Source organism: Pelobates fuscus, chromosome 4 (genome assembly GCF_036172605.1).
Source record: "Pelobates fuscus isolate aPelFus1 chromosome 4, aPelFus1.pri, whole genome shotgun sequence".
Taxonomy (NCBI): Eukaryota; Metazoa; Chordata; class Amphibia; order Anura; family Pelobatidae; genus Pelobates; species Pelobates fuscus.
In genome coordinates this window covers 5,533,873-5,605,961 of record NC_086320.1, presented here as the reverse complement: position 1 = coordinate 5,605,961, position 72,089 = coordinate 5,533,873, and positions in this window count along the sequence as shown.

Sequence of the window (72,089 nt, the reverse complement as noted above, 5' to 3'; positions counted from 1 at the left end):
CCATAGAGCAACTCGAAAGGGGAAAACTCAGTAGATTCCTGTGGCACCTCTCGATAAGCAAACAAGAGGTGAGGCAGGAATCGCTCCCAGTCTCTGAATTCATCAGTGAATGTCCTCAACATTTGTTTGAGGATACCATTAAACTGTTCACAGAGACCGTTAGTCTGCGAGTGGTATGGCAAGCTGAGTAAGGGCTTAATACCACAGACCTTCCATAGCTGATGAGTAAGATTTGCTGTAAATTGCATTCCCTGGTCAGAGAGGATTTCCTTTGGAAAATCTACTCTGGCGAAGATCCCAACCAGCGCACTGGCAACAGTGTCTGCCTGGATGTTCGAGAGGGTGACTGCTTCAGGGTAGCGTAGTCCACCACGGTAAGTATATACTTCTTACTGGATGGACTTGGTCTCTGTAGGGGCCCTACCAGGTTGACTGCTATCCGGCTGAAGGATTCTTCAGTGTAACGGCACCTTCCCGAATGCGAAGGCAGCTAACGAACACTCCAATCAGCCAAACAAGAATTAGATGAACACTCTCTACTCCAAACAGCTGAAACAGTAAATCCATTCGAAAAAAAAATCTCCCCAAGTATGAGACCAAGCTCCGTATTGAGGGTCAGCAGAGATCTGGTTTAATGGGGCTACCTGCCCGGTATTTATGCAGGTCTTCCACCAGGTGGACACTTCCCTAGGGGAACTGGTGGAAAACTGTGACAAAAATGACAAAGTAACCAATCACAGTATTACAGGCATAAACACTCCCCTTTAGCTGTGAAGAACCCTCCTCTCTATCCTGGAGATAATTGGGAAGTAATTCAATTATCTCCCAGGATAAAGGCAAAACCCCATTTTACATGTGGCAGAAAAAACACATAAAAATATATAACATAAAAACTACCGAATCCACTGGGTACAATTAACGTATCCTCAGATAGCTTAGATCTGAGCGCCCATTATTACCGAATGGTAATACATACAGTTCAATCGCCATGAAGCCAAAGTCTTTCACATAGTCTTTCGTTATACGAATGGGTTCCATGGCATAGCTATCTGGGGTAAGTCCATTCGTGCAGTAAAAGTACCGAACGGGGCCGGCGTTCGTATGCTAGATGAACAGAAGAAGGGAGGTCGGCGGCTTCAGCAGTGTTTGTAAGAAATAGTGTCTGTTTTTAGTTCCATGAAATCGTCAACGAACACCGCTGGGCATTCGTACATCCAAGACGGCCGCCGCCTCGTGGTCGGCATACGAACGACGACCACCCAGTCGGCATTCGACAATTAGGAAGTGTCTGCGGTTAACCACAACGTTCTGATGGGGCCAAGAGGTTAACAAGCAGTTGTTCGGTAAAAGAGCAAATAAACGTAAGGGCTGTACGGACAGGGGAAATAGCCAAACAAACAGACGAATGGAGGGAAAATAAAAGTAACGCACAGACAGATGGGTCTGTCACATTCAGTGATGGGCATAGATAGCAGTAGGGCCTTGAGGTGATCCCCTCTTTCCCCTACCCGCTGACAGATGTTGCAAGTTCTGCAGTATTGTCGCACATCTCCAGAGATTCCCGGCCAAAAGAAATTCTGGGTTACTCGATGATGGTATGTGCGAAGTACTCACAGGTGTCCTGCCATAGGTATATCGTGCCCAATCCAAAGAAGCTACAACCGGTACTTCCTGGGAACAACCAATTGGCGCTTCTGGGATGAGGCTGCTCCGGGAATTATGAGTATCATGTAACCGGTACAATCTATTCTGTTCCCAGATAAACCTCTTTTCCTCTAGTTCCCCTTGTTCCGTTTCTGCCTTGGCCCTATATTTGTGGAGGGCTTGTCTTCCCTGGTCTCCCTCCCAAACTCCTCTGGGATGTCCCAGTCTAAGGTGATAATTTTTACAGTCGTAGTCGGGGGTTGGTTTCTCACCTGGGTCTTCCTGGCAGGTGGGCTGGCTTCTGCAGTTTTGGCCTGTAGACGGGTAGTAACCGGGTTTGCTTCAGTGGGGACTTAAGCGGAGGTTAAGGGACCCAAATTATTCCCCAATAAAACTTTGGTGGGCAAGTTGTTCATAATCCCCACGTTCACAGGGGATCCAGGTGAACGCGGGCAGTAGGAAGGCGAAAAACAGCTCCCCAGCCACCCGGACAGCTACGGTTTGCCCAGTGTGTGCCTTATCCCGTACCAAGTGGCGTTGTACCAGGGTAGCTCCATTTTCATGTAATCCCGGAGCCAACTGGCCATTTACCAGCACAACTTGTCGGTGGTGTTGGCGGTTGTCCTGGGTGGCTGCTTGCACAGGGTCAGCCTCATACAGTGCTCCCAAATATTCCTCAGGGTTGGCCTCAGCTTCCAAGCAGTGGTACGGGGTATGGGGTGGTGCAGGTTTGGGGTGGCCCCACGAGGGCCTGGGGGGTTCCAGGGGGCAATTGCTGCGCACATGTACCCACTCTTGGCAACAGTGACACTTGATTCTGGGGGAAGCAGGTTGAGATCTAGGTGGACCCTGGTAATGAGTGGGGCCTGAGGCACCGGAGCTCAGAACTCTGGGCGAGGAGGGGGTCTCACAGTGGTCTGTTCCATCCACCTGATGTCAGTGTACTTGTTGGCCAGACAGGCAGCTTTGGGCAAAGTGAGTGGTCGTCGGTCACGGATCCACTCTCTTAATTGTGGCTGAAGCGAATTTAAAAAATGCTCTAGGAGGAATAACTGTAGCACATCCTCCCCCGATACTGCTTGGCATCCGGCGACCCAGTGGGACGCTGTATGGTGGAGGCGACATGCCCACTCAGTATAAAAGAGTCCCCACCTCGCTTCTTAGATTCTCTGAATCTTCGGCGGTACACCTTGGCAGTAACTGCATACCGGGCGAGCAAGGCTTAACTGCATGGTAATGTTGTATATCCGCGTCCGGTATAGCCCGGAAGGCTTCAGCGGCTCTACCTGACAATTTGCCAGAATGATGACTCGTTCGTCTGTGGGTACTTTTGTGCAGCGCACACTGTCTCTCGGAATCTTCGAGCCATCTATTTCTCCCTCTGCCTCTTGAAAATTCTTAAATGCTGTATAAAGGCACCTTTTTCCGTTCTGCAGAGGGTGTAATATTTGTCACAGCTGGGCTCTCTGCTCGCTGTATGTCTGCCTACCGTAGCTGGTATTGCTGTTTCTCCCTGGCTTCTGCTTCAACAGCGTTGAATACTTGTGTGACAAGGTCCGCAGGAGAATTTGGCCCGTACACCGCCAATCTCAACCGAACAGTGTTTTGTCTTCTCCCACGTTCGGGACAATTGGTTTGGCCATTGCAGTTGCTCAGTCTAATTCCATTAGTTCGGCAATTAATTCCCGTGTAGGTTGGTTGCTGGCTGTGCGACCACGGCTTTCCAATAAATCCATTGTCGATCTTTTCAGCTTTTCATTCGTTTAGCATTTCCTTTGGGGGAAAAAGGACCATCCCACCGCTTGCCACCAAATGTGGTGGCCACCCCGAGAGAAGAAGGGTTTCCGCCGCCAGAGATGTTGGCACAAGTAATGCTGTAATGCTGTAGTATTCCCAAGCAGTATCCAAGCGGTAATAAAGCAGGTATGAAGCAGGTATAGCTGTTCCCTACAATCACGAGACGAGGCTCTGTGTTGAGGGTAAAGTTGAACTGTTTTAATGGGAGCCACAATTGGTCTTATATGCAAGTCCTCATGCAAGGGGTACCTGATTACATATTCCTGGGGCATTCCCCACTGGACTTGAGTACACACATAATTACAGGTCCAGCACATACATAACAAAAACACCCCAAAATACACACTTAACAAGTAGGTTCCCCCTTAAGTCCTATATCCCTGGATAGCCTGGATCTGAGCACCCAACATATGCAGAAAGCACTCAGATCTCACAAACGTACCTGAAACACCACCAGGGTATAGTTTAGACCGACCGCATATGAGGCGCCTGTCCAAAAGAATTTCATAAATTCAGGCTGAGCGGTCGGTCTCTTTCGGGAGTACAAAACAATAAAATAACTAAAGTAACCGTTTGTATATAAGTTAGTCGTGTGCCCCTCGTTCAGGAGTTTTTTTCTACCGAACGCCGCTCTTCTTAGTCGAATGGAACTGACCATATATGTGTGTGGAAGCCCCAGCGGTGTTCACACCATCGAGTGGCTGGTATTAGTTCCATACACTCGACGACCAAACACCGCTGTATGTATTCACAAAAACAAGGTAGCCGCCACCTCATGTTCGTCCATATGAACGGCGGCCACCCAGTCGACTGCTTAGAATGTTGATAATAGCAGTTTGCGAAAGTGTGAAGGAGGTCAGGCAAGTCAATGAACGGCACATGGCTGTACTGGGTGGTCTGTCCGTTCAGGACTTTGTTCGGTATACAAACCAAATGGGGCAATCTGTTCAGTGATGTTAGTATACCATTCAAAGTCAAACAATAATTCAGGGACAGGGTGATCTGTCACAGTTGGGACTAGTGGGAAAATTGTCTGTGACCTAATCAATCCCTTATGAAACATGGGTTATGTGTGTGTATGTGTATATATATATATGTTATCCTCTCCTGTCCCCCTGTCCTTCTGTCCTGTCCTCATGTGTGGCGGACCACCAGTATATCACCGCCACAAATTCCCTTTCCCTAAATATTGCAGCTCCAATAAGTAAATAATGCTGGTATCACCTTTCCCCCCACACATTAGTCGAGACTGAATGCTGTGAGTAGATCTGTTTAATGCAGGCAAAGCTTCAGAATTTATAGACCAAGTAAACTCCTCCCCTGTGCCTGAGAGATAATTGAGTCAGGAACTGTACAAACGCAATTGTCTCCAGGTACAGAAAAATACAACAATATTTAAACACCCCAAAAGTACCCCCAAAATATATGGAATCTCCTCAAGAGTCACATCCCTGGATAGCCCTGATCTGAGTGACCATCATAACCAATAATCACTCAGATCGGTTTGGTAGTTTTGAATTGCAATCGAGGAGAAGTTTTTACTGGCCTGCCACAAGGTAGAAGCCCAAAATAGTTCCAGAGGAATCGTGGCAAGGGCTGGTCTCAGTTTGCGAGATTTTATACGAAAAGCATACACCATATACGAAAGATTTCAAGTGTCGATTGCTCCTCCCAGTCGGTAGTTTGTATCTACCGAATGCCGTTCGTGTAGGAGGTTGGGAACTTGAATAGGTAGCAGTTCCATCTTCACCTGTGTTCGCGGGTGTGCCTAGCCAAAATCCAATCCAGGCACTCGATGACCAAGTACCGCTGCCTACTTTCAGGAGACAAAATGGCCACTATCCATTCTGCTGACTACGTGTGTTCGGTTGCACGAAATAGTGGCCACCCAGGGGAGCATTCTATTAATTGTTTCTGTTGTGGTTTTCGTACTGGATACTTAGCAGTCAATGTTCTAATGAGGCGCAGGGGTGGTCCTCGTTTGGGAACCGAACCAGGTAGGTTCGAACAAATAAACAAACATAAATAAAACTAAATGTGCCGAACCAAGTGATGGGGTATTCATTCACACCATGTTCTCCTGTCCTGTCCTCCTCTCCTGTCCCCCTGTCCTGTCTTCTTCTCCAGTCCCCCTGTTCTCCTCTCCTGTCCTGTCCCCGTCCTCCTCTCATGTCCCCCTGTTGTCCTGTCCCCCTATTCTCCTCTCCTGTCCCCGTGTTCTCCTGTCCTGTCCTCGTCCTCCTCTCCTGTTTCCCTGTCCTCCTGTCCTGTCCCCCTATTCTCCTCTCCTGTCCCCCTGTTCTCTTCTCCTGTCCTCCTCTCCTGTCGTCCTGTCCTGTCATGTCCCCGTCCTCCTCTCCTGTTTCCCTGTCCTCCTGTCCTCCTCTCCTGTCCCCTTGTTTTCTTCCTCCTCTCCTGTTTCCCTGTCCTCCTGTCGTGTCCCCCTGTCCTGTCCTCCTCTCCTGTCCCCCTGTTCTCTTCTCCTGTCCTGTCCCCATCCTCCTCTACTGTTTCCCTGTCCTCCTGTCGTGTCCTCCTGTTCTCTCCTCTTGTCCTATTCTCCTGTCTGGCTGTTTGTCATTAGATTGATTTTTCATTCTCCAAGCGATTACTAAGCATTCAGTCCGATCAATACTCTGCCTCTGGGGCCTCATTACACCCTGTTCCTAATTATTATGCAAATCCTATTTAAGTGTCACAAATATTAAATATTTTGTTTTTCAGTTTAACTCATGGATGGCATTGTGTCTCAGGGCTCTTTTAATCACTGAAAACAATCTCGGACACCTGTGATAATTAGATTGCCAGGTGAGCCCAATTTAAGGAAAAACTACTAAAGGAGGGTGTTCCACATTATTAAGCAGAGCACCATTTTCATGCAATATGGGGAAGAAAAGGATCTCTCTGCTGCCGAAAAGAGTGAAATAGTTCAATGCCTTGGACAAGGTATGAAAACATTAGATATTTCATGAAAACTTAAGCATGATCATCGCACTATTAAGAGATTTGTTGCTGATTCAGAGCACAGACGGGTTCGTGCAGATAAAGGCACATTGAGGAAGATTTCTGCCAGATCCATGCATCGGATCAAGAGAGCAGCTGCTAAAATACCATTACATAGCAGCAAACAGATATTTGAAGCTGCTGGTGCCTCTGGAGTCCCACGGACATCAAGGTGTAGAGTCCTCCAGAGTTTTGCAACTGTGCATAAACCTTCTATTCGGCCACCACTAACCAATGCTCACAAGCAGAAACGGCTGCATTGGGCACAAAAATACATGAAGACTAATTTTCAAACAGTCCTGTTCACTGATGAGTGCCGTGCAACCCTGGATGGTCCAGATGGATGGAGTAGTGGTGGACGGCCACCCTGTTCCAACAAGGCTGTGACGTCAGCAAGGCGGTGGTCGAGTCATGTTTTGGGCCGAAATCATGGGAAGAGAGCTGGTCGGCCCCTTTAGGGTCCCCGAAGGTGTAAAGATGACCTCTGCAAAGTATGTGGAGTTTCTGACTGACCACTTTCTTCCCTGGTACAGAAGGAAGAACTATGCTTTCCATAATAAAATCATCTTCATGCATGACAATGCACCATCTCATGCTGCAAAGAATACCTCTGCATCAATGGCTGCTATGGGGATAAAAGGAGAGAAAGTCATGGTGTGGCCTCCATCCTCCCCTGACCTCAATCCTATTGATAACCTTTGGAGCATCCTCAAGCAAAAGATCTATGAGGGTGGGAGGCAGTTTACATCCAAGCAGCAGCTCTGGGAGGCTATTCTGACATCTGGCAAACAAATTCAAGCAGAAACTGTCCAAAGACTCACAAGTTCAATGGATGCAAGACTTGTGAAGGTGCTATCAAATAAGGGGTCCTATGTTAAAATGTAACGTGACCTGTTAAAACGTTTAAAAAGTTAAAATGTTGTTATAAGTTTGATTGAAATAGCTTTTGATTTCAGTAAATATGCTGCAAACACAACAAATGACAATTTTCAGTTCTTTACAACCTATAAAGTGTTTTGAAACTTACTGTGCGTAATAATTTGGAACAGTGCATTATAAGTTTATGTTTAAAAAAAATACTGATATCATTAGGAGGTTTGTTCAATAAAATGTGAATTGTACTCTTAATAGTTGATAACATGAGAATTATGCTGACTGTTATTTACAGCAATTATTTAGGTAAATGAGAAAAATTTCATTTGCATAATAATTTGGAACAGGGTGTATTTAAGAAGATTCTGGTTCCCTTCCAGCCTTTGCCCACGCTGGGGATCACGTCTGCTGTCGTGTGAGAGATTTACTAAACTGTCACCAACACTTATACTGTTAATTATCTGCAATTTGTTTGGAGCAATTTAATAAATGTGCCCTTTTTGTCATCTGTTGGATTTACTCCTAATTGTGTATCCTAACCCCTTCAGCAATATTGTGCTGCATCTCTGCTGGAAGGCTGCTATGTGCATCTAAAACGTATATTTACTGTTAATCTTATCACGATTCCTCCTTTTATTTTATGTGATTGCCAGTGGTCTGGCTATCCTCTGCATTAAGCATGGGACCCTCCTGTAGTTTGTGAGATCTCAATAAGTGGTAAAAATGAACGACTTCATGTTGCATTGGGGAAGACGAGTTGGCAGGAACAAGGCCAGAGGGATGTCCTTTGATCACATTTCGTTGTTGGGGAACTGGGGCATGCTTTCTGGATTTTGGAAGGTTTCGCTTTGTATAATTCTGTTTATAATCTGCCTCTTGGCCGCAGCTTTGAAACTAGTTCACAAAGGCAGAAATTCATCAGATTTTTATCCAGGCTGGGGAGGGTTGAGTTTGTTTGGTGTGTTTAGCAGCTCTGAGAGTAGCAGCTGTGAAGATGTATGGCGTACATTCTCTATTTAAAGGAACTCGCTAATGTTAAGTATATTTAGCTATAGAATGTCCTCCTCCCAACCCCCCCATTAATGGAACTCTGGAAGCAACAGAACCGCTATAGCTTAATGTATGGGTTCTGCTGTGTCTTTCATTACTTATTAGGGACACACCTAGGGGCTGTCACTTGGACAATCAGTCACTCGGAGAGCCACTAGAGGCGCTCTTGGTACAGTCCTGTAATGTTTGCAGGACCAGCATTCGATATCTTGGCGCTCTGATTGAAGACGCTGAAGGCCCCCCATAGAGGTGCATTGAGGTGATCTGTTTCCATGAGGACATGCTGATTGGTGCAGTACAGCAATTGCCGTGCATGCGCGGTAGTCCTTCACACGGCGTCATCATTGATGCTCCCAGCTGGGCAGCGTGACCTGGGCTAGAAGGTCAGTTAAAGTGCTTTATTTCATTATCCAAAGGGGAAACACTGTGATTACACTACACCCACTGACCCCAGCCTGTCTAATTCTGTGAGCAGTAGATACGTTAAGATAAGACCAATATATTATTTATTTATTTATTTATTTATAAAATATTTTACCAGGAAAGATACATTGAGATTTCTCTCGTTTTCAAGTATGTCCTGGGTCCACAAATCATTGCATTGATACAGTTAGTGTACAATAAAATACAAATACAATATTAATACACAATATATACAAAATGTAACATAGAACAGGTAGGAAATATATAATCAACAATGACAGGTACATTCTGTTTTGAAGTATGTAGAGAGGGATCTCTTAAAGGACTTTAAGCTTAGGGAAGATTTTAATTTGTGCGGGAGGTCGTTCCACAAATGCGGTGCTCTGTAGGAGAAGGAGGATCGGGCTGCTTTCTTTTTGTATTGAGGTAGACTAAGTAAAGTGTTGGTACTGGATCGGAGGTTATAGGAAGTGGGAACAGCCGGGGAAAGCATTGCGTTCAGGTAGGGTGGGAGTTTCCCCGAAAAGCTCTTAAACACAAGGCTGGAAAGATGAAGGGTGCGTCTGGATACCAGCGACAGCCAGTTTAGTTCTTTTAGCATGTCACAATGGTGGGTCCTGTAATTACATTGTAGCACAAATCGGCAGAACGAGTTATACAATGTGTTGAGTTTATTAATGTGGGATTGCGATGCAGATGCATATACTACATCCCCATAATCAATGATTGGCATCAGCATTTGCTGTACAATCTTTTCCTTTACTGTAGGGCTTAGGCAGGATTTGTTTCTGTACAGGGCACCTAGTTTTGGATAAAGTTTAGATGCAAGGTTTTCTATGTGCAGGCCAAAAGATAGATTTGGGTCTAACATCATACCCAAGTATTTGAAAGAGTGGACTGCGGTCAGTGTGCTATTTGAATTTGTTTTGATGGATATGTGGGAATTGTGTAATTTGTGTAATTTAGGTACTGTCCCAAAGATCATTGTGACAGTTTTGTCAGTGTTCAGGAACAGTTTGTTTTTTGCGATCCACTTTTCTACCTCTGTAAACTGGTCTTGGAGCACAGCCTCAAGCTGCGGTAGATCGGAACTGCTCGCATAGATTACCGTGTCAGCTGCGTACATGTGTACGTTTGAGGATTTGCAGACATTTGGCAGATCATTTATAAATAATGAAAATAGTAGGGGGCCGAGAATGGAACCTTGGGGAACACCACACGTAACTGGGAGAGGGAGGGAGTCGCTGTCAGAAATGGACACATATTGTGAGCGTTCCGATACATACGATCGAAACCAGTTTAGCGAATGATCACCAATACCTGAGTTTTTGAGTTTGTGCAGTAGAATGTCGTGGTCTACTGTGTCAAAGGCCTTTGCAAAATCAAGGAAAATAGCTCCAGTTAGGTCTCCTTGTTCCATGCCAGTTTGGATGTCATTGCAAACTTTTAAGAGGGCAGTTGTAGTGCAGTGATTCTGGCGAAAGCCTGATTGATCAGGGGTCAGATAGTTTGATTGTTGGTAATACTCACATAGTTGCTTATGGACACATTTTTCTAAGATTTTTGACAATACCGGGAGCAATGATATAGGGCGATAGTTAGAAACCAAAGTAGTGTCACCACTTTTATGGATAGGCACTACTCTCGCAGTCTTCCAAAGTTTGGGTAAGTATCCAGACACCAAGGATTCATTAATTAGAGTTGCGACGGGTTTAGCAATTGCCGGCGCACTGAGCTTCAACAGCATTGCTGGGATTTGGTCAGGTCCGGACTGGTTTTTCATTTTTAGATTATTAAGATGTTTTTCAATCACACTAACAGGTACAGGTCTAAAAATGAACTTGTCTATATTGTGACTTTACGAATTTAGTGGGACCTGATCCACATTTGTAGTTTCAGGATGCGTGCCATTTATTAGCTTGGCAATCAGGGCAGTAGAGCATCCGACAAAATAATTGTTAAACGCATTTGCTACATCTAAGGGAAGTTGCAGGGTTTGGTTATCCACTTTGACAGTGGGGGGTTGGGATTGGATTGGGGGAGTTTGTAGTTTATTTATGACTTTCCAAAAGTTTCTAGGGTTTGAGATGTTATTGTTCAGATTGTCATAGAAATATTGGGCCTTGGCCAATTTTGTTTGTTTTGTGCATATATTTCGCCATTGTCTATACGCACAGTATTAGGATGGTTGTGCTTTTCTCTGTCGATTTGACATTTTGTTTTGTGTTTTACTGCCCTGGAGGGGTTAATACCGAGCATTGAATCGCCAAATGTGGGGAATAGATAAAACGTATGTGTCTTGTGCCCCCTCCTACTACTAGTACATTATCCTGTAACATGATGCGCGGTGCGTCCATTGAACGCAGCGTGATTCTCGTTTCACGCCTTGCTGCATTGTGTTATTTTTACACCTTTACTTATTTTAACAGAAGGTGCAAAATCTCTCCACGTCTTCTAATCTAGTTCTGTGATAATGAGCTTGGCAACTATAATTAGGCTTGACTGTGCATCATGGGAAATGTAGTTTCCAGTTTAGCTATCTCTCTGAGCCTGTCCTTCTCCAATTTCCAGGATGCATCGCCAGCGGCCCCCACCGCCCCTGCAGGCCTTCCACCCCTATCCTCTAAAATTCCTTACCTCTGCCTGTCAGACTCTCCCCCACATTCCCCTCTCTGAAATCCTCCCATTCAGAGCTGCTTAACTCCCATTATACCTGAATATCAGAGAACTTTCAATGTATTTTATAATCTTTTATAAGATTATTTTATAATCTTCCTCTCTACCACCTCTGCTGGGCGACCACTCCAGCTATCACGCAGGCCTACTGATTGAGTATTAATAGTATGTCTATTTACAATTCCATCAAACCTCTCCCCTTCCTCCTGTTCAAACTGCATATCTGCTGAAATCCCAGAAAATACTCCACCCCAGTGCCTGGTGACAGTGACGCTGTCCAGGTATTGCACAGAATCTTCACAACTTGTTTTTAATAAGACCAGTAACGCACGTTACAATTAACAGTTATATTTCACACATGCCATAAACCACGGAACACCGTAGGATGAAATAAAAAGAGGCAAGCACAGCCAAGAGAAAAGGTCACACTGGCCCCTATCTCCCCACTACAGCCCATATCCCTCCACTACAGCCCAAATCCCTCCACTACAGCCACTATGCCTCCACTACAACCCCTATCCCTCCACTACAGCCCCTACCCCCCCACTACAGCCCCTAACCCTCCACTACAGTCACTAACCCTCCACTACAGCCCCTATCCCCCCACTACAGCCCCTATCCCCCCACTACAGCCCCTAACCCTCCACTACAGCCCCTATCCCCCCACTACAGCCCCTAACCCTCCACTACAGCCCCTAACCCTCCACTACAACCCCTAACCCTCCACTACAACCCATATCCCTCCACTACAGCCCCTATCCCTCCACTACAGCCCCTATCCCCCACTACAGCCACTACCCCCCACTACAACCCCTATTCCTCCACTACAGCCACTAACCCTCCATTACAGCCCCTAACCCCCCACTACAGCCCCTCCCCCCACTACAGCCCCTCTCCCCACTACAGCCCCTAACTCCCCACTACAGCCCATAACCCTCCACTACAGCCCCTATCCCCCCACTACAGCCACTATCCCCCCACTACAGCCCCTATCCCTCCACTACAGCCCCTACCCCTCCACTACAGCCCCTATCCCTCCACTACAGCCCCTCTCCCCCACTACAGCCCCTAACTCCCCACTACAGCCCCTAACCCTCCACTACAGCCACTATCCCCCCCACTACAGTCCCTATCCCTCCCCCTAGGCTTCAGGATTGGGTGGTGGGTGTTGGAGGGAACAGTGGTGTAGGAAGTATCGGGGGTCGGTAGTTGGAAAATGGAGCGGGACAGTGGGGTCCGCGGGCATCCACATACTCATCTGCCCACTGGGATGCTCCATTAGGGTCTTGAGTTGCCGGTCTCTCACCCATTCTTGCAGCTCTATGGACAAGCCATTATAAAACTGCTCCAGCAGGAACAGTTTGAGAATTTTCTCTAGAGACTTGGAATGTTGGGAGTGTATCCAGTTTTGGGCTGCCCATGTTAAACAACAAGCCCACTCCACATGGGAATCCTTCTCCCCTTTCTTAGATTCTCTAAACTTCCTGTGATACGCCTCTGGGGTCACGGCCTACCTAGCCAACAGGACTTGTTTCACAAAGGCACAATTCTGCAGCTCGTCCTCTGGCACAGCTCAGTAGGCGTCCGCGGCTTTCCCCGTTAGCTTTCCTGCCAAAAGAGGGACCCAATCCGATGGGGCAATGCTATGCAGTGGCGCTCAAAGTCTTGCAAAAAGTCATCAATGCAAAAGTCTTGAATGCATTGTATGGCAATTTGGGCTTTTGTTCTGTAGCTGCTGAACCCACTGGGGACACCTCCCCTGTCCGTCGTTTGTGGGGTTGGGATTGGTTCGCTCAATCTCTCTGAGTAAGGATTTATGCTTGTACCTCTGAGATGGTTCTGGCCATGATTTCCTCATTTCTGGAAGGCATTCTCCTGGACCTCTGGTGCCGCAGGATCACCGCTCAGTCGATCTCTCTCCATGAGTACGTCAATTAGAGCAGCCTTAGGCCGGTTGAGGGCAAACCGTCCTCTAGCCTCCAGTAACTGTTTCAGCGTTTGCCTCTTTAATGCAGCATAATTCATTAATCCGTTCGCCAATTCGTTCGGTTACCATTTGGCTGGGAAGTCCACATCCCACCGCTGCCAACCAATTGTGGTTGACCCCGGGTAACCCGACCGCTTACCTCCGCTAATTCCTTCCCTCAGCCACTCTGGAACCTCTTACAATATAAAGACATCCATTCCCCCCAGTAACTGGACGAGACACAGCTCTAGGAGTACAGTACAACAACGATTTAATTGTGCCACACACAGCTTTTATGCATAACTCCTTGCAAAGGGTCTTCTACACACACAAACAGGGTTTTCTATCCCAGGATCCTCTGTACCTGGGAGCCAAGGCACGGGAAAAGGGACCTAGTCTCTTTGTCTCCCAGGTACAGAAACCCACCAAAATAGCCAGTGCCCCAAAAGTGTCCCCACCAACCTCAGGAACCCCCACAAAAGTACGTCTCCTGGACCGACCTCTGTTCATGAGGTTTCTGTGCGAACACCGTGCAAGGGAAGCGTCTCCTTTCGGGATACGAATACTCCCCCTGGTTAGTGTTCGTCTATATGAAATGGCGGCCACCCAGGGGAGCACTCATCAATTAAACATGGCACTATAGACGAAATTCAGAGGGAAAACACATAAATAAACAGTGGTTCTGCCCTAAAAACATAATATTATATAACCTGGGAAGGGACATTCCTCTTTAAAATGCAGAATTCATTGAACAATGAGCCGTTGCGAGAGTGTGGAGTTTGGAATGTGAGGAATGATCGCTATCCAGCCGCCGGTGTACAGACATTAGATTATCGCATCAAAGGGTGAAATGTAGGCATTCCACAGCATTCTGTGTCGATTCATCTCTGACCGAGTTCGAGGTGGCCGTCCTACGCCCATACTAAGCCATTAAGTACCCAAGGTATAATTCCCAACTGTTATAATAACCATTATAAAACCCAAAACAATAACTGTTACTATAACCAAAACAATCATTACAATAACCACTACAATAACTGCTACAATACCATTACAAACCCCATTATAATAGCCATTATAATAACCATCACAATAACCGCTACAATGACCACTATAATAAATGTTACTATAACCAAAACAATCATCATTACAATAACCGCTATAATAACCGTCACAATAACCATTACAATAACCAAAACAATCATCGTTACAATTACTGTCACAATAACCATTATAATAACTGTTACAATAACCATTATAACCGTTACAATAACCAAAGCAATATTCGTTACAATAACCGTTATAATAGCCATTATAATAACCCTTCCGATAACCGTTACAATAACCATTACAATAACTGCTATAATATCAGTTACGATAACCAAACACTCATCGTTAATGTGACAAACTGCCCTTTGTCACTGGTTTTTGGAGGAGCCTGATTGCCAGCCTCCTGCCTTATGACTATGGCCCTGGGGTGTGTGGCCCTTTAGAAACATTATTTGGGCATATTGGATTGTAACACACTTTTTCTGCCCCTTTAATTCCATGAGAAAATGTGCCTTTTCCCCTCCCACTGTTTCCTGTCTATTGTTTCACCAGCAGGGCGTTGTCCCAGGGACACTGCCAGACCAGTTTAAACTGGCTGCTTTGTCCCTCCTCAATCTCTTATCAGCCCTTGCTTAACTTTAACCCCATGGCGATTTTATTCTGTTTGTGGGATCTGAGCGCTGTTCGAATATATTGAGTGCTCAGATACAAGCTATCTGTGGATAGATGTGGGGGTTCTGTGCAGTATAATAGGAATTGTGTATTTTTATGTATTTTTACTGTTGTTGTAAATGGAGTCATTCCCTGTACCTTGAGATAATTAAGTTACCACACCCACTTAAGCCAATTATCTCCAGGATAGAGGAGAAGATAGACCGGCTGCACAGCCTAAATCTGTGGAACTGTTTTGGGCAGGAAAGCCATGCTTGCAGTCGGTCAAATAGGACTTCCATCTATCTTTTAAACCACTGGACCAAAATGTATGATTTTTTAATATGTTTGTATACTGATTATGCTGGTTCAGAATATGTAAATATGTGAATTGTATGTATGGTTTGGAAGTTATGAAGATTATATGAAACTGTAGTAATTAGTTTAGTAATTATATCACAGGCAGAGGGGAGGGTTTGTGTGCCTTGTCTGGGAGTGTCTGACTGTACTATTCTGTTTTGATTGGCTATTGTAACTGCATGTCCTGTGTACCACCAGGTCCCCGTGGGTGGTAACCTGGGGGGAAAACTTGTATAAAAGAAAGTCCTTTGGTGCTCATTAAACAGACCTGCTTGACCCTTTCTTGAAGCCTTGGCTCATGCTTGGGGGATGGGATAACTACACTCTTGGGGATTGCTATATCACAATACTCCGCTGAGTATAAGCTCTTGTCCGAGTTTGTTCCTGATACGCTCTCTGGATTAGGAGAGGTCTATCCACTGGAAGCTGGATCCTGGTCTTGGGTCCAGCGTGGGTGGAGGACGGCGAGACCCCTGCGCAGCTGCATTGCTGGAAGTGGGGTCTGCAGTGCCTATGGTGTCTGGTGAAGTGTTTGGAGTCCTCGGCAAGCACTAGGAGCATGGATTGGCGTAGGTACTTGGTTGGAGTGCCAGCGGTCCATCACAGTTATAATAGCCATTATAATAACTGTAACGGATCACCTGGCACCCCGACTGGGTACCTCCGTTGAAGGATGCTCCTAGCGCTTCCTGAGGGCTCCAAGCACTCCAGCCGACACCATAACCACTGTAGACTCCTTCAGAGAGCAAGACAGGAACAAGCTCTTACAAGAGCTTAGTAGTGGTATAGAAAGGGAGTATGACTAGCATAGCAATTCCTTGTAGCAGATTCCCCCAATAAGAGACGGCACTCCAGGGGGGCGTGGCCTGACTGTGAAGGAAGCTGGATGCGTCTGACTAGAGCTCCGCTCCATTCACACTATATTTAGCCTACATTAGCGCCAACGACGAACAAAACGTTAATTATGGACAAAAGAAACCCCAAGAAACCACATAAAAAGGATCAGGAAGGAGGAAGCACGGTGATGGACCTTTTTGCGGCACAAAAAGCCGGACAGCATGAGACCCAAGATGGCGCCGGTGAGGGCCTAGCCTCCCGGCCACCCTCACCGCTCACATCCTCACCCGGAGCAAAATCCTCAAGGGAAGCTACCCAGATACTGGCTAAACTTGCAGAGGTGAGAACATACCTGGCTGGCGAAATTGAGAAGGCCACATCGGTCTTACAGGCCGAGATACACGCGCTGGGAGCGCGGACGCACCGCCTGGAGACCAGGCTGGAAACCACCACCGCGGCCCATAATGCGATGGTCTCTCACGTAAACAGCTTATCGAGCCGCATGGCTGAGGCCGAACTACATCTGGAAGACATGGCCAACAGATCGCGGCGCAATAATATCCGCTTGCGAGGCCTCCCAGAATTGGATAACGAGGGCCCCATCCGAGACCTCATGCTGGAGGTGTTGAAGCCCCTATTGCCTGACATACCAGCTGAGCAGTGGTCGATAGAGAGGGCACACAGAGCCCTGCGCAACAGGAGAGCGGACGCGGCGTCCCCAAGGGATGTAGTCATCCGTTTCCTCCACTTTCCTCCACTGCTGAAGAGGGGTCGGGATGGCTCCATAAAACACAGGGGAGCTGAAATACACCTATATCAAGACTTGGCACCCAGCAGGGCCACCATCAGGGCATGACAACCGTGACAATTGTCACGGGCCCGGCGGCCCTGGGGGGCCCGGCCGCCCGGGCCCCACGTGTATTAGCTTAACTGCCGCCGGTGCATCTGCACCGGGGCCCATACGCTGATGGGGCCCATCAGGTGGCCCAAGCATTTAGGGCCACCCAAAGGGCCCTATTATCTTCAGGGGCCCGGTCAGCGCTGTAATAGCGCGACCGGGCCCCTTTAAAAAGAAAATGCAGCCGGAAAGCAAGTGCTGCTGGGAGGGAGTGACGTCCGGTCACTTCCTCCCTGTTTACTCCGCGCGGGGGAAGCAGAAGAGAAAGGCCGCGAGGAGAGGCAGCCGACGCACATCATCCCCAGCCATCCTCCTGCGACGAAATGGTAAGGAAGAGAGGAGGGTGGCTGAAAATGAGGTGTGTGTATGTATGCCAGTGTATGTATGTATGCATGCCAGTGTATGTATGCCAGTGTGCCAATGTATGTATGTGTGTATGCCAGGGTATGTATGCCAGTGTATGTATGCCAGTGTGTCAGTGTATGTATGCCAGTGTGCCAGTGTATGTATCTGTGTATGCCAGTGTATGTGTGTATGCCAGTGTGTATGCCAGTGTATGTATGCCAGTGTGCCTGTGTATGTATGTGTGTATGTCAGTGTTTGTGTGCCAGTGTATGTATGCCAGTGTGCCAGTGTATGTATGCCAGTGTGCCTGTGTATGTATGTGTGTATGCCAGTGTATGCATGCCAGTGTGCCAGTGTATGTGTGTATGCCAGTGTGCCAGTGTGTGTATGTCAGTGTTTGTGTGCCAGTGTATGTATGTGTGTATGCCAGTGTGCCAGTGTATGTATGTATGCCAGTGTATGTATGTATGTATGCCAGCGTATGTATGTATGTATGCCAGTGTATGTATGTGTGTATGCCAGTGTGCCAGTGTATGTATGTGTGTATGCCAGTGTGACAGTGTATGTATGTGTGTATGTATGTGTGTATGCCAGTGTATGTATGCCAGTGTGCCAGTGTATGTATCTGTGTATGCCAGTGTATGTATGTGTGTATGCCAGTGTGTGTATGTATGTGTGTATGCCAGTGTGTGTATGTATGTATGCCAGTGTATGTATGTGTGTATGCCAGTGTGTATGCCAGTGTATGTATCTGTGTATGCCAGTGTATGTGTGTATGCCAGTGTGTATGCCAGTGTATGTATGCCAGTGTGCCTGTGTATGTATGTGTGTATGTCAGTGTTTGTGTGCCAGTGTATGTATGCCAGTGTGCCAGTGTATGTATGCCAGTGTGCCTGTGTATGTATGTGTGTATGCCAGTGTATGCATGCCAGTGTGCCAGTGTATGTGTGTATGCCAGTGTGCCAGTGTGTGTATGTCAGTGTTTGTGTGCCAGTGTATGTATGTGTGTATGCCAGTGTGCCAGTGTATGTATGTATGCCAGTGTATGTATGTATGTATGCCAGCGTATGTATGTATGTATGCCAGTGTATGTATGTGTGTATGCCAGTGTGCCAGTGTATGTATGTGTGTATGCCAGTGTGACAGTGTATGTATGTGTGTATGTATGTGTGTATGCCAGTGTATGTATGCCAGTGTGCCAGTGTATGTATCTGTGTATGCCAGTGTATGTATGTGTGTATGCCAGTGTGTGTATGTATGTGTGTATGCCAGTGTGTGTATGTATGTATGCCAGTGTATGTATGTGTGTATGCCAGTGTGTATGCCAGTGTATGTATGTGGGTATGCCAGTGTATGTATGTGTGTATGTATGCCAGTGTGCCAGTGTATGTATGTGTGTATGCCAGTGTGCCAGTGTATGTATGTGTGTATGCCAGTGTATGTGTGCCAGTGTATGTATGTGTGTATGCCAGTGTATGTATGCCAGTGTGCCAGTGTATGTATGTGTGTATGTCAGTGTTTGTGTGCCAGTGTATGTATGTGTGTATGCCAGTGTGCCAGTGTATGTATGTATGCCAGTGTATGTATGTGTGTATGCCAGTGTATGTATGCCAGTGTATGTATGTATGTATGCCAGCGTATGTATGTATGTATGTATGCCAGTGTATGTATGTGTGTATGCCAGTGTGCCAGTGTATGTATGTGTGTATGCCAGTGTATGTATGCCAGTATGCCAGTGTATGTATGTGTGTATGCCAGTGTATGTATGCCAGTGTATGTATGTGTGTATGCCAGTGTATGTATGCCAGTGTATGTATGTATGTATGCCAGCGTATGTATTTATGAATGCCAGTGTATGTATGTGTGTATGCCAGTGTTCCAGTGTATGTATGCCAGTGTGCCAGTGTATGTATGTGTGTATGCCAGTGTATGTATGCCAGTATGCCAGTGTATGTATGTGTGTATGCCAGTGTATGTATGCCAGTGTGACAGCCACCCAGTACCCTACAGAGACGCCGGGAATGGAAGCCCATTACCGAGGCATTACGATGGGCGGGAATCCGCTACGCCTGGGGGTTCCCCTTCAAGCTCCTGGCCTTTAAAGATGGCCGCACGACGGTGCTCGCACCCACAGCAGCTGTTCCGGAGTCTGGGACTCCCACCCCCGCTTAACCTACATACGGTACCCACGACACCGGAGGGGCTGACGTCTCTACCCACGGAGTGGCAGGAGGTCGGAGAAGGGAGAAGGTGGCAAAAATGATTAGGTATCGTATGAAAGGGGATTAAGACTGATGGCAGCAAACCTGGGGCCTACTCGAAGTATCTGAAGAAGAGGGGGGATTGTAATGCGACGCTTGGGGGATCGGGGGGGGGAGTTTTTTCATGGGGGGGCAGTCTAACCTCTACACACGTTGGCGGCTCTGGATCCCATTGGGGTGGGGGACGGGAAGGGAGCACACATGGCCACTTATTTCTTGGGGTGTAAAAGGGGATTGTTTGGCTCGCTCTTAGCCTACTGGCACCTCCTATAAAGGCCTCTGGGTCACCCACCGGACACTGACACCGAGCCCGCCCTGGGCCCGTCTAGGGTTGAGCGGCAGGACTGGGGGGGTCATGGCTCGGACTGTTCCAGATTGGGACTTGTCTTTTTTGGCGTCGCTCAAAACTCACTACAAGAGTGGATTGACGGTATATGTCTAGGCCATGAAGGGCCGACAATGGTAACTCTGGTTACACCCCACCCATCCTCAACACAGTTTGATGCAAATAGAGCTGCAATACCACACAAATTACCACGCATGCACGAAATGCCCCACATTCACCACCACCATCTCTCACAAGCCTACCTACTCGCAACGCACCATACACGCACCCTATGACACCATGGGTGGGCTCCCCTTTTAGGCCCAGTCGCAAACTTCTCTATCCCCCAGGCCGGATTAAGGGTATCCACCCATAGCTAGCGCATTCCTACTACCTAACAAGCCACACGATGTCACCAAATGCGGTTGCCTAGGGGAACGGGTGTCCTTGCACTCGACCTCCCCCCCCCCCCCCTTCTGCCGCCTTCTGGCGCTCCTGCCCATTAAGGGTACTGCCCCACAGGCCATATAGATGCCCTATATAGCGGACACACAAGACCCCGTTACATATGGAGTTTCCAGATCACTGGCCCCTCGACCAGGACCGAGGTTTCCAGGTTATACGTATTGTTACACGTCTCACAGACTACTGTATAGTAATGTTTATGGTGTTGAAAATGTTTCTAATTTAAATTTTTTGGTTCTCCTGGGCGGTGCGCGCAATGTACGCTCCCACTAGGAGCTGTAAGCACCGCGATGTTGGCAATTGGCAACTTAGCGTGACATGGTCATGGTTCATGGACCTGCACCTTACACGTGCGCTGGACGCAGTGGAGATGCCGTTCCATGTACCCCGACAAGGTCTGGCAGTTAGTAAGACCAGGCGAAGGTTACTCTGTTCTGGGCGTGCCTACGACACGCTCTTTTTTTGTCTACTCTTTTTTTCTTCCCTCCCTCTTCTCTTTTCCTCTGGGACCGTGGGACACTGATTGGGGGTGGGGTGGGGGATGGGAGACCTGTAGGGGACGACTGACTATTAAACAATACATGATGAATGTAGTGAGAGCAAAGGTGGGCGTACTGCCCGGCGGGCCCCCACACCCACACACATGGCGATAAACCTCACTTCACTGAATGTAAAGGGCCTTACTGCCCCTAGAAAGCGGCGCCTACTGTTCTGCGAGCTAGAAAGAATGAAAACAGATATTGCATTTTTGCAGGAGACCCACCTTCCAAAACATGTACAATTTAAACTGAGGGACCACACATATGGCTCCACACATGAAGCCAGGGCGCACAGGAAGCGCAACGGAAGTAGCAATCTTGATACAAAATAGTTGCCCTTTTCACGTAACTAGAACTGTAACCGACCGACATTTATGCTCCTAACCAACCAGAACGGAGTTTCTGGGATCCGATGCAGGAGATGCTGCGGTCCCTGCCCCGCGGCATGGTAGTTATGGGGGGGACTTTAATGCGGTACCGTGTCCTGCTGTCGACAGCTCCCAGAGTAGGGGGGGACAGGACAAATGACTACACAAGTTCATAACTAACACGGGCCTGATAGACGTATGGAGGGCGCACCATCCTGGGGAGGTCGACTACACCTTCCGTTCCGCACCACACGACACATACTCTAGGATTGACCTCTTCTTAGTGAACGACTGTAGCTTGGCGCGGGTCCAGAAATCGACGGTGGGCTCGATAACATGGTCCAACCACGCTGAAGTGACATTGACGTTAGGGAATCTATGTACCGCGACCCCATGGACGTGGAGACTGAACACGTCCCTACTTAGGGACGCTGACATCACAAAGCAAATCAATAAGGAGATACAAGAGTATTTTACCCTTAATGACTGCCCAGAACTGAAAGCAAGCGCCACTTGGGCGGCTCACAAGGCCGTCATCAGGGGGGCATTCATTCGCCTCGCGACCAAAAATAAAAAATTCAAATTCCAAAACTTGGAGCGACTCCTAGCAGAGTTGCGGACCTTAGAACAGGCACACCGAACAAACCCAGACAGGGAAACTTTCCAACGCTTAACAGAGGTGAGACTTAATATCCGAACCCTACTATTAGATGACACAGCCAGGGCCATGACTTATACGAGATGGACATTTTATGAAAAGGCCAATAAGATGGACACTTTCCTATCCAGGACCCTCAACCCCAGACAAAGGCGAACACACGTCACTTCGATTCGACACCCAGACGGAACTGTCAAAACCACCCCAGCAGATGTAGCCTCAGTATTCACGGAATTCTATAAAAAAACTATATAACCACTCACCAGACGCACAGGGGGGTAGGGATAGAGAAGAGAGACAGATTCAGAGTTTCCTAAAAGACTTAGGCTTGCCCAAACTGTCACTAGAAGCAGTAAACACACTAGCAGCTGAGATAACAGAAGAGGAGATAGACCAGGCCATCACAGCACTCAAGGGAAATAAGGCCCCTGGGCCAGATGGATTTGATGGCGGATATTAAAAGACGTTCCGAGAAGTGTTTACTACCTATCTCCTTAAACTGTTCCGAGAATTAAGAGAAGGGGGAACGCCCGACAGAGACATGTCCCTGGCCACCATAGTGCTTCTGCCTAAGCCTGGGAAAGACCCACTTTTACCAGCAAGTTATAGGCCCATATCATTAATCAATCACGACATGAAGATATTAGCTAAATTGCAGGCGACCAGGTTAAACCCCTTTCTCTCGACACTTCTAGATGCCGACCAAGTGGGCTTCATCCCGGGGAGACAGTTGTTCGAGAACACGCGCCGTAACGTGGCTTTGATCTGGAGGCAGGTTACCGCACACACTGTAACGGAGCTACGTGTACTCCGACCGAGTACCCTCCGTTGATGGATGCTTGCTAGCTTGCGCCGAGGACCACAAGCACCGCACTGGACACCACAACCACCGCACACTCCACAACCGCCGTAGCTTAACTGGAGCCGCGCCGTCTTCCTTCCACCCTGGATCAGTTTCTGTCCTCCAGGACCGTGTGGGGAAGACCTCTCCTCCAGGAGAGCGTATCCGGAACAAGCTCTTAAAAGAGCTAAGTGATTAAAGCTCAGGGGAATATGCAGAGCATAGCAATCCCCAGTGTGATACAGCAATTCCCTCCAATAACGAGACAAGGCTACGTTTTGAAGGGTCAAGAAGAACTGAGGTGCTGGCACACCCAGCCTGGTTTTTATTACAGTCAGGTACAAACAGAACACACCCAGTGGGAGGTATAAAACAACCAATAACATAATAGTACAGCCCACAGTTTCCCTCCCCTCTGCTTGGGAGATAATTGAGTTTCCTATATCTACTCAATTATCTCCAAGCTAAAACGTACACATTTTTATAACTTTATGATTTTACATAGTACATGACTTACATGTTTATAATCAATCCATTCAGGGGAACAACATATTAAAAAACGGCACGAATCAGACCAGGGGTTCAAAAGTTAAGGGAAAGTCCTTTGTGACTAAATGAAGCATGGCTTTCCGGCTTAGACCGGTTTTACAGAGCCCTCTCTCCTGGAGAAGTAATCCAATTACCTCCCAGGGCAGAGACAGACTCCATTGAGCACATGGTTGCAAAAAGACATAAAACACTTTAAAATACATAAAGTCCCCCTTTACACATAACACACAGACATTTCACATATCCCCAGATAGCTGGGATCTGAGCGCACAAAACTACCGAATAGCGCGCAGATCCTATTCATACAGTTCAATTGCCATCGATCAGAGACAGGCACAATATACACATGAAACACTCATCTCTTAAATACCTAGGGATACACTTGACAGCAGACCCAAACAAACTATATCAGTATAATTATACCCCCCTAATTAAATCATTAGTGAAGGACTTAGATGAATGGCTGGACAAACCTATCTCATGGATAGGAAGAATTCACTCTGCAAAAATGAACGTCCTACCATGTATTCTCTTCCTGTTCCAGGCATTACCCATTTGCGTCTCTAAGGCCCAACTACTCCCTCTACAGAGAGCAATCTGTGCATTCATCTGGCAAAATAAGAGACACAGTATCTCCAGACAGGTTCTTTATAGACCCAAATCTAGGGGCGGGCTGGGGCTTTCTTGCCTATACTACTACTATTTAGCAGCCCAATTAACACAAGTAGCAATGTGGCATTCACCCCCGGGGGACAGAAAATGGGTCGAAATCGAGTCGCTTATGGTAGGGGCCGACTTGCCCCAATTCGCGATGCGGGTGCCAAAAGAACATAGATCCATTCTCAGGGTTACCTGCCCAACAATCCTTAACTCCTTAAGCCTCATCTCCATCCCCCCTCATGCCCTTTCTATGCAACAGAGCCTTTCCCCCAGGAATGGCCCCCAGGGATTTTAGAAATATAGAACAGACAGGTATTCAAAGAATATGCCATTTATACCAGGGCGCTGAATTCATTAGCTTTGAAGACCTTGCACAGGGGAGGCACTTAACACCAGCGGACTTCTTTCGCTTTATCCAACTGAAGGATTTCGCGAAACAGCCCCATATACAAAGAGCGGCGCTGTGGCAAAAAACGTTCTTTGAACGGCAATGCCTAGCGGAGGCCGTGCCTAAGGGGATGATAACCGCACTATACGCCCACCTTTGCTCTTAAAATGGGGATTGGGGACAACTAGGGTATGCTGACCAATGGGAACAGGACTTAGGTACTAGAGGGCATCGAATGGCAGGAGATCTGGGAGGCGAGTAACACCACCTCAGTTTGCGTAACCTTGCAGGAGCAATCCTTTAAGACGATGTTCCGATGGTACACGACACCAGTGAAATTATTCAGAATGCACAAAACCACTAATGACACATGTTGGAGGGGATGCGGTGAGAGGGGCACCTATCTACATATGTGGTGGGAGTGCCCAAAAATTGTCCGCTTCTGGACAGCAATTAAACAACTGATAGGGAAAATACTCTCCAGGACCATAGAATTAGATCCCTGTGTCTACCTGCTCAATCGCACGGTTGAGGGTTGGACACGGGCAGAACAAAAACTCATTCACAAAGTCACCTTAGCAGCTAGGAAGGCAGTGGCGGCCGTGTGGCTACAACAAGACACCCCAAAGGTACCTGACGTAATAGTGAGAATTAGAGAAAATTGACGGCCAAAGTAAAAGGCTCACTTAAAAAATTCCAAAAAATATGGGAACCATGGGACAGCAGCGACATGGGGTAGGGCTGAAGTGGTTACCCCGCCTTGTGGCTCCCCCTCCCCTCGGCACTATCTGGTGCTTGACGCCCTCTTTTGATAACTACCGAACTGGTCCCAGCCCTCCCTCTTCTCCCTTCTCTCTTCTTCTGTACTCTTCTCTACCTTGTCTTCTTTCCTCTTTTTCTTTTTCTTTGTTTTTACTAGCCCAGTCCAGTTGAAAGGACTGGCTGTTGTGGTAAGATGTACGACACAGTAAGACGCTGGTGAACGATATATGAGGTATCTACTGGTGCCTCATCGCAACAATGGATAACCCACCCCTCTGGTAGGGGCTGATTGAAGATTCTGTGAATGTATAAATGCAAACTGCAACACATATCTGATGGCGTAACAATGTCATTTTTGTTTTTTCTTCTTGTTTTTGAAAAACCCTTGACGATCAGCTAAGTGATTCCTACTTGTGTAAACTGAGTCTATGTTTATAGGCACTGTACACTCTCCTTTTTAATGTGATGTATTATATTGCACTACTTTTGACTTTTGCACAAGTCAAGCAGCCACTGTTATTATTGCTGACTCTGTCAAGATGAAAAATAAAGAATTTAAAAAAAAGAGACGGCACTCCAAATTGAGGGTGAAGTAGAACTGATAGAGCTGTGGGTTTATTGTTCTTATATAAACATTCTTACACATTAGTACCACCCACAGGGTTTTGTAAAACAATCAATAAACATGTACGACACACTCAGACACTCCCACACAAAATCCTCCCCTCTGCCTGTGATACAATTACCTTACACAATGGGTTAATATAATTATCACAGGCAGGAAAATACACAGTTTTACACAATATTCATAACTTTGAAAGTATGCATCACATTCACATTTTCAGTATCAGCATACTCCAAATACCAACATACGTCAAAATCATACAAATTGGTCCAGTGGGTCAAAAGTTAGATCAACGTCCTTTGTGACCAAATGAAGCATGGCTTTTCTGCCCAAAACCAGTTCCACAGAGTCTTCTATCCTGGAGATAATTGGGAAGTAATCAATTATCTCCAAGGACAGAGGCAAAACTCCATTAGCCACATGGTAGCAAAATACAATAAAATACATAAAAATATATAACTGTGCAGCTATTGCATAAAACAGGTACATTCAACATATCCCCAGATAGCTTAGATCTGAGCGCACATTATTACTGAATGGCGCTCAGATCACATACATACAGTTAAATTGTCATGGAGCCAAAGTCTTTTACATAGTCTTTCGTTATACGAATGGGCTCCACAGCATAGCTATCTGGGGTAACACTGCTCACATAGGGAAAGTACCGGCTTTCGGGTCTTTGCAGGGGAAAATCAAGCATTTTAACATGGAGCCATAGTCACAGGGCAGGAGGCTGGCAATCTTCTCCAATGCCCAGTGGCTAAGCTGGTTTCGCCACAATAACTATTACATTAACCATGGCAATAACCGTTACGATAACCATTACAATTAGTACTCACTACCTAGGTTACATTACTCAGTGCTTTGGTTACCTTACTCACTACCTCGAGTATCTAACTCATTACCTCGAGTACTTTACTCAGTGCCTCAGGTACCTTATGCACTACCTCGGGTACATTACTCATTACCTTGGGTACCTTACTCACTACCTCGGGTACCTTAGGCACTACCTCGGGTACCTTAGGCACTACCTCGAGTACTTTACTCAGTGCCTCGGTTATGTGATAGAATTTACCTTGATTCCTAGGTTGAAGCTTATTGGTGTCATATAATGATATCCTATATTAAAATTGGCTAACTTGGACTCAGGAAATGCTTGATGCTTAAAACGACACTTAAGACCATATATGTCTAGTTCCGGGAGCAGAGAGCTGTCCTGAGCTGTCTCTTCTCAATCAGTCTGTTCTTTCTCTTTCTCTGAATTTATTTGTTATATGTACATGATGTTCATCTCTATGTCTTATCTGTACTCCCTTCACCCTTTCACTCCCTTCCTACTACTGTCCTATGAGTATTTGCACGTAAGCACTTACTTTTTAATGTATAAAAACACAACTGAAAAATAAACGACAGAGGCTTTTTTTTGATAACCAACACACATCTGGTGTCTAATTCTCGCTTCTCCAAGTGCACGTGTAATAATAATTTGGCTTCCTCTGAATATAACAAAGATCAATATTTGGATCGATATCAGTTACCTTACTCACTATCTCGGGTACCTTACGCACTACCTCGGGTACCTTAGTCACGACTTTAGGTTCTTTACACATTACCTCGGATCAAAATAATACAAATTGGTGCAGGGCCGGACTGGGAATTAAAAGCAGCCCTGGAAAAAAATTATTTACCAGCCCCATAATGCGTTGCGCCAGCATAGTGTGCAGATACAGAGTTAGAAAAGATAACGTAAAATAAAAATGATAGGCTTCAAAATAAACAAAAGTGCAGCGTTATTTTAAATCCTAGGCATTTGTTCCGTTTTGAATGTGACGTCACTTCCGGGGAAAAAACTGTGTGTAAGGAAACACGAGAGCAGCAGCAGTAGAAGCCTAGCTACCCGACCAGATTATTATTATCGCGGCAGTACAGTGAGTTTGAACTACACCATCGGGGCTGCACCTATTGAACTTTAGCCACTCAAGTCAAGTTTATGTTCTGCTTGTTAAAAGGGTACATGCACATTTACATTATATTTCTTATGACAATTTAATACGTACGCACGTTACAACACCTTAACAGTGTCTTGTATATACGTGGGACTTAACATAGCAGCAGGGGCGCCGGGCAGCCGGGCAGCCGACACAGCTCACACGCAGGGGCTGGGAGCAGGAGCTGGAGATCTGGCTGCACGGCGAGTTGGGAGCGGAGCTAGAACGGCCGTGGGGGCGGAGTCATGGCGGATGTGGGGGCGGGGCTAAATGTAGCCTCATACTGCTGCACACAGAGAGAGGGGAAGCAGGAAGGAGTCCCTGCTTCCCCAACTACTGCACAGGAGGGACTGGATCCACTCCTCCTCAAGCCCAAGCTTACTGTAAGTGAGAGAGTGTGTGCTGTGTGTAACTGTGATTGTAACTGTCTGTGACTGTGTGTGTGATTGCCTGCCTGTGATTGTCTGCCTGACTCTGCGTGTGTGATTGCCTGTGATTGTCTGCCTGTGATTGTCTGTGTGACTGTGTGTGTGATTGTCTGCCTGTGATTGTCTGCCTGACTCTGTGTGTGTGATACTCTGCCTGTGATTGTCTGTGTGACTGTGTGTGTGATTGCCTGCCTGTGATTGTCTGCCTGACTCTGTGTGTGTGATACTCTGCCTGTGATTGTCTGTGTGACTCTGTGTGTGTGATTGCCTGTGATTGTCTGCCTGTGATTGTCTGTGTGACTGTGTGTGTGATTGTTTGCCTGTGATTGTCTGCCTGACTGTGTGTGTGATACTCTGCCTGTGATTGTCTGTGTGACTGTGTGTGTGATTGTCTGTGTGACTCTGTGTGTGTGTGATACTCTGCCTGTGATTGTATGTGTGACTGTGTGTGTGATTGTCTGCCTGTGATTGTCTGTGTGACTCTGTGTGTGTGATTGTCTGCCTGTGTGTGTGACTACCTGTGATTGTCTGCCTGTGATTGTCTGTGTGACTGTGTGTGTGATTGTCTGCCTGTGGTTGTCTGCCTGACTCTGTGTGTGTGATTCTCTGCCTGTGATTGTCTGTGTGACTGTGTGTGTGATTGTCTGCCTGTGGTTGTCTGCCTGACTCTGTGTGTGTGATTGTCTGCCTGTGATTGTCTGTGTGACTGTGTGTGTGATTGTCTGCCTGTGATTGTCTGTGTGACTGTGTGTGTGATTGTCTGCCTGTGATTGTCTGTGTGACTCTGTGTGTGTGATTGTCTGTGTGACTCTGTGTGTGTGATTGTCTGCCTGTGTGTGACTGCCTGTGATTGTCCGTGTGACTGTGTGTGTGATTGCCTGTGTGTGTGTCTGCCTGTGATTGTCTGTGTGACTCTGTGTGTGTGATTGCCTGTGATTGTCTGTGTGACTGTGTGTGTGATTATGTGTGTGTGTGTGTGACTGCCTGCCTGTGTGTGTGTCTGTGTGTGTGTGTGTGACTGTCTGCCTGTGATTGTGTGTGTGTGTGTGAGTGACTGTCTCTTACTGTGTGTGTGTGTGTGTGTGTGTGTGTGTGTGTGTGACTGTCTGCCTCTGATTGTGTGTGTGTGTGACTGTGATTGTGTTGTGTGTATGTGTGACTGTCTGTGACTGTGTGTGTGTGACTGCCTGTGATTGTCTGTGTGACTTTGTGTGTGACTGTCTGCCTGTGATTGTGGGTGTGTGTGTGAGTGACTGTCTGTGACTGTGTGTGTGTGACTGTCTGCCTGTGATTGTGTGTGTGTGTGTGACTGTCTGTGACTGTGTTGTGTGACTGTCTGCCTTTGATTGTGTGTGTGACTGTCTGTGAATCTGTGCGTGTATGTGTGACTGTCTGCCTGTGTGATTGCCTGCGTGTTTGACTGTCTGCCTGTAACTGTATGTGAGTGACTATGTGAGTGTGTGTGGGACTGTGTGCATCTGACTGTGTCTGACGGTCTTCGCCCTGCAGTGAGCTGGAAGCCAGGATATGATGTCATCGCGGCCTCGGCGTCATTACAGGGCGTGCGATGGACCTGTGCAGAAAGAGCACAGAGATCCCAGCAGCAATCACTGACCACCAGGGACTGAGGATCCACTCCAGCCCTTCTAGAGCAAGGTAGGGAGGCTGGGTGGACCTCTTAATTATTAAATGTGTGTATGTATGTAATGTTTGTGTGTGTATGTGATTGTGTGTCTGTGATTGTATGTGTGTGGGTTAGTGATTGTGTATATCTGTGATTATGTGTGTGATTGTGTGTATCTCTGCGTATGTGTTTAGTAGATAGCTCCCTTATTTCCTGTCCTTAAATATTGCAATCCCACATAAGGATAACAAATAAGGGATTTATCTACTAAACAACTGAAAATAAGAAAAGGGTGTTTTTTTAATCCTTTAGCTGTTTAGTAGATCATTCCCTGAATTGGTGCCCGTATGTGAGATTTCCATATTTAAAGATACCAAATGAGGGTGCTGTTTAGCAGATAGCACCTTATTTGGTGTCCTTAAATATGTATATGTATCTGCATGTGTGTATGTCCGTGTATGTGTATATGTGCAGACATCTAAAAATCTTGTCAACACTACACACAAATACACACATGCATTTCAATGTCAACACTACATACAAACCCCACCATTATATATAACCATACCACTGCATTCAAATACCACACAACACACAAATGCATGCTTGCAATCAAACGCCAACACTACATACAAACACACCGCTACATTCACTCAAATATATTCCATACAAAAACATGCATACATTCAAACACACAAACACTGCTTAGTGCTAAATACATAAAAAAACATGGTTTTTTTATATTTAAAGTTGAGGGGGGGGGGAGTCAAGGGGGGGTGTCAAAAATAGGACCCGCCCCGGGTGCCAAATGCTCTAGGTACGCCCCTGTCCATGGGTAGCTGAGGATTATGTGAGTAACATATCCAAATTTCACTTTCCGAACGGCACCGTGTGGAAGTTAGACTGGCTTGCCTCGAGGTTGTATCCGACCAAGAGTTCCACATAATTGGTAGCAAGAGCTGGTCTCTGTTCGGATGGATTTTCACGAAAACCGCCATAGATATAGTAAAGATGATTCGTGGAGAATGCTCCCCTTGTTCGTCTGCTTGAAACTCCCGAACGCTGTTTTTCTACTGTATGTGGAAACAGTTCGTATGGGACTTCCATAGGGACCGGGTGTTCGTGCGAGTGCCATACCCAAAAAAGTTCCAGGCACTCGACGACCAAGTCCCGCTGGCCGCGTTCGGGAGTTAAGATGGCCGCCGTCCATTGTTCTCACCACGTGCATTCGTATGCACGAAATGGCGGCCACCTAGGAGCATTCAATTAACTTGCGCTTTTCGTGTAGTTACACAAGGTTCTATGTTCTAATTGGTACCCAGGGTGGTCTCCGTTCGGTAAAACGAACATTTTACCGAACAACAGAAAATAAACTAAATGGTTCCAGTGCATAAAACAGCAGGGGGTGGAAATAACCGAAATAATCCTTCACAAACTTGTTAATATCTGATATATATAACACTTCGACAACACTAAGGGAACCACGGCTACTTATATATTGTTAAAATATAAGCTTCACGATAGCTACAACGTTAGAACAACTGTGTTAATTAAAGGAACACCACGGTAGTCACACTAATTCCTACGAGAATAATAATTAGGCTGGCCTAGATAACAATACACTTGTGCTAATACTCAAAGTCACCTTATAGTACAAGAGCATAAGTCATATCATATGTAACAAACCCCTGCAATGTTGCCTCTGAACCTCAACCCTTTTTTCTGCTGTAACAGATCCCCTCTGTCGTCTTTCACTGGATCTGTTATGTATGTGAACTAATCATTCGTCTAAAACGTCCAGGTGAATTGACTGTAATGGACTACAATGCAAGCCGCTCAAAATCCTGAATAATATACCGAACAACTAGACCACCCTGCAATGGAAGTCTGGCTTCAATTGACCTCCCTGTTCGTTTAATATCAGCTACTTTGGAAATACACAAACGCTGTGCTGAAGTCCCTGGGTGGCCGCCATTTCGGGAGCTGAACACGTGGCGGCGGCCATCTTAAACTCCCGAACAGCGGTGTTTGGTCGTCGAGTGTCTGGAGCTCAAATCAGACACTCGACTAAGCAAACACCGCTGGGACCTCCAGAGTGCCAGAACCGACTGAAGGAAACTACCGAACGAGCCGCCATTTGGTGGAAAGACTAACCTGAACATGGGGATTCACACGAACACCAGGATAACCACGGATGACAAGCCTTTTGGGATTTCTTATTTCGCGAACAGAGACCGACCGCAAGGCCAAAACTTATGGAATTGTTTTCGGCTACTGTGCCTGTGCAGTCGGTCAAAACTTTTAAACCCCATAACTCCCAAACCCCTGGCCCGATCTGGGTGATTTTTGGTATTTGGGGTACATCCAAAACTCGGGGAAAAGTGTGTACTTGTTAATTATGTTAAATGCTTATCTAAGGGGAGGAGATGTGTGGGTTGTACCTTGTATTTCAGTGGTTATTGTAATAATTGTTGTGGGTGTCTCCCTTGCATGGGAGCATTGCATAAAAGGAGAATACCTGCCATTAAAATTCAGTTCTTCTTGACCCTTCAAAATGTAGCTTTGTCTCGTTATTGAAAGGGAACCTGCTCATTATAATCTCCTTGCTCTTTTAGGAGCTCTGCCTTGCTCTCTACTACGATATTGGCAATAGAGAACTGTTGGCCATTATTCTTGCCCTCAAGGAGTGGCGACATCTTTTGGAGGGTTCCAAGGACCCCCTGTTGATCATAACCGACCACAAAAACCTGGCATATATAGGGGATGCCAAATGTTTGTCTTCCAGACAGGCTAGATGGTCACTGTTCCTTTCACGTTTTAACTTCCTCATTACTTATAGACCTGGTTCTAAAAATACCAAGGCTGATGCCTTGTCCAGGCAATTTGATAATGAGTCAGCTCCGGAACAGGTGACATCTCCTATTATTCCACCAGAGTGTATTATTGCTACTACTGTTCTCTCACTGTCTTCTCCACTGCTTGGCACCATACTGGAGGCCAAGCCTCAGGCACCCAGTGGTAAACCATGTGATAAACTGTTTGTTCCCCTATGTGAAAGGGTTAATATCATGAAAGTGTTCCATGACAATATATCTGCTGGACACCCGGGCATCAATAAGTCCACTGCCGCGATCACTAGTTCATTTTGGTGGGATTCACTCAGGAAAGATGTAAAGGAGTATGTGCAGGCATGTTCTGTGTGTGCAGTTTCTAAGGTGACTCGTGCACTTCCTTGTGGCCTGTTGCAGTGTAATATCTGGCAGTGTGTTTATTTAGTTGAGTAAGTCCTTTAACCCCTTAAGGACACATGACATGTGTGACATGTCATGATTCCCTTTTATTCCAGAAGTTTGGTCCTTAAGGGGTTAAATATATATAGTCTTGGGCCAAATGCTCGCCACAATAATATATGTCTATATTATTGAAAAGTACTAATACAATCTGACTTACGGTTTCTTCATAAAAAATAAGTATTTATTCTACTTCAATAGCAAATCATAATATACTTAACAGATGGTATTTCTTAACGAAGTTACAGAGAGTCGTCTTTGTATCAGCAACTCAGGACATCAGAGAGGAGGGCAACACGGATCGTAGCAGGAAGAGCAAGAGCCCGTGATCCTTTGTCCTCTGCCCTTTATAGCCCAAATTACGTCATAACGTTTAGTTTAGACTAGCCATATAAGCAAATTCCCCATATAAAGACCAAATCTCTTCTACAGCAAATTCCAGAGACCTCATGGTACAGAATAGCAAACACCATCTGTTCTGTATAACCCATTGGACAGCCACACCTTAATATGTATTTGAATAGGAACATATAGAATATGCAATATTCTACATGCAGTCTCTTCCTGTTCCTGAGATTCCATGGTCCCACTTATCCATGGACTTTATTGTTGAGCTTCCTAGCTCTGCTGGGTTCACTACTATTCTCATGGTTGTAGACCGATTTTCTAAGATATCTCACTTCATTCCTCTCAAGAAGTTGCCATCTTCGCAAGAATTGGTCCTAATTTTCATACGTGAAATTGTCCGTTTGCATGGCATTCCTCACAATATTGTGTCTGATAGGGGCTCTCAGTTTGTGTCCAGGTTCTGGAGGGCGTTCAGTAAACAATTGGGGATTGATCTCTCCTTTTCCTCCTCCTACCATCCACAGACCAATGGTACAGCTGAGAGGACTAACCAGTCATTAGAAGTTTATTTGCGTTGTTTTATTAATAGCACACAGGACAATTGGTCCGAACTACTCCCGTGGGCGAGTTTGCTAGAAACAATGCTGTTCATGACTCCTCTGGGCACAGTTCATTTTTTGTCAATGATGGTAGGCATCCTACGGTTCTCCCTGCGGTATTTTCTGATACTGTCATTCCTGCTCTGGATGAGCGTCTGGCCTCCATTCGGGATACCGGGTTTGGTTGTCATCTCACAACATCAAGCGTAAGGTCCCAAGCATGAAGTTTGCCCCCAGATTCCTTGGTCCCTATAAAGTGCTTCGTAGGATCCATCCAGTGTCTTACTCTCTGGCTCTTCCTGCATCTTTAGGGGTTCCCAACACTTTTCATGTGTCCTTACTCAAACCTCTTGTCTGCAATAGATATACTGTTACTTGTGTTCCTCCCCCTCCGGTGGTGGTGGGTGGTCAGGAGGAGTATGAGGTATCTTCTATTGTGGATTCTAGGTTTTCTCGGTGGCACTTTACAGTACTTGGTTGTTTGGAAAGGTTACGGTCCTGCTGATCGTTCTTGGGTTTCGGCTCCTGACCTGCATGCGGGCCGTAAGATCCACGTTTTTCACGCCAAATTTCCTCTCAAGCCTGGTCCTGCCTGCCCGGTGGGCGTTCTTCAGGTGGGGGGTAATGTCACTGTAACGGATCGCCTGGCACCCCGACTGAGTACCTCCATTAATGGATGCTCCTAGTGCTTCCTGAGGACTCCAAGCACTCTGGCAGACACCACAATCACCGAATCCGAGAAACCTTTAAATTCTCCCAAGCATATGAATGCTGTAGACCGTTGAATAGGAACCATACGAATAGGCTTACACTCCTAGCAGTCAACTGGAACAGCATGCAATAAATCCTTCCCCCAATAATGAGATGACACTTCACTTTGAGGGTAAAACAGGAACTCTGGACTGGCACATCCAGCCTGGCTTTTATTACAAGAGTACACATACAGGCCACACCCAGGGGGAGGCATAAAATAACCAATGACATAGATGTTACCTCCCACACATCCCCTCCCCTTAGTGTGACACATAATCCCATTATTCATACAGTTTAAAATATACTTTTTACACAATATTTATAACTTCAAAACCATACATCATATTCACACAAAATTACATATCCACAATCAATCCATTCAGGGGAACAACGTATTAAAAAATGGCATGGATCAGACCAGGGGTTCAAAAGTTAGTAAAGTATCTTTTAAAACCCCTAGCTTTCCAGCTCAGATGGGTTTTTACAGAGCCTTCTCTGTGCTGGAGAAGTAATTCAATTATCTCCAGCACAGAGACAGACTCCATTGAGCACATGAGAGCACAAAGACAGTAAAACACTTTAAAATACATAAATTCACCTTTTACACATAACACGCAGACATTTCACCTATCCCCAGATAGCTGGGATCTGCGCGCACAAAACTACCGAATAGCGCGCAGATCCTACTCACACAGTTCACTCGCCACGGAGCCGAAGTCTTTAACTACACGAATGGGCTCCATGGCATAACTATCTGGGTTAACACATTCACATAAGGTCTGGTCCATAGTCCAAAGGCAAGAGGCGGGCAAGCAGCCCCCTCCAAGGACATGTGGCGAGGTCGGTTTCGCCACACTTCTCCCCTTTACCCCCCAGACTAACAGGGTATCTGACCTCCTGCCGGTCAGTGCCCTGGTTAGTCCAGCAACCCACCGATGAAGCACAAACAGCAGTACCTCCCACCCACAATAACTGATTACTACACCTGGGTAGAGGAGAACTTTGTCCAGGTCCAGGTGCCTCACCACGGCTGTGTGGGGGACTGGTAGTCTGCCTTGGTGGGTTGCTGAGTGGGCAGAGACCAGCGGTACTCTGCCCTGGTGCCAGTGCTACCACTGAAGTAGCCTGATTGGAGCCTGGTTGTGGGAGGGGGAGACCGACCGTCTCCCCTCTGGGTACACAGCTCTGTGGCTGGGGGAGAGGACCGACCATCCTTACCCCTTGTGCTGCAAGTGCAGAGACTACGGTCCCATCTGCATCGTTGGGGGGGTGTAACATCTCCCCTTGGTGGGTTAGGCTGCCGCTGGAGAGAGGGTGCAACAAGTTCCTCTCTCTGCACTGTAAGCTGCCACTGGGGAGAGGGGGTAACAGGCTCCTCTCCCTGAAGCTCTCTCTGCTGGAGGGGAAAACCGACTGCCTCCCCTTCCAATGCCTTGGCTTGCTGTTGGGACACAGGACAGACTGTCCCTATCCCCGGTGGTGCAGATGTAGAGACTACGGTCCCATCTACACCGTTGTGGGGCTTAACATCTCCCCTTGGTGGGCTAGGCTGCCGCTGGGAAGCAGGACCGACTGTCCGTACTCCTTGTAGCTTGGGCGCAGAGACCCTGGTTCCATCTGCGCCAGTGGGTCTCCCCTTGGTGGGCTAAGCTGCCGCTGGGGAGAGGGGGTAACAAACTCCTCTCCCTTAACCGTAGACTGCCGCTGTGGAGCAAGGACGGCCCCTTCAGCTCCATGTAACTTGGGTGCAGAGACCACGGTCCCATCTGCGCTGGTGTGGGGCTTACTGTCTCCCCTTGGTGTGCTAAGCTGCCGCTGGGGAGAGAGGGTAACAAACTCTTCTCCCTTACACACTTTCAGCTGCTGGGGAGCAGGGCTGACTCTCTGTACTCCCTGTAGGCAGGGCGCAGAGACCACGGTCCCATCTGCGCTGGTGAGGGGCTTACTGTCTCCCCTTGGTAAGCTGGGCTGCCGCTGGGGAGGGGGAACGAGACTCTCCCCTCCCGGTAAAATATTCTGCCGCTGGGGAGGAAGGATGGCACCTTCAGCTCCCTGTAACGCACACTGCCACTGGGGATCTGGGCGGACTGCCCAGCATCCCTGTAGGGCCGGTAGAGAGACCGCAGTCCCACCTCCACCTGCCATCTGTGGGTCTTCCCAGGACCAATCCGTGAGGCCCCTCAACATTTGTGAGTAAGGGCCACCTGGCAACTCTGGCTGCTGCTGGGGATCTGGGCCGGCTGCCCAGCATCCCGGTGGGCCCGGTGGAGAGACCTTGGTCCCATCTCTACCTGCCTGTTGTGGTTCTTCACAGGACCAGTCTATGAGGACCCCCACTTCGGGTTCCTCCCGCCGCCTCAGGGAAAGATGGCTAACCTCCTCGGATGAAGCCTCTACTCGGCTGCTGTAACGCTCCTGCTGCTGAGCATACTTCCTCTCTTTCGCCAGCCGGAATTCTCGGCCCAGCCTTGTGTTTCGCTCGGCCATGACCTGGTTCCAGATCACCCGGCGTGTCTCCATGGGTATATCATCCCCATACTCGGCCACTCGCTGCCTCACCTCGGCCAGCCAATCACCTCCAGAGCCAGAACCTTCCATACTTGTCTGCTCCCAGGGGCGCTGCACGAGTGCTAGCGTTGCCCTCAATTTGTAAATCCAAACAGTGTCTCTGAGCTGCTTTACCTCGCACTAGGATGCCATCCCACCGCTGCCACCAATGTAACGGATCGCCTGGCACCCCGACTGAGTACCTCCGTTAATGGATGCTCCTAGTGCTTCCTGAGGACTCCAAGCACTCTGGCAGACACCACAATCACCGAATCCGAGAAACCTTTAAATTCTCCCAAGCATATGAATGCTGTAGACCGTTGAATAGGAACCATACAAATAGGCTTACACTCCTAGCTGTCAACTGGAACAGCATGCAATAAATCCTTCCCCCAATAATGAGACGACACTTCACTTTGAGGGTAAAACAGGAACTTTGGACTGGCACATCCAGCCTGGCTTTTATTACAAGAGTACACATACAGGCCACACCCAGGGGGAGGCATAAAATAACCAATGACATAGATGTTACCTCCCACACATCCCCTCCCCTTAGTGTGACACATAATCCCATTATTCATACAGTTTAAAATATACTTTTTACACAATATTTATAACTTCAAAACCATACATCATATTCACACAAAATTACATATCCACAATCAATCCATTCAGGGGAACAACATATTAAAAAATGGCATGGATCAGACCAGGGGTTCAAAAGTTAGTAAAGTATCTTTTAAAACCCCTAGCTTTCCAGCTCAGATGGGTTTTTACAGAGCCTTCTCTGTGCTGGAGAAGTAATTCAATTATCTCCAGCACAGAGACAGACTCCATTGAGCACATGAGAGCACAAAGACAGTAAAACACTTTAAAATACATAAATTCACCTTTTACACATAACACGCAGACATTTCACCTATCCCCAGATAGCTGGGATCTGCGCGCACAAAACTACCGAATAGCGCGCAGATCCTACTCACACAGTTCACTCGCCACGGAGCCGAAGTCTTTAACTACACGAATGGGCTCCATGGCATAACTATCTGGGTTAACACATTCACATAAGGTCTGGTCCATAGTCCAAAGGCAAGAGGCGGGCAAGCAGCCCCCTCCAAGGACACGTGGCGAGGTCGGTTTCGCCACAGTCACATATTCATCCGCTTATAAAAATGTGGTTAATGACATTTACTGTCCACACAGGAAAAGTTTTGCCTAGCAGCAACCTAATCCACAGAAGGGTTAATGCTGAGCAGCAATTATGCAAATGGGAACCTGGTAACTGCCTTTGGGGTCAAAGGCCGGTTACAGCCTATCAGATCTAGAGGAGGGGTATATAAGCCCAGTTCTCATCCTGCTCAGTGCCCTGTCGTGGTTTCCCTTGTTGTTGTCCGAGAGCGCGGTCCTGTTTATAGTTTTCTACCTGTTTTTTTACTTTGACTTTGTTTATTGACTTCTCTATATTCTGGTATCCTGACTCCTGGCTTTCCTCATCGCTGCGTCCCTTTCTGTGTTCCCTGACCTCGGCTAGAATTTTGACTATTCTATGTATGTTAAATCCAGCCATTCTAAGGACCGGTAATACGTTACTTATTTGTCATCCGTGCTATGCAGTTCTACGTGCTGGATCATACAGTAATCCTGACACTCAGCATCGATCCAAGCGATTTTCCCCAGCCCACTTCAACGCCTGAAGTCCAAACACCTTTGCTTGGGTCAATCATATTCAGACTCTGTTCCTCTTGACTGTCCAGCCAGAGAGGAACTCTGGTGGTGGCTGCAACACATGGAGGCGTGAAACAATCTTCTGTACCACCCTGAACTTCACAATAGAATCAGATGCAAGTATGCTGTGGTCATAACTCCACAGGTGAGAGATGGTCCATTGAAGAACAGACTATGCATATCAATCGTCTCGAATTGTTAGCAGGTTTATTTGCCCTGCGAAGCCTCCTTGGTGTATCAACCAACTGCTCCATCCTATTACAGATGGACTACGTATCAGCGGTGCTTTACATCAACCACCTTGGGGGCACGAAATATATAGTCTTGGCAGAACTGGCAAAGGAATTCTGGCAATTCTGCCTGGATTGCAACATCTCGGTACGAGCACAGTATATCCCAGGAATGTCCAATGTCATGGCAGATTGGAATTCCAGACACTTGAGGGATACCAGCGATTGGCATCTGAATCCTTCTGTATTTCTTCACCTGCAGAGACCGTGGGGACCCCTAGACATCACGGGTGAATGCACAACTAGCACAGTTTTTTAGTTGGAGACCCGATCCCAAAGCTCTGGCATCAGATGCTTTCCTACAATCATGGCCGAACACTCGCCATTACGCTTTCCCTCCATTTTCTCTGATTGCCTGGACACTTCTTCATCTCAGACGTTACTGGACTTCACTGACTCTCATTGCCCCGTTTTGGATGACTCAACCCTGGTTCCCTTCGCTCCTGGAAATGTCAATAGATTACCCGAGGTTATTCCCGGCATCCTCAGACCTTTTGCTAGATCTCGATGGGAACTGTCATCCACTTATACTCCAAGGACATCTCAGGCTATTGACTTAGCTGATGTGCCAATGCTTACATGAGGCAGCTCCAGACCACAGCATACTTTAAGCATGAGTGTAGCCTGCTTAGTCCAAGCCTGATGCATGACAAGCTTAGTTAAACCTGTGTTAATGTTTATGTCTTCATGCTTAGATTACCATAACCAAGGTGTATAATCGTCATAGCGAACGGCAGCAGGCTACAATATTAACATACCAATCCTGTTCACCTCATGTTGTTACCTATTTTATATAGTCCTGTCTGCAAGCTATACATGAACACAATGATTTACCCGTTCAAGCAACACTCATGAATTAGCACAAAAACTCGCAGCTATTTGCATTTCTAGTTACGACCGTTTAGCTTACATTTCTCACTCGCACTTAATAATAAAAAAGAAAATGTGCATGCAATCTAGATAACCCCAATGTTATAATTGTTGAAATTAAACGTGAGGAATGCCGTTGGGGTACCTCGCGAATGTTGTTATACCTCTATGCACGACAAAAAAATGTAATAAAAAAAAATCAAACGAAAGAGATCAAAGCATAATACTCGCCTCCATGTCCTTAATAAAATCATGACTTTACGTCATGAAATTAGTTAAATCTGGTAATTGTTGAACATCTAAAATTGATTTCAAGATCAGAGACAGCATGGGTTTACTTCAGGGAGATCATGCCAAGCTAATCTTATTGATTTTTTTTGATTGGGTAATGTGGTGGCCACCTCGTGAGAGCAGGGGTTTCCGCCGCCAGAGATGTCTCTTCTCGCAAGTGGTACAGAAGCAGGTATAGCTGGTCCCAGGCAGAGGCAGGCCACCCCGCAGGGGCCGTCGTGGTCGTGGTGCTGTGATTCCCTTTAGCCCTAGAATAATGCCCAGTGTTCAGAGGCCACGTACCCTGAACTTGAAAAGTTCTGAGGACATAGTTGACTGGCTAACACAGGACACCCAATCTTCTACAGCTTCCGCTCGGAACCTTGACGCACCATCCTCCTCCAGCTTAGCTTCGGGCACCTCTCAAGTTACCACTTGCCCGCCTCCTGCCGCCACCACCAACACTAGCACCACAGCCGCTTCACTTGATCTGTCAGAGGAGTTATTTACACATCAGTTGGAAGAAATGAGTGATGCGCAACCATTATTGCCAGAGGATGTAGAGGATGTAGTTTTCACAAAAGGCAATCCCCAACCTGTACTCGATTGTGCAAAAGGAAGTAATGGCATGTCTGGCACACAGTGTTGGGGCAAGGGTCCATCTGACCACTGATAACTGGTCTGCAAAGCATGGTGAGGGCACTGCGCATTGGGTAAACCTGCTGACGGCTGCCAAGCATGGAATGCGTGGCTCTGCAGAGGAGTTAGTGACACCGCCACGACTTGCAGGCAGGCCTGCTGCCACCTCCTCTACTCCTCCTACTTTATCCTCTTCCATAACCTCCTCGGCTGAGTCCTCTTCTGCTGCTGCGTCTTGCTCCACATCAACGGCACCCCCCCAGCTCCCAGGTACTGTTCCACATCCCGGATACGGCAGTGTCATGCCGTCTTGGGGTTAACTTGCCTGAAAGCAGAGAGACACACCGTACCAGCACTCCTGTCCGCCCTGAATGCACAGGTGGATCAGTGGCTGACTCCGCACCAACTGGAGATCGGCAAAGTGGTTTGTGACAACGGAAGAAATTTGTTGGCGGCATTGCATTTGGGCAAGTTGACACATGTGCAGTGCATGGCACATGTGTGTAATCTGATCGTACAATGCTTTGTGCATAAGTATCCAGGCTTACAGGACGTCCTTAAGCAGGCCAGGAAGGTGTGTGGCCATTCCAGCCGTTCCTACACGGCCATGGCGCACTTTTCTGATATCCAGCGGCGAAACAACATGTGAGGCGCTTGATTTGCGACAGCCCGACACGTTGGAATTCAACACTCCTAATGTTCGACCACCTGCTCCAACAAGAAAAAGCCGTTAACGAGTATTTGTATGACCGGGGTGCTAGGACAGCCTCTGCGGAGCTGGGAATTTTTTTGCCACGTTACTGGATGCTCATGCGCAATGCCTGTAGGCTCATGCGTCCTTTTGAGGAGGTGACAAACCTAGTCAGTCGCACCGAAGGCACCATCAGCGACATCATACCATTTGTTTTCTTCCTGGAGCGTGCCCTGCGAAGAGTGCTGGATCAGGCCGTAGATGAGCGTGAAGAGGAAGAGTTGTGGTCACCATCACCACCAGAAACAGCCTTATCAGCATCGCTTGCTGGACCTGTGGCAACGCTGGAAGAGGATTGTGAGGATGAGGAGTCAGAGGAGGAATGTGGCTTTGAGGAGGAGGAGGAAGACCAACCACAACAGGCATCCCAGGGTGCTCGTTGTCATCTATCTGGTACCCATGGTGTTGTATGGGGCTGTGGGGAAGAACATACTTTCAGAGAGATCACTGAGGACGAGGAACAGGACATGAGTAGCTCGGCATCCAACCTTGTGCAAATGGGGTCTTTCATGCTGTCATGCCTGTTGAGGGACCTTCGTATAAAAAGGCTGAAGGAGAACGACCTGTACTGGGTGTCCACGCTACTAGACGCCCGGTATAAGCAGAAAGTGCCTGAAATGTTACCGAATTACAGCAAGTCGGAAAGGATGCAGCAGTTCCAAAATCAATTAAAAAGTATGCTTTACACAGCGTATAAGGGTGATGTCACAGCACAACGGGAATCTAACAGGGGAAGAGGTGAAAGTAATCCTCCTCCTCCCACGACCACGCCGGCAAAGACAGGACGCTTTACAGACGTGTTGTTGATGGAGGACATGCGGAGCTTTTTAAGTCCTACGCATCGCCTGTCAGGATCGGGACAGGGATCCAACACGCAGAGTACAAACAGTAGAAAGGTACGTATACCGGACCTTAGAATGGCCGGACTAACGTACAGAGAATAATAGAGAATGGTCAGAGACAAGCCGAGGTCGAGGGAACGAGAAGACAGGTAAGCGAGAGACAAGCCGGGTCAGAGGGAAAACAGAGATAAGCAGAATAGTACAACAAGCCGGGTCAGAACCAAAGAGAATACTAGAATACAAGAGCACTGAGTGACTAGACAAGCTAGAACCACGACAGGGCAATGAGCTGAAGAGAGAAGCAAGCTTAAATACCCTGACTCCGGGGAGTAGACACGCCTCCGATGAGTACTGATTCGATATAGACAATAGAGTGACAGGTCGCTCGGGATTGCGTCAAGACGTCACGTACCGAGCGCCATGTTAGAAAAGGAAGCAGATCCCTCGCGGCCAGCGTTTAAGTGACCGGATGGACCGCGAGGAACGGGGGAAACGGCTCGTCTAGACGGATAAACGACTAAGTCTCTACCTTTCTCAGAGGTAGAGACTTCAGGTACCCTGACAGTACCCCCCCTCTCAGATACGCCCACCGGGCGGAAGGAACCGGGACGAGATGGGAAGCGGGAGTGAAACGCCCTGCGGAGGCGAGGAGCATGAACGTCCTCTTGAGGTACCCAACTCCTCTCCTCAGGACCATATCCCTTCCAGTTGACCAGATATTGTAACCTCCCCCGGGAGAATCGGGAATCGATAATGGAGTTGACCTCGTATTCCTCCTGACCGTCCAACTGAACCGAACGAGGTGAGGAAACCGTAGAGGAAAATCTGTTGCAAATTAGTGGTTTCAGCAAAGACACATGAAAGGAGTTGGGGATACGTAAGGCCGATGGCAGAGCTAGGCGATACGCAACCGGGTTGATACGAGTCAAAACCCTGTAAGGACCTATGTAACGAGGCGCAAATTTCATAGAGGGAACTTTTAAACGAATGTTCTTAGTACTCGGCCATACTCTATCCCCAGGGACAAAAACTGGAGCCGCCCTTCTGTGCTTATCAGCGTGTTTTTTGAACAACATAGAATTATGCAGGAGAATTTGACGAGTCTGATCCCACAACTTCTTCAGATTGGCGACATGATCATCAACCGACGGTACTCCTTGGGAAGAAGAGACCGAAGGAAAAATGGAAGGATGAAAGCCATAGTTCATGAAGAAGGGGCTAGAACGAGTAGAATCACAAACGAGATTATTGTGTGCGAACTCTGCCCAAGGAATCAAACCGACCCAATCATCCTGGTGTTCGGAAACAAAGCAGCGCAGATATTGTTCAATCTTTTGATTAGTACGTTCAGCAGCTCCGTTAGACTGAGGGTGATATGCAGAGGAAAAGTTCAATTTGATACCTAATTGAGAACAGAAGGATCTCCAGAATCGTGAGACAAATTGAGAGCCTCTATCAGAAACAATTTCAGAAGGTATCCCATGTAAGCGAAAAACCTCTCTCGCGAAAATCTCCGCCAATTCAGGAGAATTTGGGAGTTTAGGTAACGGCACGAAATGAGCCATCTTAGTGAATCTATCAACCACCGTGAGAATAACAGTCTGTCTCTTGGAAGCAGGTAAATCCACAATAGCCAAACAGGACCATGGTTTCTCAGGAATGTCCAAGGGGTGCAACAAACCACATGGAGACGTATGAGGCTGTTTAGTCTTGGTACAAGTCTCACATGCTCCGATGAACTCCTTAATATCCTTTCGTAAGGAAGGCCACCAGAAATCCTTGGAGATCAGGGAATATGTCTTGCGAATGCCAGGATGACCAGCCACCTTACTTTCGTGGAAACACTGTAAGAGCTCCAGTTGGAGTTCAGGAGGAACAAAGTTTCTTCCCTCAGGAGTCTGTCCAGGTGCCAGATGTTGTAACTTCAAGATCTGGGCAAGCAACGGAGAATGGATTTTGAGACTTGTGTTAGCAATAATATTGCATTTGGGTACTATAGAGGACAGAACCGGTTCAGATGAAGCAGAAGGTTCATATTGGCGAGATAGAGCATCGGCTTTAGAATTCTTTGAACCAGGCCTATAAGTAAGAACGTAATTGAAATGGGTGAGGAATAACGACCAACGAGCTTGCCTGGAAGACAATCGCTTGGCCTCTCCAATATAGGACAAGTTCTTGTGATCCATTAAAATAGTAACAGGATGTAATGTCCCTTCCAATAAATGTCTCCATTCTTTTAAAGCCTTGATAACAGCTAGTAGTTCTCTGTCACCAATGTCATATCTGCTCTCAGCACCAGATAATTTTTTAGAAAAAAATCCACATGGATGTAACGGTTTATCCACACCTAACCTTTGGGATAGGATAGCACCTATACCAGTCTCTGAGGCGTCTACCTCAAGTAGGAAAGGAAGAGTAGTATTAGGGTGAACTAAAATTGGAGCGGAAGCAAAAAGCTCTTTGAGAGTTTTGAAAGCAAGGAGAGCTTCCGTAGACCAATTCTTAGTATCAGCCCCCTGTTTGGTCATATTGGTGATAGGCGCAATAATAGAAGAATATCCCTTAATAAAGCGCCTATAATAATTGGAGAATCCAATAAATCTCTGAACGGCCTTGAGACCCTTTGGTAAAGGCCAATCTAGAATGGACTGGAGTTTATCCGGGTCCATCTTAAATCCCTCCCCAGAGATCACATAACCAAGGAAGTTTACTTGGGATTGATCGAAGCTACATTTCTCCAATTTGCAGTACAGACCGTGTTGAAGAAGTTTGTGCAAAACCCTTCTGACTTGTTCGTGGTGAGTCTCAATCTCTCTAGAATGTATGAGTATATCATCCAGGTATACAATAACACACTCATGCTGAAATTCCCTAAGAACCTCATTTATCAGATCCTGGAATACAGCCGGTGCATTACATAACCCAAAAGGCATTACTGTATATTCATAGTGACCATATCGAGTATTGAACGCCGTCATCCACTCGTGTCCCTGCTGGATTCTCACCAAGTTATATGCCCCTCTGAGATCTAACTTGGTGAAAATGTTAGAACCCTTTAAACGATCAAAGAGTTTGGTAATCAAAGGAATGGGATAAGCATTCCTAATGGTTATCTTGTTCAAACCTCGATAATCAATACAAGGTCTAAGTGTACCATCCTTCTTTTTAACAAAAAAAAATCCAGCCCCGGCAGGAGAGGAGGATCTCCTAATGAATCCCTTGTCTAAATTCTCGTGAATATACTCCTCTAGAACTGAGTTCTCTTTAGTAGATAACGGGTATACATGTCCCCTGGGAGGCATGGTACCAGGGAGTAGGTTAATCTTGCAATCAAAGGACCTGTGTGGAGGTAAGGTATCGGCCCTCTTTTTATCAAATACTGCCTTTAAATCCAGGTACTGAGGCGGTATTTGTGTCTCTGTAGGGTTGGAGGAGTTAGCCGACGTGTTAGCTAGGCAAAGAGGCGAGACCCTCCGCAAACATTTCTCTTGACAATTCTGACCCCATGAAACTATCTCCCCTAACTCCCAATCAATGATAGGGTTATGTCTCTTTAACCAGGAGTACCCCAGGACTATGGGAATAGAAGGAGAGGAAATAATCAATAGGGATAGGTCTTCCTCATGCAAGATACCAACAGTTAAATTAACAGGTATGGTCTCACGGAAAATAACAGGCTCAAGTAAAGGTCTACCATCTATGGCCTCAACGGCCAGGGGTGTCTCCCTTAACTGGGATGGGATAGCATGCTTGGTAACAAAAACTTGGTCGATAAAGCTCTCAGCAGCTCCAGAATCGATCAAAGCCATGGTTTTTACTACTCCCTTCTCCCAAGTCAAAGAAACGGGTAACAGAAGCCTGTGATCTTTATAATTGTGAATAGAGGACAAAATAGATACACCCAAGGCCTGTCCTCTAGAGAAACTTAGGTGCGAGCGTTTCCCGAACGATTGGGACAATTTAGGCGTAAGTGACCTCTGACTCCACAGTACATACATAAACCCTCCCTTCTCCTGTACTGTCTCTCCTCCTCTGTGAGGTGAGTATTACCTATCTGCATAGGCTCTGGGAAACGTAAGGTTTCGATCTCAGAATTTTGAAATGCAGGAGCTAGTTTAAAGGAGGGTCTACGAGTCCTATCTCGAGTGTTCTGCCTCTCTCTTAAGCGTTCATCAATGCGAGAGATAAAAGAAATTAAATCCTCCAAATTCTCAGGGAGCTCTCTAGTAGCGACCTCGTCAAGGATTACATCTGATAGCCCATTCAAAAATACATCTATATAAGCCTGTTCGTTCCACTTAACTTCTGCCGCCAAGGACCTGAACTCTAGTGCATAATCCACAAGTGTTCGATTTTCCTGTCTAAGGCGCAACAGTAATCTAGCTGCATTGACCTTTCTACCAGGGGGGTCAAAAGTTCTTCTAAAAGCAGCTACAAAGGCATTATAATTATAGACTAACGGGTTATCATTCTCCCATAAAGGATTGGCCCATCTCAGAGCTTTCTCAATGAGTAACGTAACAATAAATCCAACCTTCGCTCTATCTGTAGGATAGGAGCGGGGTTGTAATTCGAAATGGATGCTGATCTGGTTCAAAAAGCCACGACACTTCTCAGGAGAACCGCCATAACGTACTGGTGGGGTAATACGAGAAGAAGCACCTACAGTGGCTACTTCTAGACCTGAACTTACAGGAGAAATCGAAGGAGTACGTGTCTCCTCTGGTGGGTTACTAGCACGAGACAATAGCGCCTGTAGTACTAGGGCCATCTGATCCATCCTGTGTTCCATGGCATCAAACCTGGGGTCGGGAGAACCAAGCTGACTGTTTGTACCTGCAGGATCCATTGGCCCTGTCGTAATGTCAGGATCGGGACAGGGATCCAACACGCAGAGTACAAACAGTAGAAAGGTACGTATACAGGACCTTAGAATGGCCGGACTAACGTACAGAGAATAATAGAGAATGGTCAGAGACAAGTCGAGGTCGAGGGAACGAGAAGACAGGTAAGCGAGAGACAAGCCGGGTCAGAGGGAAAACAGAGATAAGCAGAATAGTACAACAAGCCGGGTCAGAACCAAAGAGAATACTAGAATACAAGAGCACTGAGTGACTAGACAAGCTAGAACCACGACAGGGCAATGAGCTGAAGAGAGAAGCAAGCTTAAATACCCTGACTCCGGGGAGTAGACATGCCTCCGATGAGTACTGATTCGATATAGACAATAGAGTGACAGGTCGCTCGGGATTGCGTCAAGACGTCACGTACCGAGCGCCATGTTAGAAAAGGAAGCAGATCCCTCGCGGCCAGCGTTTAAGTGACCGGATGGACCGCGAGGAACGGGGGAAACGGCTCGTCTAGACGGATAAACGACTAAGTCTCTACCTTTCTCAGAGGTAGAGACTTCAGGTACCCTGACATCGCCACAGCCCTTTGGGGTCCAACCTCAGAGAACGACTCGACCGACAGGTAGCAGACTACCTCGCCTTAACTGCAGATATCGACACTCTGAGGAGCTTGACCTGTGGCCTGAGCTATCCCAATTTGTCCTGTCAGAAAAGACCTTCAGTGCAGCAGGAGGTATTGTCACTGAGAAGAGAAGTCGCCTAGGTCAAAAAAGTCTAGATTACCTCACCTTTATTAAGATGAATGAGGGATGAGTGGGCGATACATTCGACTAAAAAAGGCCTGATGAGGGGGACTACTAAACACACCACTCCGATCTGGTGGCACATTAGGTTGCACGCGCAGTGCCCCAAATTTGAAGTAGGAGGACCAACCAAGCATCTTTTTCCATCTCCCCCTCCCTAAAATCCATGCCTTATATACACGTCCACTGATAGGGGACGTAACAGGGATTAAACTGATAGGAATAGTACTACTTAACACACCACTCCTATCTGGTGGCACATTAGATTGCACGTGCAGTGCCCCAAATTTGAAGTAGGAGGACCAACCAAGCATCTTTTTCCATCTCCCGCTTCCTAAAATCGATGCCTTATATACACGTCCCCTGATAGGGGACGTAACAGGGATTAAACTGATAAGAATAGTACTACTTAACACACTACTCCTATCTTGTGGCACATTAGATTGCACTCGCAGTGCCCCAAATTTGAAGTAGGATGACCGACCAAGCATCTTTTTCCATCTCCCGCATCCTAAAATCGATGCCTTATATACACGTCCCCTGATAGGGGACGTAACAGGGATTAAACTGATAGGAATTGTGCTACTTAACACGCCACTCCTATCTGGTGGCACATTAGATTGCACGCGCAGTGCCCCAAATTTGAAGTAGGAGGACCGACCAAGCATCTTTTTCCATCTCCCGCTTCCTAAAATCGATGCCTTATATGCACGTCCCCTGATAGGGGACGTAACAGGGATTAAACTGATAGGAATAGTACTACTTAACACACCACTCCTATCTGGTGGCACATTAGATTGCACGCGCAGTGCCCCAAATTTGAAGTAGGAGGACCGACCAAGCATCTTTTCAATTACATCAGTGAGGACAAGGAACGGGACATGGCTAGCTTGGTATCCAACCTGTGCAAATGGGGAGTTTGCGGTTGTGCAAATGCGGTTGTTTGCGGTGCGTTAAACGGGGAGTTTGGTCTGTCACTGTGAAGCGGGCGTAACCCTTACACTACTTGATCGATACAACATCATACCTGATGTTTTAAAGCACGTTATTCCAATTCCGATTTATGCCCTTTATGGATTAAAACCAGACTCTGCATTAACTATGTAATTTTCCATGGGAGTTTTGCCATGGATCCCCCTCCGGCATGCCACAGTCCAGGTGTTAGTCCCCTTGAAACAACTTTTACATCACTATTGTGGCCAGAAAGAGTCCCTGTGGGTTTTAAAATTCGCCTGCCCATTGAAGTCTATGGCGTTTCGCCCGGTTCGCCCGTTCGCAAACATTTGCGGAAGTTCGCGTTCGCCGTTTGCGACCCGAAAATTTTATGTTCGCGACATCACTAGTTACATAGTTACATAGTTACATAGCTGAAAAGAGACTTGCGTCCATCAAGTTCAGCCTTCCTCACATATGCTTTTGCTGTTGATCCAAAAGAAGGCATAAAACCCAGTCTGAAGCGCTTCCAATTTTGCCACATACTAAGAAAAAAATCCTTCTTGACCCCAAAATAGCAGTCAGATGTCTTCTTGGATCAAGCAGCTATTTCCCCACTAATTAGAAATTATATCCCTGTATGTTATGTTTTTGCAAGTATTTATCCAATTGCAGTTTAAACATCTGTATAGACTCTGACAAAACCACCTCTTCAGGCAAAGAATTCCATATCCTTATTGCTCTTATTGTAAAAAAAAACTTTTCTTTGCCTTAGATGAAATCTCCTTTCTTCAAGCCTAAATGTGTGACCTCGTGTCCTATGTATAGCCCTGTTTATGAATAGATTTCCAGATAATGGTTTGTACTGGCCCCGAATATATTTGTATAATGTTATCATATCCCCTCTCAGGCGCCGTTTTTCCGAACTAAAGAGATTTAAATTTTTTAACCTTTCTTCATAACTAAAATGCTCCATTCCTTTTATCAATTGTGTAGCTCGTCTCTGTACTTTTTCTAGTGCCATGATATCTTTCTTTAGAACAGGTGCCCAAAATTGCACAGCATATTCAAGGTGTGGTCTTACCAGCAATTTATAAAGAGGCAAAATTATATTTTCATCTCAAGAATTTATGCCCCTATTTATACATGACAAAACCTTACTGGCCTTAGCAACGACAGATTGACATTGCATATTGCTACCTAATTTGTTGTCTATAACAATACCCAAATCCTTCTCGTGTGTGGTTATCCCTAGTTCACTACCATTTAGGGTGTAAATTGCTTGTGCATTCTTAACCCCGAAGTGCATAACTTTGCATTTTTCTACGTTAAATTTAATCTGCCATTTTACAAACTGTTTATGCGTACGTTTACCCAGTGTCTCTTGTTCGTGAGTTTGTTCCCACCGAACGCCGCTTTCCTCAGACGAATAGAGGCGAACACAGGGGTGAGTGGAAGTTTCAGCGGCATTCGTACCATTGAGTGTCTGACAATAGTTCTATGCACTTGTAACAGAACCTTACCTTTGCCTGGGAATACTTATTGCTAAACCGGCCCTTTAACAACTAACCAGGTACATGTACAATAACAGAGACTATAACCACAATGGAATGTGCTTACCTGGTTCATGTGGATTACTTTTATCAGAGTTCGGGACTTTTGAACAACATTCGTCTATTTATACAACCCGTACGGTAGAGACTCAGCCTGTATAAAAACGAACCAAACTACCGAACACCGGATCACCCTGCTATTTAATTATGTGGTATTTTACCTCCCAGATCAGCACTTACCATCCGTATGAAAAGCACGAACTCTTTGATTCAGTTCCTAGGTGGCCGCCATTTCGGGACTTTTACACGTGTTCGCGGCCATCTTAGTTCACGAACAGCGGTAATTTGCCGTCGAGTGTCTGGAACCAAAATCGGACACTCGAGTAGGCGAACACCGCTGAGACCTCCATAACACCGTAAATTCGTGCTGGAACCACCGACCGTGCTGCCGTTCGGTAGATAGACTATACCACATACAGGGATTTTAGCGACCATCAGGAAATGCACGGATGGCAAGATTTTCGTGCCTTTTCACCACACGAACGAGGACCGACCGCAAGGCCAAAACTTATGGAACTATTTTCGGCTAGTGTGCCTGTGCGGTCGGTCAAAACTTTAAAGTCCCATAACTCCCGAACACCTTAACCGAATGGGATGATTTTTAAATATGTTGTTCCCCCAGATTGGGGCTATCTGGGGATACTGGATTTATGGATGTACCCCAAGTATTTGGGGTACATCCAAAACTCGTGTAAAAATGTGTGTGTGATAATTATGTTAACTGTTTATCTGAGGGGAGAAATGTGTGGGATGTACCATGTTTGTAATTGGTTACTGTCCTAATTATGTAGGTGTCTCCCTACATCGCATAAAAGGAGAATCCTTGTCATTAAAATTTAGTTCTTTTTGACCCTTCAAAACTTAGGCTCGTCTCGTTCTTGGAAGGGGATTACCTTGCTTTTTAACAGCTGAACCTGACTCTCCTCTTGGATCTTGTGGATGGGAATAAGCAACTTCATTACTATACAGCAGCTTGCCGGGAAAAAGGATGTCTCCAACGGCTGATACCCTCGCACTACCTGGGTAGCCGTTACAGCACTCGACGACCAAACACTGCTGGATGCGTTCGACAAAACAATATGGCCGCCGCCTCATGTTCATCCATACGAACGGCCACCCAACCGACCACTTACTATGTTCAAGTGTTTGCGGTTTAGGAAGGTGTTATGGAGTTCAAGTGGGTCAACTAGCGGCACAGGAAAGTTCTGTGGGGTCTAGGTGTTTGGTACTTAGTTCAGTATACAAACCAGATGAGTCAATCTGTTCGGTTAGGTTCATACACCAATCAGTTAATGAAAATGCAGTATAAAGGAACAGGGGGATCTGTTACACCTACACCAAAGCCAAACACTCCTTCTCCACTGCCGCATAACTCACTCGCATAACAGTGTTCTACTGATGTACACGACAGGGTGCTCTCCTCCGTCCTCTCCAACCTGGCTCAAAACTGCCCCCAGTCCGAACATGGAAGCATCTGTGTGGACGATAAAATGTTTGTTAGGGACTGGGGCAGCCAATACAGGAGCATGAATCAACAGTCTAAGACAGTCAGGTGGAGGAGAAATAAAGAGACATAGTACTTTGTCTCTGTAGATCACGTGACTGGGTTGGAATTTCAGTGTAAGATTTTATTTTGATAAAAAAACTCATTTTTCAGGGGGCGACAGTGCCGATTTAATTGATGATTGATTGCTTGATCTACCGGTATCTTTCAGTCTAATTACTATTTCATTGGTCAGTAGTTTTGCTGAGAATCATAGTAGTTGCATTTCCAACTGTGGAAACCTGGGAGGGCTGGCAGATGGGAATTGTAAACTTTAAACTAACCAAAATCTGGCCCCGCATGAAACATTTATCTGTAAATAGCCATCTGATTATAGGCTTTCTGCTAAGGACATTCATTGGTTGTATGGTGCTCCCAGTGAAAGATGTGGCCAGTTCGCTGCCAAGGACCCGCCCTGCATTGACCTCAGTACGGGTTGGGGCGCCACCTACAGACCTTAATGCAAACTGATTTTACATCAATTAAATATTATTACGAAAGGAAAATGGTATCACAGATTCTCCAATGGCATTTTCATTTCCATGACTGAACCTGATAATCCATCCTGAGAGACGTACCATAAACCTGTATGGCCAAATGTTTTGATATACACTGTAACAACAGTCCGAGATGGAATTACTGCGTCTATTGAATACGGATATTGTACAGAAAGATTAATTACGGTATACTTGGCCTCTTTAATTCCTTGTATTGGTCTTTATATGCTTCAGGAGGTGTTTATGGGATCATTAACCCTGGTGTCAGCCAGTAATTAGCAGGTATGGGGGTTAAATCACTGTTAGTGACAGATATTCCAATAATAGACAGCTTATCAGTAAAAACCAAAGAAAAGAAAAAAGTTACCTGCGCTCTCTCCTTAATCCCTATGTGTATTTATTTAAACAAATGGAGGTCATTTAGTTACTCCAATGACCACTGGAGGGAATGCCCGCATGCCAACGTCAAGGCAGACCCCCCCTAAGCGGGTCCTAAACTGACCATTCACCCTGCTTCCTTGAGCTTCTGGCAAAGATATCTCTATTGAGACAGAGAGGGGTATTTTTTTTATATACACCCCTATATACTTATTAACCCTTAATAGGGAACACATGGGATGGGGATGATGTGTACTGTGGTCGTTGATGCCGCCCAGTGATGGGAGTGGGCGCAGGACTTATATTTTTTGTATTTGTATTCGCTTATCAGTAAAACCACTTCCTTGCAATCAACCTTAATATACAGATTACAACAGCGATTCTCAAAATATGATAGCACTGGGATACATTTCTGCTCTTTAAGACCGCGACCGGGCCCCTGTAGGATCAGCAGGCTGGGAGGAAGTGACAGCCTGTCACTTCCTCCCTGCGGCATGCAGACACAGCACGTGAGGGAGAGGAGGCAGCCACAGACACAGTATGGGAGGGAGAGGAGGCAGCCACAGAGACAGCCCTGGAGGGGAGGAGGCAGCCACAGAGACAGCACTGGAGGGAGAGGAGGCAGCCACAGAGACAGCACTGGAGGGAGAGGAGGCAGCCACAGAGACAGCACTGGAGGGGGAGGAAGCAGCCACAGAGACAGCCCTGGAGGGGGAGGAGGTAGCCGCAGAGACAGCACCGGAGGGGGAGGAGGCAGCCACAGAGACAGCCACAGAGACAGTATGGGAGGGATAGGAGGCAGCCACAGAGACAGCCCTGGAGGGGAGGAGGCAGCCACAGAGACAGCATGGGAGGGAGAGGAGGCAGCCACAGAGACAGCATGGGAGGGAGAGGAGGCAGCCACAGAGACAGCATGGGAGGGAGAGGAGGCAGCCACAGAGACCGCACGGGAGGGGGAGGAAGCAGCCACAGAGACAGCATGGGAGGGACAGGAGGCAGCCACAGAGACAGCACCGGAGGGGGAGGAGGCAGCCACAGAGACAGCCACAGAGACAGCACTGGAGGGAGAGGAGGCAGCCACAGAGACAGTATGGGAGGGGAGGAGGCAGCCACAGAGACAGCCACAGAGACAGCACTGGAGGGAGAGGAGGCAGCCACAGAGACAGCACGGGAGGGAGAGGAGGCAGCCACAGAGACAGCACCGGAGGGGGAGGAGGCAGCCACAGAGACAGTAAGGGAGGGAGAGGAGGCAGCCACAGAGACAGCACAGGAGGGAGAGGAGGCAGCCACAGAGACAGTATGGGAGGGAGAGGAGGCAGCCACAGAGACAGCACTGGAGGGAGAGGAGGCAGCCACAGAGACAGCACTGGAGGGAGAGGAGGCAGCCACAGAGACAGCACCGGAGGGGGAGGAGGCAGCCACAGAGACAGCACTGGAGGGGGAGGAGGCAGCCACAGAGACAGTATGGGAGGGAGAGGAGGCAGCCACAGAGACCGCACTGGAGGGAGAGGAGGCAGCCACAGAGACAGCACTGGAGGGAGAGGAGGCAGCCACAGAGACAGCACCGGAGGGGGAGGAGGCAGCCACAGAGACAGCACTGGAGGGGGAGGAGGCAGCCACAGAGACAGCACTGGAGGGAGAGGAGGCAGCCACAGAGACAGCACCGGAGGGGGAGGAGGCAGCCACAGAGACAGTATGGGAGGGAGAGGAGGCAGCCGCAGAGACAGTATGGGAGGGAGAGGAGGCAGCCACAGAGACAGTATGGGAGGGAGAGGAGGCAGCCACAGAGACAGCACTGGAGGGGGAGGAGGCAGCCACAGAGACAGTATGGGAGGGAGAGGAGGCAGCCACAGAGACAGCACTGGAGGGGGAGGAGGCAGCCACAGAGACAGCATGAGGGGAGAAGAGCATGAGAAGTTGCTCCAGACCCCTCTCTCCCATCAGCAGCAGCAGGACCAGGACTCCAAGCCACCTTCCTGGACACACAAGGTAAGCTCACAGGAGGGTGGCTGGAGATATTAAAAATTATCAAATGTTTGTGTTTATGTTTATGTTAGATTGTGTGTGCGTGTGTGTGTGTCTGTTTGTGTGTGTGTGTTTATGTTAGATTGTGTGTGTGTGTGTGTGTGTGTGTGTGTCTGTTTATGTTAGATTGTGTGTGTGTGTGTGTGTGTATATCTGTTTGTGTGAAGGGCCGGATTAACATAGGGGCTGATGGTGCTGCAGCTCCAGACCCAGGCCCATGGAATAGGCCCATTGATTAAAAAAAAGTTTACTACTCTACTACACTTTCAGTCTCTCTAACACTGTGGCAAGGTTAGGAGAGGAGTGGACATGTGAGTGCTTGAGGACTGTCTTAGAAAGCATGGAGCGAGCGCATCATTAGATGCATTTATGCCAAACTCAGGATGCACAGTATTCCCTTGGTTGGACAGCCTGCATGATTGGCAGCAGGGGCAGACTGACCACTCACAGGGCCCTCGGGGCTGTGGGTGATCAAGGGCCTGGTACAAGGTTTTTTGGCCCCCTACTACTCTTCTCCCCCTTCTTTCTGCTGCTTTCACACAGATATTATGTGTAGGCTGCCCAGCACACAGAATGGCTGTGTGAGAGCCACACAGCCCTGATACCCACACCCGTAGAGCCCCCCCAAAATGGCTAGATTTACTTTTAAGGGGTTAATCCAACCAACAACAGTGTTTTAATAAACACTGTTTTTAGATGGAGTAACACTTGCTGGCGTGCCTCCCCAGCAATTAAAATAAAGCAAATTTAATTATACACTTTTCAAATTCCACTGATTTTGCTGATGACATCACAAGCTGCATTCCCCCGCATGTTGTGTTCCTGTATGTGTTGTGTTAGATTAATCATTTCTCCTGTTTTACCCATTGTACAGCACTGCAGAATATGTTGGCGCTATATAAGTGATTGTAATAATTGTGTGTGTAACATATTCTTCCTCACCTTGTGGTCTCTGCGCCCAGCACAGACAGAGCTAAAATTGGTTACCTGATGAATTAGTTAAAAGGTAAAGCTGTAGCTTGGGCCAATCCATTATGGGAGTGTAATAGCAGTGTGGCACACAATTACCAGGAGTTTATTACGGAATTCAAACTTACGTTTGACCCATTAGGCAGGGAGGAAGACGCCTCTACTGCCCTGATGCATATCAGACAAGGTGTTACAGAAGCCTTAGTTTTATTGTGCACCTTTAAATACCATTGTAACGGAGCTCCGTGTACCCCGACCGAGTACCCTCCGTTGATGGATGCTCCTAGCGCTCTCAGAGGACTCCAAGCACTGCAGACGACACCACAACCACCGCAGACTCCACAACCGCCGTAGCTTAACTGGAGCCGCGCCGTCTTCCTTCCACCCTGGATCGGCTTCTGTCCTCCAGGACCGTGTGGGGAAGACCTCTCCTCCAGGAGAGCGTATCTGGAACAAGCTCTTAAAAGAGCTAAGTGATTAAGAGCTCAGGGGAATATGCATCGCATAGCAATCCCCAGTGTGATATAGCAGTTCCCTCCAATAACGAGACACGGCTACGTATTGAGGGTCAGAAGAGGTCTGAGGTCTGGAACACCCAGCCTGGCTTTTATTGAGGTTACATGCAAATAGGACACTCCCAGGGGGAGGCATAAAATCACCAATCACACATCTGGTGCAGCCCACACATTCCCTCCCCTCAGATAAACAGTTAAACCAATTATTACATACAATAAAAATACAGTTTTTACACACACACTGTAACTTTAAAACCATACATCCAATTTCAATAAAAGTTGCATATTCAGACTCAGCATACATCAAACATAAACACTTCCAAAAATCAGCCAAATCCCTCCAGTGGATCAAAAGTTAGCTGGAAGTCCTTTATGACCGACCGCAAGCACAATTTCCTGCCCAAAACAGTTCCATAGATTTGGGCTGTGCGGTCGGTCAATTTCATGCGAAAAAACGACTAAGTCCCATTTCGAACGGGACTTAGTCTCTGGAGCTGCAAGTTCAGTATGGGAGAAGGTAAGGGTCAGCGGTGTTCGGCAAAATGTGTAGCCGATTTCAGTTCCACAGAATCTTTAGCATACACCGCTGACCGCATTCGACTGAACAAAGATGGCCGCCGCCACGTGCAATTGACCGGCAGTAACCTCACAGCCTGGGAGGTAAATTGCCTGCACACTTTAGCTTCTGGGTGGTCTGCCTGTGTGGTACTTGGTTCAGTAAGCCCTATTTACTGAACCAAGTGGGGGAAAGCCAGGGGCAAGTTATTTTACCGGTCTGGGGACATAGTCTTAAAGGGGCATTGTTCAGTAAAGTCACAATATGTCCCCAGACCGGTAAAATAACTTGCCCCTGGCTTTCCCCCACTTGGTTCAGTAAATAGGGCTTACTGAACCAAGTACCACACAGGCAGACCACCCAGAAGCTAAAGTGTGCAGGCAATTTACCTCCCAGGCTGTGAGGTTACTGCCGGTCAATTGCACGTGTCGGCGGCCATCTTGGTTTCCTCGAATGCGGTCAGCGGTGTATGCTAAAGATTCTGTGGAACTGAAATCGGCTACACATTTTGCCGAACACCGCTGACCCTTACCTTCTCCCATACTGAACTTGCAGCTCCAGAGACTAAGTCCCGTTCGAAATGGGACTTAGTCGTTTTTTCGCATGAAATTGACCGACCGCACAGCCCAAATCTATGGAACTGTTTTGGGCAGGAAATTGTGCTTGCGGTCGGTCATAAAGGACTTCCAGCTAACTTTTGATCCACTGGAGGGATTTGGCTGATTTTTGGAAGTGTTTATGTTTGATGTATGCTGAGTCTGAATATGCAACTTTTATTGAAATTGGATGTATGGTTTTAAAGTTACAGTGTGTGTGTAAAAACTGTATTTTTATTGTATGTAATAATTGGTTTAACTGTTTATCTGAGGGGAGGGAATGTGTGGGCTGCACCAGATGTGTGATTGGTGATTTTATGCCTCCCCCTGGGAGTGTCCTATTTGCATGTAACCTCAATAAAAGCCAGGCTGGGTGTTCCAGACCTCAGACCTCTTCTGACCCTCAATACGTAGCCGTGTCTCGTTATTGGAGGGAACTGCTATATCACACTGGGGATTGCTATGCGATGCATATTCCCCTGAGCTCTTAATCACTTAGCTCTTTTAAGAGCTTGTTCCAGATACGCTCTCCTGGAGGAGAGGTCTTCCCCACACGGTCCTGGAGGACAGAAGCCGATCCAGGGTGGAAGGAAGACGGCGCGGCTCCAGTTAAGCTACGGCGGTTGTGGAGTCTGCGGTGGTTGTGGTGTCGTCTGCAGTGCTTGGAGTCCTCTGAGAGCGCTAGGAGCATCCATCAACGGAGGGTACTCGGTCGGGGTACACGGAGCTCCGTTACATTGGTGGCAAGCGGTGGGATGGCGTCCTAGTGCGAGGAGAAGCAGCTCAGAGACACCGGTAACGTGTGGAGTTGTGCAGCGTCCCTATCTTCAGCAACATAATGGAACCAGCAGTGGCTACAGCAAGCATGGCGTATAGCTACTCCGTACTAGAGTTTGGCACGATGGTAGGGTTGCACCTGAAGTTTTACGGACCCAATCCAGAGGAGAAATACGTGCGGTTCGTGTGGGACATGGTGACCCGGAACCTACAACAAAGGGCGTTGAGGGAAGGCCAGTGGGCACGTTGGGAGAAACTCCAGCCACAGGTAGAGTGGGACGAGGAAGAAACCGAGGTGGCCGGTGGAGATGGGACCGAGGTCTCTCTACCGGCCCTACAGGGATGCTGGGCACCCGGCCCAGATCCCCAGCGGCAGTATGTTTTACAGGGAGGGGAGACAGTCGGTCTCACTCCCCAGCGGCAGAATGTGTTATTGGAGGAAGAGACAACCGGTCTCCCTCCCCAACAGCAACCAGAGGTACCCGAGGTAGAGGACCTCATAGACTGGTCCTGGGAGGACCCCCTGCAGGCAGGTGGAGATGGGACCGAGATCTCTCCACCGGCCCTACAGGGATGCTGGGCAACCGGCCAAGATCCCCAACTAGAGCTGGAGTTACAGAAAGTGGAGAGCATCGACCTCCCCCCCCAGCAGCAGCCGGAGTACCAGGGGGAGGTAAGTGATATTTCTCCTCCCCAGTCAACTCCTTTGTTCCCTGACCCCCCAGCAGAAGAGCTGGCAACTGGGCAGAGCGCCGCTGGCCTCTGTCCTCCCTTGTTTCCTACCCCTGAGCCTGACTTTCTACAGGCTGCCCCAGCGGAAGAGCTGGCAACTGGGCAGAGCGCCGCTGGCCTCTGTCCTTCCTTTTTTCTTTACCCTGAGACTACCCCAGCTCTGACCCCGGAGCAGAGCACATCGGGCATCTGGCCCCCAAGTACTCACAGCCATTTGCCCAGCAAGGCCGAGGGTGCCACAGTTTCAACCCACAACTTGGGACCTACAGGCCAGTATGACTTATTGTGGGGGGGCTATTCTGTGAATTCTTTATTGTGGGGGGGCTACACTGCTAAATTTGTTTTGTGGGTTAGACCCTCTGTGAACTATGTACCGTGGGTGGGCCATTCTGTGAATTCTTTATTGTGGGGGGGGCTACACTGCTAAATTTGTTTTGTGGGTGGGCTACTCTGCTAATTTTGTTTTATGGGTGGGCTGCCCGACTAATCTAGGTACTGACCGGCAGAAGGTCAGGTACCTGGTTAGTCTACCCCCGAATGGGAAGATATGTAGCGAAAGCCACTTCGCCACTGTGTTTTGGAGGGGGCTGCTTACCCGCCTCTTACCCTGTGACTACGGTCCCTGGGCGATTTGGCCCTTTATACACGGTATTTGGGCATACTGTGTGTTATTGGGCTGCCCCAGGATTATGGGCCCTCTCATCAGCCCTTACGAAACTTAAACCCCATGGCGTTTGAACTGTGTTTGTGGCATCTGAGCGCTGTTTGGATATGTTGAGCGCTCAGATCCAAGCCATCTGGGGATGGGTTGAATGTGGGGGTTCTGTTTAGTATAACAGGAGTTATGTATTTTTATGTCTTTTGGTGGTTGCTGGTAACATGTGCTTAATGGAGGCTGTGTTTGTCCCTGGATATAATTAAATCAGCTTCTCCATTGTCTCCAGGATAGAGGATTCTGGGAGACTAGTTGAGCTGGAAAAACCATGCTTCCAGAAGGTCAAATGCACATTTGTACTAACTTTTGAACCCCTGGTCCAATTCGTATGATTTTTGAGTATGTTGTTCCCCTGAATGGATTGATTGTGAATATGTATTTTTATGTGAATGTGATGTATATTTTGGGAGTTATGAATGTTGTGTAAAAACTGTATTTTCCCTACCTTTGATAATTGTATTTTCCTGTGTGTACAGATAATTAGTTTACAGGTAGAGGGGAGGGCTATGTGTGGGATGTAACTATTGTGTGATTGGTTAATGTACGTTACTGTGTGTGTCCCTCCCCTTCATGGGAGCACCTAATAAAAAGGGCTGCATGCTAGCAGCCAGGGAGTTCTATTTTTACCCTCAACTTGAGTCCTGTCTCTTATTGGGGGAATCTGCTACAAGGGATTGCTATGCTAGGCATATTCCCTTGCTATAATCACTGAGCTCTTGTAAGAGCTTGTTCCTGCTTCGTTCTGAAGGGAGATAGCTGCAGCCTGCGGTGCTTATGGTGTCTGGTGGAGTGCTTGGAGTCCTCTGGAAGCGCTAGGAGCATCTTTCAACGGAGGTACCCAGTCGGGGTGCCAGGTGATCCGTTACAACCATTTTTATCTATGCAGCCGTTCGGATGATTTCATACGAATTCTTTGTGCTCGGAATAGGTGGCCGCCATTTCGGGACTTTACACGTGTTCGCGGCCATCTTGCGCACGAACAGCGGTGTTTGCCTGTAACCACATGGAACTAAAAACGGGTATGCGAACACCGCTGAGTCCTCCAGACCTCCATGAATTCGTACAGAAACTACTGAACGTCCCACCGTTCGGTAGAAAGGCTTAATAGACTATGGGGAGTCTGGCGACCATAAAGATTCGAATGGATGGCAAGATTTTCGTGTCCTTTCACCGTGCGAACGGAGACCGACCGCAAGGCCAAAACTCATGGAACTATTTTCGGCTAGTTGGTCTGTGCGGTCGGTCAAAACTTTGGAACCCTGTATCTCCCGAACCATTCATCCAAATTGACTGATTTTTAAATATGTTGGTCCCCTGAACAAAGACTATCCGGGGATACCAGATTTAAAGCTGTACCCCCTGTTTTTGGGGTACATCCAGAACTGGGGTAAAATAATGTACGTTTAATTATATTAACTGGTTATCTGAGGGGAGGGGATATGTGGGTTGTACCCTGTACTGGATTGGTGATTTTATGCCTCCCCCTGGGTGTGTTCTTTCTGTACTGAATCCTAATAAAAAGCAGGCTGGGTATTCCAGTCCTCAGTTCTTGTTTGACCCTCAAATCGCAGCCTCGACTCGTTTTGTGGGCAGAAGGGTATCCTAGCTGTGCTATAGCTAGTGGGATTATTCTACATTTACAGGACTCGTATGGATTACTATGCAAAGCAGCTTCTCCCCTCTTCAACAATAGGAATCCAGACTACTAAACGGTCCAGCTCTCAGCAAGACTAAGGGTAACCGTAACACAAGGGAACCGGTCTATCTCGGAATATGCCATAGAATTCCATACCCTAGCTTCCGAGGTAGACTGGACTATTAGTGGGTTAATCTCTGCATTTAATAAGGGATTATCTGAAACTATGCTAGATGAGATTGCCGCCAAAGACTTACCCAAAAAGCTTAATGAATTTATCACTTTTGTCATGCAGATTGATAATAGATTGAGAACCAGAGGCTACTAGAAACAAGACCAGATGCACCCCGTTTCTCCAGACCTATTGTCCCTGAATTTCCTGTACAGTCCGAACCCGAACCCATGCAGTTGGGGGTCACTAGACTGTTGGAAGCAGAAAGACAATATAGGAGAAAAGAAGGCCTATGTCTATACTGCGGTAGGAAGGGACATATGAGAAACAATTGTCCCATACGTCCGGAAAACTACTGCACCTAAGCACCTTAAGGGGACAGGTCTTAGGTGTAATGGAAACGTCCTCTGAAAAGAATACAAATAGGTTTCTCCTTGATATTTCTATCGCCTTTGACAAAAATTACTTTTCATGCAAAGCCCTGATGGATTCAGGTGCTGCTGGAAACTTCATCGACGTTCAATTTGTCATGGGTAATACTATACCTATCAAAGAGAGACTATCACCCCTAGCTGTTGAAGCTATTGATGGGAGACCACTCTCACAACCATTGATAACGCATGAAACCTTACCCATTAATATTTCCATTGGTGCCTTACATAAGGAAGAGATTACATTTCAGGCGATTGCATCTCCTTCTTGTCCTATTATATTAGGATTCCCATGGCTTAGCAAGCATAACCCTCATATTGACTGGGCTAATGGGGAAATATTAGAATGGGGTAATGAGTGTAATGAAAGGTGTATATTGCATGTCACCAAAAGAGTGGGCACTATTGAATTACCCACTAGTACACCTCAAAATCCCGAGATCCCTATACAATACCAAGACATTAAAGAAGTATTCAGCAAGACTCAGTCTAATACTCTACCTCCTCACAGACCATATGACTGTTCTATTAACTTACTACCAGGTGCTATGCCACCTAAGGGAGCAGTCTATGCTCTATGTCCTCAGGAGAGTAGTGTAATGGAGGGATACGTATATTAAAGATTCATTGAATAAAGACCATATACGAAAATCATCCTCGCCTGCTGGGGCAGGATTCTTTTTTGTATCTAAAAAGGATGGTGAGTTGCACCCAGGTATCGATTACAGAGCATTGAACAAAATCACCATCAAGAACGCCTACCCCATTCCTCTTATTGCTGAATTATTTGACATACTCCAGGGCGCTAAAGTGTTTACTAAGCTTGACCTTAGAAGCACGTACAATTTAGTGAGAATCAAGGAAAACCACTAGTGGAAGACTTTATTTAATACCAGAAGTGGACACTATGAATATCTAGTGATGCCATTCAGGTTGTGCAACGCTCCAGCGGTTTTCCAAGATTTCATAAATGATATACTCAGGGATTACATTTACTTGTTTGTATTGGTCTATCTGGATTATATCCTTATTTACTCTCCTGACATTCAGACTCACCACGATCACATTAGACAAGTTCTGCAGACCTTGTTAAAGAATCAACTTTATTGTAAATTAGAAAAATGCATCTATGACCAGTCTGAAGTACAGTTTTTAGGATATAATATCTCTGCCTCGGGGTTTCAGATGGATCCTAAAAAACTGGAATCTGTCATACATTGGCCTTTACCCACTGGGTTGAAAGCCATTCAAAGGTTCATTGGTTTTACCAATTATTACAGAAGGTTTATAAAGGGATTTTCTTTCTTTCAGTAATAGCCCCCATCACCAATATGACACGCAAGGGGGATAGTAGTATGATATGGTCTAAGGAGGCAATTGAAGCCTTTGAAACTCTCAAACAGCGGTTTGCCTCCGCCGACATATTGATACATCCTGACACCAGTAAGCCTTTCATACTGGAGGTTGATGCTTCAGAGACAGGGTTGGGGTCAGTTCTCCCCCAGAGGGAGAGCCAGGAAACTCTGTTACATCCTTGTGGTTACTTTTCTAGAAAGTTGTCTCCTGCTGACCGCAATAGAGAATTGTTGGCCATTATTCTAGCTCTCAAGGAGTGGCGACATCTTTTAGAGGGTTCCAAGGACCCCCTTTTGATCATTACTGATTACTGAATGTGTGAGGAATGATTCATAAAACCATGCTGATTATTGCTAATAACAAAGTTCTTCCCAATGAATTCCTGAATATTATCCATTAACAGCCCTTCAAATATTTTCCCATTCACAGAAGTTAAGCTCACAGGTCTATAATTTCCAGGCAAGGATTGTAAACCCTTTTTAAATATAGGGGGACTGAGGTGGGTTCAGGTGAGCTGTGGTGAGTACAGGGTGGCTGAGCTTGTTGCAGGGAGACAGGGGCTAAGGTGGGTGCAGGGTGGATGAGGTGGGACTAAGGTGTGTGCAGGGGAAGCTGAGGTGAGTACTGGGGGGCTGATGTTGGTGCAGGGAGACACGAGGCTAAGGTGGGTAAAGGTGGGGCTGAGGTGGGTGCAGGGGAGATGTGGTGTGTGAAGAAGGAGCTGTGGTGGGTGCAGGTAGACAAGGGGCTGTGGTGGGCACAGGGAGGAACATAGGGGCTGTGGTAGGTACTGGAAGTCATAGGAGTTATGGTAGGTAGAGGTAGCATAGGGGCTGTAGTGGTTACTGGAAGGCTTAGGAGCTATGGTAGATGGAGGTGGCATAGGGGCTGTGGTTGGTGTATAGGGGCTTAGGTGGGTACAGGGATAGGTAGATCCTAGATTAGGTGGGAGCAGAGGGGGGCTGAGGTGGGAGCAGAGGGGGGCTGATGTGGGAGAAGAGGGGGGCTGAGGTGAGAGCATAGGGGGTTAAAGTGAGAGCACAGGGGGCTTAGGTGGGTACAGCGGGGGGCTGAGGTGGAAGCAGAGGGGCTGAGGTGGGTACAGCGGGGGCTGAGGTGGAAGCAGAGGGGTCAGAGGTGGGAGCAGAGGGGGGCTGAGTTGGGAGCAGAGGGAGGCTGAGGTGGGAGCAGAGGGGGCTGAGGTGGAAGCAGAGGGGGTCTGAGGGGGGAGCAGAGGGGACTGAGGTGGGTAAAGGGGGCTGAGGTGGAAGAAGGGGGGCTAAAGTGGGTACAGGCAGGTTGAGGTGGGTATTGGGAGCTGATGTGGGTACTGGGAAATGAGGTGGGTATGGGGGGCTGAGGTGGGTACTGGGGGCTGATGTGGGTAATGGGGGCTGATGTGGGTACTGGGAGGGGGCTGAGGAGGGTACTGGGGGGGGCTGAGTAGGGTACATGGGGCTGAGAAGGGTACTGGGGGAGATGTGGTGGGTACAGAGGGAGATGTGGTGGGTGCAGGGAGACAGGGGAGATGTGATGGGTGCATAGGGAGCTGAGGTGGGTACAGGGGGAGACTTGTTGTGTGCAGGGAGACTGGGGGAGCTGAGGTGGGTAACGGGTGGAGACATGGTGGGTGCAGGGAGGCAGGGGGGGCTGAGGTGGGTGCAGATGGAGATGAGGTGGGTGCAGGGGGAGACATGGTGGGTGCAGGGAGACAGGGGGAGCTGAGGTGGGTGCAGTGGGAGCTGTGGTGGGTACAAGGGAGATGTGGTGGGTGCAGGGAGACAGGTGGGAGCTGAGGTGGGTGCAGACAGGGCTGAGGTGGGTGCAGAGGGAGCTGAGGTAGGTACAGAGGGAGACATGGTGGGTGCAGGGAGACAGGGGAAGCTGAGGTGGGTGCAGACAGAGCTAAGGTGGGTGCAGAGGGAGCTGAGGTGGGTACAGGGGGAGACATGGTTGGTGCAGGGAGACAGGGGGAGATGTGGTGGGTACAGGGGGAGATGTGGTGGGTGCAGTGAGACAGGGGGAGCTGAGGTGGGTGCAGGGGGAGACATGGTGGGTGCAGGGAGAGAGGGGGAGCTGAGGTGGGTGCAGAGGAAGCTGAGGTGGGTACAGGGGAGATGTGGTGGGTGCAGGGAGACAGGGGGAGCTGATGTGGGTGCAGGCGGAGCTGAGGTAGGTACAGGGGAAGACGTGGTGGGTGCAGGGAGACAGGGGAAGCTGAGGTGGGTGCAGATGGAGCTGAGATCAGTGCAGATGGAGCTGAGGTGGGTACAGGGGGAGACATGGTGGGTGCAGGGAGACAGGGGGAGATGTGGTGGGTATAGGGGGAGATGTGGTGGGTGCAGTGAGACAGGGGGAGCTGAGGTGGGTGCAGATGGAGCTGAGGTGAGTGCAGGGGTAGATGTGGTGGGTGCATGGAGACAGGGGAAGCTGAGGTGGGTACAGGGGGAGACATGGTGGGTGCAGTGAGACAGGGGGAAATGTGGTGGGTGCAGAGAGGGCTGAGGTGGGAGCAGAGGGAGATGTGGTGGGTGCAGGGAGACAGGGGGAAATGTAGTGGGTGCAGAGAGACAGGGGGTGCTGAGGTGAGTGCAATGAGAATGTACAAAATATAATCTATACGGAGCTTACCTGTGCTGTCTGCCAGGCTGCTGCAGTTCCTTATCTTCCAGTGCTCCCCACTTCTTCCTCCACACACAGCACCACACAGGGGGAGAAGACCTGGCAGCAAGAACTGAATGATCGCTGTAACAGATCCCCCTGTTTTACATTGGATCTGCAATCTATGTTGTAGCAGCCAACGTCCATGTTACCTGAGAACCTCTACCCTTTGTTTTATTCTATGATGTCATCCACCTTGCCTTGCACTTAAAGACAAAAAAAAATTTCTGGTCCTTTAATTGTGTTGTGCAAGGAATGGGTACATTTGCTATGGCACTTCGGATACAGCCGAAGTGCCGAAGTAGTCGAAGTGGCCGCCATTACAGTCGAACACGTGGCGGCGGCCATTTTAATGCAGTCGAACGTGGTCTGTACCTGTACCTTCCCCTACACTTCGACACCGCGGCTGGAGACTAACTCCCGTTCGAAGATTCGAACACCCGTTCGAATGGGACTTTGTCATCTTTTCAGGGGAAATAGACTGCCACTCGACTAACGACCACTGCAGGAGTTTAACCCCGGTCTACTTCGACGCTTCAACAGAAGTCGAAGTGCGTTCGACTATTCGAATGCCGCCTTCGGACGTGACTTTGTCAATTTTCAGGGCAGAAATAGACCGACCACACAGCCTGAATCTGTGGAACTGTTTTGGGCATGCAAACAGGCGTGCGGTCGGTCCAAAGAGACTTTTCCAATATCTCTGGAACCCCTGAACCGATTTGTACGAATTTTTGATATGTTTGTCCCCAAGTTGTGTGGTTCATGAAAATACAAGTTTTATTCATGTGTGATACAAAACCATAAAGTTATAAAAATGCATAAAAATGTATAAGTTTTAGCTTGGAGATAATTGAGTAGATACAGTAAGAAACTCAATTATCTCCCAAGCAGAGGGGAGGGAATTTGTGGGATGTAATCGTTTTCTTATTGGTTAAAGGACCACTCTAGGCACCCAGACCACTTCAGCTTAATGAAGTGGTCTGGGTGCCAGGTCCTTCTAGGATTAACCCATTTTTTCCTAAACATAGCAGTTTCAGAGAAACTGCTATGTTTGTGAATGGGTTAAGCCTTCCCCTATTTCCTCTAGTGGCTGTCTCATTGACAGCCGCTAGAGGCGCTTGCGTGATTCTCACTGTGATTTTCACAGTGAGAGCACGCAAGCGTCCATAGGAAAGCATTATGAATGCTTTCCTATGTGACCAGCTGAATGCGCGCGCAGCTCGTGCCGCGCGTGCGCATTCAGCCGACGGGGAGGAGAAGAGGAGGATCGGAGGAGGAGAGCTCTCCGCCCACCGCTGGAAAAAGGTAAGTTTTAAACACTTTCCCCTTTCCAGAGCCCGGCGGGAGTGGGTCCCTTAGGGTGGGGGCACCCTTAGGGCACTCTAGTGCCAGGAAAACGAGTATGTTTTCCTGGCACTAGAGTGGTCCTTTAATGCCTTATTGTCTGTGGGCGTCTCCCTTGCAGGGGAGCACTGCATAAAAGCAGAATCCCCGTCATTAAACATCAGTTCTACTTCACCCTCAATCTAGAGTCCTGTCTCTTATTGGGGGTGTGACGGTACAATCCGTTACTCCGTCAAACATTCCCTTCTTCCCATAAAATAAAATCAGGAAGTAATCCACAGAGTAATAACTTGCTGGTCTCGCCAAATAATCCACACATGAGCCAAGGCTTAATGCTGGAACAAGACTGATTTACTGGCACACAGAACTCACAATTTATGCAACACAAAACTCCTCCTCTGGGCCAGGCTAGATAATTGAGTTTTAGCAATATACATAGCTCAATTATCTGCTGGCCAGAACATTTACAGTTTAACATACTTTTTACCTAACATTCATAACTCTAAAACCATACATCACATTCACATAAAAAATTACATATTCACAATCAATCCATTCAGGGGAACAACATATTAGAAAATGGCATGAATCAGACCAGGGGTTCAAAAGTTAGTAAAAGTATCTTTTGTCCCTTACTGGCAGCATGGCAATCTGGTTTAACCAGGTTTTACAGAGGCCTCTATCCTGGAGACAAAGGGGAAAGTAATCCAATTATCCTGGGCTAGAGGCAGACTCCATTAACCACATGGTTGCAAAAAGACACAAAACACTTTAAAATACATTTCTTTTATACATTTTAAACCGAACAGATACAAGTATTTAAACAGCAGGGAGAGGGTTTAACTGAGGGCCCACAGGCAAGTACCTGGAAAATCCTTCACAGGGGGTAATAGCTATACAGCTATTCACACTAGCTCTGGTCAGAGCTCCTTCACTTGGAAAACAACTGGATGCTGAGAATCCTCCTCACTGATCAGGAAAAGGACACCCTCCAGCGGTTGAAACCCCTCTGCTACACAGGGTAACCGCTACAATCGCTGCCAGGTCTCTCTGAGAGAAGAGAAGCGGGTGAGGAGTGAGTGAGGGAGGAAGGGGGGATTACCTACAGAGTGATATGTTGCAGGAGAGTATACTACACATTTGAGTAGAATTGATGTGAGCAGGGGGGCGGGGCCTAGCCGCTGAACAGAGAGAATGCAGAACAGCATGGCTCCTGCTTTTCAAGGCAAAAATCACTGCATACAGGCCACAAATGGCCCGTAAACAACCCAAAAGGGTCACCAATCGAGAGGTGAACTAGCGGGGCTCAGGATGACACCAAATACAATGCCATCTGTGGCAAACCTAGCCACTTCAGACTATGGAAGTGGGTCTCTAAAGGTTGTCCTACACACTGCTGACATATTGTGTTTGAATGTAATTTGTATTCTGCCTTGAAATGTATGGTTGCCTGTATTCCTATAGGATTCGTATGCTAGCAGCCGAAAGCCGCTGGCATTTACATGGTCGTTTCACGAACAGCAACTTTACCGGCTGTTCGTGAAACGAATTAGGTACCGAACCCAAGCCCACACACTGAGAGTCGTGTGGCACCAATTACCCGATTGCAACATTGTTGCAATCGGTAATTAAGTGTGTTCTTAGGTGGCCGTCGTTCGACTACTGACCACGCGGCGGTCGTCCATCTTGGATCCTTTGTCTCTCCCAGAGGTGTTTGGTCGTCGAGCGCGTGGAACTAAAAATGGCTACTCGACGACACGAACACCGCTGTATTTCCAGGCCGTTCGGGAGCTCCGGTCCTATTGTGGTTCCCCATCGGTGTTTCGGTACTTTGAAACGAATTAACTAAGTGAATGTATTTCGTGCGGCGTTCGGTTAGTTTAGCTTGGATCTGAGCGGTATTCACACGAAATGTGCACTCCGACCCCAGCTATCCACCGAACGTCTGTTCGTGCAAATATTATGAATATTGTTGGAGTTATAGATTTTAAGGTGAAATGTTGGTTCTGCTGCACGGAGGGATAATCCACTTAACAGTATATTTCAGTGGGAGTATCCCTCTCGTGCAGCGGTGCCTGATGGGAGAAATGCTTCAAATGTTAAGTCCCCCATGTAGTCCCTTACTGTATTACCCCTGCTTTGTCAGTAAGGAAACCCCTTGCATGGGGACTTGCATAAATACTGGAAGATGTGAATAAAGACCTCAGTTGACTCCCAGACTGTGTTTCGTCCGGTTATTGGGAGGATTGGGATATTGCCTTACTTTTCAGCGCTGACTGTGGATTTACCTGTAATACCAGGGGAGATCGTGGATTTCAATATTGCACTCCGTTACACCATCCCTGCAAAAATCACTGAAGCGACAACTGAGGCCTACAAGCCTGCATGGCACTGGGGAGACGGCCGCTCCCCGGTTGCCCACAGAGGCAAACAGCTGGCGATCGGACCCCAGTCCCCCCCCTATGGACCGGCGGGGTCATACCGGTCCCTGAAAGACCCCAACAGCCCCGGAGGAAGCACACACAAGCAACGCTTACCAAACCCAAAATGGCGGCAAACGCCCCGGAGCCACAAGAAAGCACACTGGTCCGACATTCTCACACGGCTGGAGGCCACATTTGCAGCCTTCTGGACGAAACTGGCAGAACGGCAGACTGGGGCACACACTCTCGAAGAGCACCTACCGACAGCATTCACCGCACGCCCTCGGCCACGAGGCACACCTCACAGAAAGAAGGGAGCATGAAAATGGCGCCACCGACAGCAAAACATACAGCACGATTACAGACCCACGCGGCTCCGGCCACAGGCAGCCACCTTCTCAAGCATGAAAAAGCCACCCACACTCAAACACACCACCAAGCTTCGGCCCAACAAGAGACCCACAGACCTGACCAGAAGTTCCAGAGAAGGCACGCCCTCTCGCAAGCCGGGGACTGGAGGTATCCCTCGCCCTGCTGCGCTACAGTGGATCCAAGTGGGACACTCATTACACACAGTACTCTGGTAGCCAGCACGGGCATCGGGTGAATAGCAGCCAGGTCAAAGGTGGGGGGGGACAGGCAGAAGCACTAGCTTACTCTGACCGCTTATATCCTAGGGTGCCCCATCGTCCGAGAGGTCCCTTACATCCTGCAGAACCTGCCCCACGTTTACCTTGTTAATTTAGTTCAGCATGTATCCAATATCAGTTATTTTCTTATACACATCAGGGCATTTTATTTGCAAAAAAGAGGTACTACTATGGGGACTAGGTTTGCCCCCAGTTATGCCAATCTATTTATGGCTGATTGGGAAACCGAAGCTATTTGGGGTAATCACACATGGCGGGCAAACCTAGTCTCTTACTTCAGATACATAGACGACCTCTTTTTTATTTTGGACGGACCAGAAAACCATCTTATTGATTGTATTAATCATTTAAATACCAACAATAGGGGTATTATTCTTACATATGAATTTAGTAAGGAATCTATCAATTTTTTAGATCTTAATATTTTTATTAATAAGGGACAACTCCAAACAAAAACTTTTTTAAAAAAGTATGTGTAAATACGGCTATAGATAGATCTAGTTGCCATTACAAGCCTTGGCTCGAGAGTGCCCCAAAAAGCCAGTTTTTACGCCTTCGCAGAAACTGTTCAGAACTTACAGATTTTAACGAACAAGCAGATTTTGTAAAAAATAAATTCCTGGAAAAAAAATATTCAGAACCAGATCTAAATACTACAATTAATATAGTTAAACAAAAAGAACGAAAAGAACTTCTGATGTATAAAAATAAAGAAAATAATGAATCAATATCACTTCCAGTTATTTTTAATTTTAATAATAAAAGTAATGATGTTAAAAAAATAATAAGAAAACATTGGCATATACATAAACATGATGAGATACTCAATCCTATTATACCCACTCATCCAAATATTGTTTTTAGAGGAGCACCCAATTTTAAATCTATTTTAACTACAAATTTTACTAAAAAAATCCCCTTCTAAAAATCTATCCT